Genomic DNA, 66870 nt, shown 5'->3' with positions numbered 1-66870 from the left:
ATCTTGGTCTATGTTGTAAGATATTGATCTATGCCCAGTTTCTTCCTGACTGCTTTCCAGCTTTCTCCACAATTTTTATAAAATAATTAATTCATATCACAAAACAGGTCTTTCGGTTTTATAAACACAAGGTTATTAGGATAATTGGCTACTATGTACTGTATGTCTGCTCTGTCCCACTGCTCTACCTCTAATAATTCTACTGGGCCCTTACCAAGAGCCCTCTTGTCTCCTCCTTGTCTCACATAAGTCAGATGCCTTCTTTTTCCTCCTTTGCCCTCATCTGACGTGAAGAGGTGGCCATTCTGGTTACCAAGGCAAACTCCTTTACATGCATAAATGATCCCAGTCTATCTCATCTTCTGGCCAACATATTCCCTCCTGTATCATCCCAATTTATTTACAAATGTTCAATTTCTAAATGTTCTAAATCACTACTGATTAGAGAAACACAAATCAAAACAACTCTGTGGTACCACATCACACCTATCAGATTAGCTAACATGACAAAATAGGACAATGATAAATGCTGGAGAAGGTGTGGGAAAATTGGAACACTAATGCATTGTTGGTGGAGTTGTGAACAACTATTTTGGAGAACAATTTGGAACTATGCCCAAAAGGCTATAAAAATGGGCATACCCTTTGACACAGCAATAGCACTTCTAGGGCTGCATCCCAAAGAGATCATACAAATGGGAAAAGGATCCACATATACAAAAATATTTATAGCAGCTCTTTTTGTGGTGGCAAAGAATTGGAAATGGAGAGGTTGCCCATCAATTGGGGAATGGCTGAACACTGGAAGCTGGCCCAGAAAACATACATTAGATGAATGACCCTCCCCAAATAAGGGGGTTGGGCAATGCCCAGATTATCATTACCATCAGGGAAGAGTCAAGACAACAACCTATTCTTGATCAAAGCTGCCAACACCTTGCTCTGGACAGTTTCCCCCAAGTCTCACCTGCAGCAGCTCAAAATTGGGTTTGTTCCCTGATTCCCTGAAGCTCCAGCATGATTTCTGGAGGGGTTTGAATAGGCTGGGATGTTCTGGCCCTGATGGCCCTTTGTTCTTTCTCCAAACTGTTGAGACATCAAAATTCTTCCTCCATCAGGAAGGGTTAAGTTTGCAATATTCTTGCCTAATTATCCCACTTCAGTTAACAAAAGGTCTCTAAAAGGACAAAGGTGAGACAGTTAACAGTAAGTTAGTAATCTGTCTTCATGCAATCCCAGCTTCCCAGAGTGGTTTTCCTGAACTCCCACCCCAATAGTTCTACCTCTCCTCTGCCATTCATTCCATCTTAAGATCAACAGTCATCTTTATTGAAATAGAAATGCTCCCTCCTGTTCTCAAGTTCCTTTCACCTGTATAAATGAAAGGATTAGTTGATGCCAGGGGTCTTGGCTTCTTCCAGTCCAATCTTCAGTAGTGTTGACAGCCTTCTTTCTGCCAGGCAGGCTTCTCTCTCCATTAAGATATATTGTAGGTTCAGATTCCTAAAATCTAGCCACTGCTCTGATTCTTATAATCTAGCCACTGCTAAGATTTTTACAATCTGGCCACTAGCTCACAGGTGTTCAGATTCCTTAAGACTCTGGCTAATATGGTAGATCTTTAAGAAACCTTGTTTATGGCTGAAAAAAAAAAAGATATATTGTAAATCCCACTTCCCATTTAAGAGACTAATTCCATCCAGTTGAGGACTTTTTGTCTCTTCTTGCGTCCCTCAGAAAGTGTATTGTTAATTTTAAAATATTCCAATTGGCATTTAGTTGTGAACTGGTTTATAGTGTGTCTTGGGTGTCCACAACTGATTTCTGAGGAGATTGTGAAGTGCCTTGGACCCCACCTGCCTGGACAATGTTTGGAAGGAATGGGTCCTTGGTGTTCAGGGTGGGTTGATTGCTTGGCTGAACACAGGGCTGACTAGGTCATCCTGGTTTCCTGCTAACAGAATGGCAATTAGCCACTTATCTCCTCCTGAAAAAGAAGTTTCTTGGCTTCCTCAACATCCTTCAGCTGGTTCAGAATCTCCTGGAACTTCTGTTGCTAAAGGAAGACTGTGAATTCCCAAGAAACACTTGAAGGCCTGAATTTCAGTGCTCTAAGAAAGTGAGATTCAAGTGATTGAAATATTCCCCAGTGCCTTTCTTTTGGTGGGACCTTAAAGGAGATTTTTTACAAAGGCTTGGAGAATTTAGATGCCCATCCATGCTGGGAAGTTCAAGGCTCAAGAAAAAAAAATCTCTTGAAAAGGAAAAGGATAGAAGGAATCTTGGACTGGACCTTCCCTATTTATTTCCTAATAAGGGGCCAAAATTTTGCTAGAAGTCTCCTAATTGAGCTTCTATCTTCAATACTGCAGCAGCACACCTTATTATTCTCTTAAAATATTCCACTGGAGGAAGGGTCAAAATGCTGGAGACTAGGAAGGATATCGCTACCAGCTTCCCAGAGGAGCAGGTAGTTTTGAGATCCCTATTTCAGTCCAGGCCCATTATTACTGTGTAGTGACTTTGCAAAACAAACAAAAGATCCTGATTCTAATTTCGAGCCCATTGTAAGTGCTAAGGATTCCAGAACTGGTCTGCTCACTCCCAGGACACAGCATTTTTCTCTGCATCAGGATGCATCCCCCTTTGCTGCAGCTCATGGAGAGGGGCTAAATACTCAGGGAAAGGGCAAATGGTTGGAAGACTCTATCTGTAGGAAAGGAGGTCTGATGGTTAATGGGTCATGTCGTCCTGAGTCCTTCCCCTGACTGGTACAACTCACCGTGTAATTGTGAACAGCCTTTTCTACAGAGACAGTTTGTGAGCCCCTGCTCAGGCATTTGGCAGCAGGGCACACAGAATGCTGTCTGGTCCTCCTCACAAAAGAGTTTGATGATTTCCTTGGGAGCGGCACATTGGCTCTGTCCTTCTGAGCTGCTCACCAATATCAATCAGAAACGTACATTGACTGCTGAGAATTCTCTGATGTGGGAAACTTGCCTGCATTCAGGACAAGAGAAAGGCATGGCTCTATCTCTCCAGGTCCAGGACAGACATGGTTGGCACTCAAAGACTTTCACTTCTTATGTATTCTTTGATGCCTAACAACACTTGCATTTTAACCCAATGCTTTCCCTGCAGGAAAAGCTTCAACTGGCTTCATTCAAGTGGGACATTCAGTAAGACAAACCCTCTGATGTGTCCTAAAATTTGATTTTTCTTTTTACCAAACGGTTTTCCATAGTTCTTATAAAGCTTTCCTCCATGTCATCTATGTCATTTAATGAGATCTGAGAAGTAACTGAAAGACTTCCTTCTCTTCTTCTTTTGGTTTGAATGTTATGAATTGGAAAAGCCTTGGGGACATTGGGGTGGGGCAAAAGGACTTGTGAGCTATCCCGGGACCTCATACTAGAATTAAACCCTTTGAATATAATGAATGTAGGGAAGCCTTCAGTGACCGGCAGATCCTTATCAGCCATCAAATAGCTCATGATGGAGCTTTGAAGGAAAAAAGCATTTGCTGAGCCCTTATTAAGGACAGCTACCTTTCTGTTTCTTCTCTCAGAAAGCATACCTCCCTGGATGTATATATTCTGGAAAAAAAACTTCTTCCCTTCCCCAGGCTTTCCTTCAATGATTCAGGATGGAAGCAATTGTATGGTAAGGATCTTTGAGTGATGATAGCAACCCAAAATCAAAGAAATGAACCCCACCTCCGACGGGCCTAAAACTTGTATCCTAGAGAGAACCCTAATGGCTGTATTTGGAATTATACATTGGAATACAAGGTGATTCCCCTCCTGTCCCCCCCAGATAATATTAATTGGTGTTACTCAAAGCACATGGCTCTATTGTCATGAAAGACAAGGGGTAGCTGAATGGCACAGAAGATTTAGCACTGGTCAGAAAGACAACCAGTTCAAATCAAGCATCAGGCACTTACCAGTTGGGTGACCCGGGCAAGTCACTGAACTTCTATTTTTCTCATTTGTAAAAGAGGAATAATAACAGTGTCTCCCTCCAGTGGTTGTTGGAAGGACAAACTGAGGTAATATTTGTAAGTCACTTAGAACAATGCCTGGCACGTAGTAGGTGATATATAAATGCTAGTTGCTGTTTGGCCTCCATTTTTGAAGAGGACAAATGACATCATCCTCACTTGTGCATCAGTTGGATTGAAGTGAGGCCGAGTTGCCCAAAGTCATTGGCCTCACTCCCTCTTCCTGAGACATTCCAGCCTAGTAACAAGACAAAGGTCGAGAACGCCAGCAATGGCCCAGGATGCAGTTGGTGACCTTGCTAGCTTTGCTGCTTGAGCAAGCTCTAAGCACTCCACAGGACCTGCTTCAACTGCATTCATGGCCTTTGGAACAAATGGTTCTCCTCCACCCAGTCTGCTGGGGAGAGTCTTCACATGCTCGGGATAGATATCTCCCTAACTCACCTCCAAGTCTGAGGCCTGCTGGTTACCCTCAACCTGGTTCAGCTCATCTACTGAGACTGGTTCCCTGGGGTGTGGGCATTGCATCTGCTACAGCTTCTTGGAGCCATAGATGAAAGTTGGGTGAATCAGGTGGACACCACAGGCAGAAGAGCAGCCCTCACACCAGAGGTGCCTCCTCCTAAACAGTTACTAAAGTACTAGATGGTGATTTTTGAACACTGGTCAAGAGATGACCTTAGAACTCAGTGTGTTTAAAGGAATGTCCACCAAGCTTTGGAAGGTGTGTTGATATGGTTTTTTACTTCTAAGAGGAGATAGGAAGAATGCAAACCACATCACCATGGTGCCAGATCATTTTCATAAAGTGGAAGCATCCAGGGACCCCAAAATGTTCAACAATAACTAAAGCATTGGTCATTATTAGATAAATGGTTCTCTGTACTTAGCTTCCTTATTTAAATTCATCATGAACCAAACAGACACAGTAAGAAAAATGATTATTCCAGGATATACTGGCTTTGGGAGGAATCTAAAACCATGTCTTACCACCCTCTGGAGACCAAAGACTGGGTGTCCGGCTCGATGCTCCTGGAGGCAGTCAAGATGGCAGAGGGGGAGGAAGCAATTGAGCCTGACTCAGAACCCTGCTTTCTCCACAATACTCTAGAAAACACACCAGCCTATATTCTGATTGGAAAAACCAAGAAAAAGCTACAGGGAATCATTTTTTCTAGCCTAGTGCACCTTAAGGAGACAGAAAGAGAGGTCTAGAGACAGAGTCTGGCCAGGAGCCTGGAGGATCGCATTGCCCAGGGATGGAAAAGGAACTGGGACAGAGCACCAGGGCAGAAAGAGATCCTTGGACAGAGTACTGGATCTACCTCCTAGGAGATCTCAAAGGAAAGGATACATAGCCTCTTATGAGTGAGGTCAGTGTAGATCCCACCATAGGCCCAATCCAGTCTAACCCAATAAACATTTCTTAAGCACCTCTTATGTGCCAGGCACTGTGCTAACTTCTGGGTATATAATTCAGAAAAACAAAAACAAACAGACCAGTCCTTGCCCTGAAGGATCTCACAACCTCATGGAGGGAGACAACATGCAAAAAAAGAGGCAGGAAAGTGGGGGTGGGGCTATCCAGAAGAGGGACATCTGGTTCCATGGGCTTAAAACCAGGCAGAGCAGCAGATCCAGAGTATAGTCAGCGCAGATGTCCAGTTTCTGCCCTCTATCCAGGAAGGCATTGAGTGGACTTTGGGCTCCAGCCAGCAGTCCTCCAATCAGAGGGGAAACAAGGCATGAACAGGTTGTTCTAGTCAAGACTTGAGTTAACAGCCTGGTGGTGAATTAAGAGGTAATGAGCTGAGCTGGGCAGTGCCATCTTGTTCAGAGGAGAAGTTAGGCAGATAAAGCAGGTACAGAGTAGAGGTGATGCTGGAGAATCCAATTCTGAGATTCTGGCACTGTGTGATTTCTCAGAGATCACACTTCTCTCACAGCTGGGCTAGGCTGCCATACACTGCATAGCCTGGATGGCAGACCTTCATGAAGCTGGGGCCCAGGAAAAGCCTCAAGGAGAAGCTGAAGAAAGCAGCCTTGGAGGCAGTGAGGAGAAGAGTGATGATCCATTCTGTGAAGGCAGGTACCATAAGGGAGAATCCCTTTGTGTTTTGGCCTTCCTCAGGGCCCAAATTTTGGGCCCCCATCGAGGTGGAGGAAGGACTGAGGGTGCTGACCCCATCTTATCTGCACTGTAGATTTCCATGCCCTACACACATTTGTGGCTTCATCTGTTCATGTGGAAGGGTCTTGACAGACCTTGGAAGGGGCACTGAGGCCTGACTGGGATGGGCCCATTGCCAACCCTCTTCCCCTGCACAGGGTCTCCAACCAAACATACTCACCAGTGTCCTGGGAGACTTGTCCTTTGCCCCTAAAATTTGGGTACTTGGTTCCTGGAATGACCCTTTACACCTTGCTCTCCCCAGGAGCCCCTCCTCCATCCAAACGTTGGCCATAGGGACATCACAATGTCTAAGGATTAAGAGGAGGATGGAGGTATGAGAGGCAGTTCAGTGGATAGAGCCCTGGACCTGGAGTCAGGAAGACCTGAGTTCAAATCCAGCCTCAGACACTTCCTACTTGGGTGATCCTGGACAAGTCACTTAAGCTCTGATTGCCTGACAAAATGGATTCACTGGCTCCACTCCAGAAGGAAATGGCAACCCAGTCCAGTAAAACCCCAAATGGGGTGGAGAAGGGTCAGATACAACTGAAATGAGTGAGCAACAACAACATTGAGGTCTGGAGGGTGGGAGTCTATTAGTGATCAGAAAAACACCCCCAGGCTTTTCTTTTGAGAGATGAGGCAAAGGAGGAAGTCCAAAGAGGGGAAACAATTTGTTGAGGATGACCCAGGCAGTGATCCTCAGAGCTGAGATTCTAACTCTAGTCTTCTGTGTCCAGATACGATGCCAACCCAAGTCCATAAGATGCCCCCTTCCCAAACACACCACACACCCACCTCTGCTGCATACCACTGGGATACAGGAAGCCTGGGTACAAGTTTATCTCTAAGACTTAACAGATGTGTGACCTTAGGGAATCTTCTCCATGGGCTCCCTCTCAGGTTCCCCAACCAGATAATGAAGGGCTTGGCTTGGATAATCCCAGAAAGTCTCTTTCTGGTCTAAAGCCTTCACTTCAACTCCTTTTCTACCTGTGGGACTCCCAGCCCTCCTATGGAGACATTCCAATTTGTATAGGACCATAAGTCAGGCCCTTGTCCTCCCTGACTCTGTTTCCCACGAGGACAATGGGGATCTTCTCCCTGCCTCCATCCCCGGATTCCTCAGTGGACATCAAGGTAAAAACTATAGAAAGGAAAAGTGTCTGCTGTGTTCATTCTCATTGACATTGTGATTACTCCACCTGTAGGAGCTCATAGTATCCTTGGATTGTGGGATGGCCTGCAGAACCTCCTAACCTGCCCAGTCTGTGGAAATTATCACAAGGATCCTATAACAATGTTTTCTGGCAACACTGTCTGTCAGTCCTGTTATCCACAAGAATGCCCACCTGCAGGCCTCAACTGGAGGATAAGAAGGATAGTGACCCTGTTCAAGGAGATGAAACCACTCCTGGAACAGCCCCAACCTGTCCCAGAGGGATGGTGCCCCAAGCATGATGAGCCCTTCACCCTCCTATGTCAAGAAGACAATCAAAGAATCTGCTATGTCTGCCAATACTCCTCCCTTCACAGTAAACATACCCTGACTAAATTAGAAGACCCAAAAGCAAGAGAAGGTAAGACAGACAACCACGTCAGCTTCTAGGGAGGGGTAAAGAAGGTCAAGTTTCCTATGCTGTTGCTTAGAGGAGCAGGAAGAAGACAGTGTGGGCTGTGGGGGTATTGATAAAAAAAAGTAGGGGTTCCCTGGATTGTGGGATCTCCCCATTTTATCTCCCAATCTGAGCCTTTGCCCAGGCTGTTCTCAGGACACACAGGGCATTCCCTCTATACCCCAGTTACTCAGAATCCTTGGCTTCTTTCTGGGCTCCAATTTGAAGCTGCCTCTCATGGGAAGCCTTCCTTAATTTTCTTCTCTCCCTCTCAATTGTTTAAGTCACTATTGGCTCACCCAAGGGATACCCGCAGCTCTGGAGGAATGTGCACCCTCAGCACCCCAGCACAGTGTTTGCTCTTTGGAGGCTACTCATCAGGGCTCTTTATGATCAGTTGTTCCTTTTTTCCCCCCAAGCTTCCTGTGAAGAGGAGAATGAGATCTCCCTGCCACCTCCAGGCCACCATTGAATGCTCTTCCACTGGGTCTCCCAAGGGATAGCATGCAGGAACCCAAATCACTGTGTTCACCTCCATTGGCATCCTCCATGGAAAACAAAACTCAGTCCACCATGGAGGCTGTTCTAAGGAAGATAGCAGTGCCATGGGAAGAAATCCCCAAACTGGAGCTTCTTACCAGACTAGACTCTGAAATGCTGGTCCTTGCCTGCCCCCTGCAGGTCTCTCTCATTACTACCTGGAAGATCTTTTCTGGAGAAGTCATTTAATAAAGTTTCTGCTCTACTCTATTGGGCCTTGTGTACAGGTCCTGTGATTTGGCCCTGAGTGAGGTTTCATGGTAGGAAAGAGCATCCTGGGGTTGTTTCGGCCAAAGGATCGCGTGCTTCCTTGTCAGCGGCACTTACAACCAATTAAACTGAGTGTCGAGAACGTGGCTGGCATTTCTACCAAGGAAGACAGCCCAGAGCATACTGGGAGCTGAAGCTGGTGCTGCTGTATGTTGGGGGGTGGGGAAGATAGGGGCTCTCATGTTCTCCCTTTAGTCCGGAACCCTGCCTTTCCTACCTTTTCCCTTCATATGTCCTGCTTTCTCCTGTGCCCTGGAGCACTTGAAGTATCCATTCACTTCTCCTGATGTCAAGACAAAATCTGCCTCTTTGCAGCTTCCCCCTCTTTATTGGGACATTGCTCTCTGAGTGGAGACAGCATCCCCATCCCTCTCCCTCACTATGGCCTTTCCAGTATTGGAAGAAACAAATCATGTCCCCACTAAGTCTTGTCTCCTTCAGAGACAAAAGCCCCATTCCCTTCACCAGTCCTCACAGAGCATGAACCTAACGCCCTTCTCCATTCTGTTTCCCCGCCTAGAGATGCCCACGGACCCATGACTATGCTGTTTTATTTGTGTCACCCCTCCAGATCTGGACACAGTACCCCAGAATCGGTAGGCCTATGGCAAAGCGTGATAGGACTGCAATGTGCCTTTGGATAGCAGAGAAACTAAAGAGTAGAGTTAAAGGGAGTAGCCAGACAAGGAATATAGACAATGATAACCCATGACTCCCACCTGACACTTGTATAAGACTCTCCTCCTTGGTGGAAGATGTCAGCTTCTTCACAGAATCTTTCCCTTCCTAAAGAGAGCCTGGAACTGCCTTTGAGCTGTCTCAAACCAGGAAGCTTTTTGTTTTTTATGTTTTTCTTTGTTTGTTTTTAGGCAATTGGGGTTAAGTGACTTGCCCAGGATCACACAACTAGTAAGTGTCAAGTGTTTGGTCTGATGCCGCATTTGAACTCGGGTCCTCCTGACTTCAGGGCCAGCACTCCATCCACTGGGCCACCTAGCTGCCCCCAGGAAGCTCTTTGAAGACAAAGAAACATGTCTTCTGTACATTTTTTTTTCTGGGGAGCCAGTTGTTAAATATATATAAATATACCACTGGAGGGAGGGAGACAGATTTTTACAGATCCATTTTGTTATAACTTCCTGGGGCACAGAGAAAACATTTATATTAAGAAACCACTAGGGCACTATATGAACCCTTACGCATGGTAAGCAAAGGAATGGGTTAAAAACTCTGCTCACCACATTATGCTAATACTATGACACTTCCTTGAGGAGCCCATTTCATTAACAAAACGAAATGGGGTCCTTTACTTCAATAGAAGGAAAGCAGAGACACACAAGTTAGACTTCTCTCCCCAAAGAATCAGCATCACACAGAGGTCTGTAATACAACCACAGAGGCAGCCAGTGAAGGAGCATTTATGAAAAACTTACTACATGCTAAAGCCTCTGCTAAACAGCAAGAATACTGCCAAAGGAGAAAAGGCAGTCCCTGCCGTCAGGGAGCTCCTACTTCACTGAGAGAGCCCACCTGTGAGGAAGTATTTACAACCAAGATATCTACAGGATGCAATGGAGAGAATTACCAGAAAGAAGCCATCAGAAGGAAGGGGGCATCAGGAAAGGCCTTTTGTAGAAAAGGGGGTTTTAGGTTAGAGTTGAACCAAGCAAGAGAAGCCAGAAGAGGGTTCAGGCAGAAGAGTATCCAAGGCAAGGCGAGCACACAGTGACGATGCCCTGAGCCCAGAGGTGGAGTCACTCGCTCAAGAGAGAGCATGAACCATGTATGGCAGGCAATACTGTGTAAGGAGACTGTCCAGGTGGGGGGGGGGAGGTTATGAAGGGATGTGATGGCAGAGCATTCTGTACTGGATCCTGAGGTTGATAGAGAACATCTGGGTTGGTTTCTTGGCTGGTTTTAGTAGGGAGGTGATATGATGGGACCTGAACTTTATGAAATGGCTTTGGTGGCTGAATGGAGAATGGATCGAACTGGGGAGAGAGCTGAGGCAGGCAGATACGCCAGCAGACCATTGCAATGGTTCAGATATATGGTGATGGGGCATAGGGTGAAGGAGAGGGTGAGGACTGAGAAAAGGCCCCTGGATTTGGTCATTAAGAGATCACTGGCAATTTGGATGAGACTGGAAGCCAGAGGGTAGGCAGTTTAGAAGAATGGGAATTAGTGTTAGTAAAGGGGCCTATAGCAGATGGCCTGGATTAGCAGGCTATTACAGTAGCCCAGGCCTGAGGTGGTGAGGACATGCACCAGGACAGAATGACTTAGGGAGAAGCAGCAAAAACGCTACTGTCACTGGATCACAGAGCACCTGGGGGTGGGGGCAAGGTATAAAAAAAACTGGAAAAGCAGGATGGGGCCATCCATAGGTACCTGCTGTCACGTCTGGCAAAGTAATGACTACGCCTGTGTGGATAAGTTCCCGCTTACCTTGGCAGTATCCTTCCCAGAGGTGTACACATTGAGAATGAGGTTGACGCATGCATTGCCAGAGCCAGCTCAGTGTTTGGGAGGCTCTGAAGGAAAGTGTGGGACAGAAGAGGTATTAGACTGACTACCAAACTGAAGGTCCACAGAGCTGTTGTGCTGACCTCATTGTTGTATGTCTGTGAAACCCAGACACTATCCCAGCGCCATGCCAGGAAACTGAATCGCTTCCATTTGCATTGTGCTGGGAAGATTCTGAAGATCACCTGGCAGGATAAGATACCAGACCCTGAGGTCCTTTCTGAAACTAAACTGCCAAGCATTCAAAGTCTACTGCAGAGAGCTCAACTCCGACGGGCTGGCCACACTGTTTCAATGCCAAACTTATGTGTATCAAAGAGACCATTTTGTGGAGAACTCACACAGGGCAAGTGCTCACATAGTGGTCAGAAGAGGCGATACAACGACACCCTCAAGGTGTCTCTTAAGAGCTTTGGAATCGATTGTGCGACATGGGAGACGCTGGCACAGGATTGCCCTGCATGGCTTGCCCTCCTCAGAGAAGGTGCCGTGCTCCATGAGCAAAGCAGAATTGTAGTAGCTCAACAGAAATGCGGGACGCACAGATGTAGCACATCCGTCCCCAATGTTCACATGGACTATTTGTGCCTGACCTGTGGTAGTGGGTTCCAAACTGGTCCTGGTCTGATCAGTCACAGCCGGACGCCCCGTAACGTGACCCTAACATGGTGATGTCCTTTTGGGCCTCTGAGAACAAAGGATAACAACCACCAGACTTTTAATCTTAAAATAATGTTGTTGTTGTTTTTACTCCTGAGGCCACTGCCTGCCTCCTTAAGGAAAAGCTTACTGCTCAATTAGGAATCAGCTGTCATCATGTCTTTACCAAAGGAAATTAGGGATTGTCAGAGAGGGAGGGCCTTCCAGAGATGGCAGGACATCCAACACAAGGGTATAGAGAAAACAGGTAGAGCATAATCAATGAGGAAATTAAGGAGGCTCATGAGGCTGGTCCATCATGGTCTGTGAGGATCTACAGGCACTGCAGGTAGAAAGGCAGGTGAGGAATCCAAGGTGGATTCAGTCCCAAGGCAGCACCTGAGGATCGTGTGGCCTCAAGGCCCTAGGTCCCTCACCCCTAGATTAGGGAGTGAAGGGTTAAAATGACAGAAGAAGACAGGTTACATTTGCTCCTAGAAGTGATGGGAAGCCATTGGAATTTGTTGAGGGGAGTGAGGTTGGTTAAAATTTCACTTTAAGAAAAATACTTCATATTTGGTATTAGATGTAAAAATAAAAATGTAATGACAATTAATATTTTGTGTTTGCAGCCATGTGGATGAGAGAGTGGAGTATAGAGAGAGGAGTGAAGGAGAACAAGTAAGATCTTTTTGTGATAATCCAGCATAATGCTAACCAGAGTTTCAGCTAGGCTTGTGGCCTGTGAGTGCCGAGAAGGGGATGGAGAAAATAATAGGAAGATTTGAGAACTTACTGGACATGAGAGGTGAAAGGGAGTCAATGGAAGTATGTGGCTGCCCTTAACAAATGTAGGGAAATTTTGTATAAAAGTCAGTTTGGGGGAAATATGGATGATGTCTCAGACATGCTGAGTTTGAAATGCCTACAGCCCATCTAACTGGAAATGCCCACAAGCCCGTTGTTGCTGTAGGACCAAAGCTCGGAGAGACAAGAGCTAAATAGATAGATCTGGGATCCATCTACTGAGAGACGCTGATGAAACCGTGCTTCAGCCTCCTTCATGGGCATTGGAACCAATTATTGGCATCCACCCATTCTGCCAGGGGAAGTCTGCACATGCTTGGGTAGACATCCCCCACCTCACTGAGGGATTTGAGACCTGTTGGATACTGTCAGTGTGTGTTAGCCTGGCTTCACCAGGCTGTGGCTGCTGTACGTACCACAGCTTCCTGGAGCCCTAAGTGAAAAGAAGTTAAAAGAAGACTGGAAAGGAAGAAGGAGCCGAGCTAGAAGGGCTTTAAAACCTGAACCAAGGATTTCATGTTTGATCCTGGGGCCACCAAACTGTATCAGACAGGGTCAGAGTATGGTTAGAACAGATCTCCAGGACTCTTGACTTGTGAGCTCCTTCTAGTTTGGCGTGGTGCCATGAGTTGTCCTGATCTACCTCTAGCCACTGGAGGAGAATGCCTTAAAAAGCAGAATTGGCCAAATGGAAAGGAGACACAAAAGCTCAGTGAAGAAGATTGGAATTGGGTAATTGGAAGCTAATGATTCCATGACATGAAGGAACAATAAACAAAGTCAAAAGAATGAAAAAAAAAATACAAGAAAATGTGAAATATCAGAAAAAGAACTGAGCTAGAAAACAGATCAAAGAGAGATAATTTAAGAATTGAGGGACTACCTATGTAATCTTGCTTTTCTTCTCAACGAGGGGGAGAGTCAGGGAGGGAATTTGGAGCTCAAAAATTTTTTAAAGGAATGCTAAGCATTGTTTTTATGTGTAATTGGGGGAAATATTAAATAGCATAATAGTTTTAAAAGAAACTGAAAATGAGAAGGGGGAGGCGGTGAATCCCTGGGCAGGATGGCAAACGATCAGAGGAGGTGAGCGTTCTCGAGATGACGTCATCTTCCAGCAGGAGAGGGTCCTGCTATCTTTGGGGGGCCCTCCAGGTGTGGGGGGGCTCCTTCTGCTCCCTGCAGGGGCAGTCACCTGTCCCCTCCCTCTTCCCTCCTCGGGCATTTCCAGGTCTAGCTGTTCACGCTCGCTAAGCATTCGGCCTCGGCCCCTGAGGTCTTCGCTTGTGACACCCAGTCATTGGGGACCTTCCCAGCCGGGGCTCCTGGGGATACCGAGGCAGGCAAGAATCCCCTTTCCCTGGCCCAGGAGGGCGGAGGCGTGCTGGGGCAGAGCCAGGGCACTACCGCGGGGCCTGACGACACTGGCAGGGCCAGACGTCAGGAGGACACGTGCCCCCGGGCAGAGAGAAGAGGAGCCCAGAGCCTCCGACAGCTGAGACAAAGACCTGCAAGCAGGCTGGCGCTCCGATTGGTGGGGTGGACAGGCTGCTGAGTCCTGATTGGTGAGCCGCTGCCGACGCTGATTGGCCGAGCGATCACGGCCTACCCGGTTCTAGCACGCGCCTGTGCGGCTGGCTGGCCGGCGCCGTTTAGAGGTCCGTCTCGGGGCGCGCGTGCGGGTGAGCATGGGGCCTGACGTCGGAGGGGAGCGGGTCCTGGGGCGTTGGAGAGAAGCGGGTTAGGGCGCCGGGAAGAAGAGCTCGGAGCGGGGCTCCGGGGCCTGCGCTTGAGCAGCGGCTTACAAGGCGGCCATTGGCCCTAAGAGGAATGGAGCCGTCTGAGGGTGGCTGCGTGGCTGAGCATGCGCGGAGCTCCCTCCCGGGGCTGCGGGGCAGCTGGGGGGAGGGGCGGTGCCAGCCCTGCTGGGAGGCCGGACGCGTCTGTGTGCGGCTCAGATCCGGGGCCAGACCGCCCCGGGCCTTGGGAGAGGGGTAGGTTAGAGGGTGAGCCGCCTGAGGCCAGGGCTCCTCTCTGTGTCCCTGCTGCTCAGCGCGCCTAGCACCGGGTAGGTGCGCAATGACTCCTCCCGGCCGCGCGTGGGTCGTCACCCACTCGGCCGCTCAGGGGAGGGGCGCCAAGGGGGAGCGTCGGGCCCCAGCTGGCAGCCCCGGCCTGGGTGCCCGCTCTCAGCGGTCACGGAGGGGGCCGCCGTGAACATTTGGAGGCATAGAGACTCCGTGCGGCTTCCTCGGGCCGTGGGCCCAACGGTGAACGAGTGTGGGTCAGAGGCGGAGGGTTCAGCGCTTTCTTTGTGCACTCCCAAATTGCTTTTCAGGATGGTTGTACTTTCACAGCTCCACCAACAATGCACCAGTGTGCCTGCCTCCGACTCTGCCTGTTGACTGGTTTTGATCATTTTTGCCAATTTTTGATTCAGATCCGGCCTCAGACACTAGCACCTGACTGTAGGGAACTCAACCTTGTTTGCCTCAGTTTCTTCGTCTGTAAAATGAGCTGGAAAAGTAAATGACATACCACTCCAGCATCTTTGCACACAAGGAAAACAACAAAACCCTCGCTGGGGCCACGAAGAGTCAGCCGCAACTAAAATGAGCAGACAACAAATGCCACTTCCAAAATTACATCAGATGAGAACAGACATTCTTGCTACATTCCTATGTTTATTGGGGAAAGTTCTACTGTATCCTTCGTGCATAGAACTTTTGGTTTTAGGTAGATGCTTTTTATGATATTTAAAAGAGGTCCCAGACCAAACATTTGACACTTACTAGCTGTGTGACCCTGAGCAAGTCATTTAACCCTAGCTGCCTAAAAAAAAAGAGGTCCCTCTCTGCCTATACTTTGTAGGATTTTTAACATAAAAGTGTTGTACTTTGTCAAAGGATTCTTCTGCATCTATTGAGATGATTATGTGGTTTTGTATGTTTTGGATTTAGTGAACCATCTGTATATAGGGGGTATAAATCCCATTTGATCATAACGGATGTGTTCTTGGATACACATTGTAGTGTGTTTCATAGGATTTCATTGACAGCTTTTGAGCCAATGTTTATTAAAAATATTGGCCTGTAGTTTTCTTTCTCAGTTTTTTTCTTTGCCCTGTTTAGGTGTTAAGACTGTATTTGTCTCATAAAAGGATTCTGCTGGGATCCTTTATTTCTCAGTTTGGGGGATTATGTGAATTATGAATACTAACTATCCTTTCAAAGTTTAATAAAATCCACTTGTGAATCCATCAAGGCCAGGAGTTTGTTTAGAGGAATATTCTACCAAGTCATTCCACTAACTTGTAGAATATAAAGTGCTTCAGGCCTTTGAAGCTCTGTGTGTGTGTGTGTGTGTGTGTGTGTCTAAAAGGAGATAAGAAAAACGTTAATAACATCCCAATGGTACCAGACCATTTTAACTAGATCTACCCATGAAGGAACCCAAAATGTTCAACAATTACTAAAGCATAACGTTAAATAGGAAGCATAAAAAAGCATGTCATTGCTCAGCAGTGTCCGACTCTTTCTGGCCTATTTGGGGTTTTCTTGACAAAGATACTGGAGAGGTTTGCCATTTCCTTCTCAAGATTATTTTGCAGAGAAGATGTCAGATGCTTTTTCTGCATCTCTTGAGATGATCCTATGGATTCTGTTAGTTTTGTTGTTGCTGTGATCAGTTATGCTGATCGGTTTCCTAATATTGAACCAGCCCTGCATTCCTGGTATAAATCTTACCTGGTCATAGTGTATTATTCTTGTGATGAGTCGCAGTCATCTTTTTGCTAATATTCTATTTAAAAATCTTGCTTCATTTACTTCAGGATGTAGTTTCCTTCCTTGTGGTCTTTTAATTAGATCTATTTTTGCTTTTGCTTTGTCTGAGATCAGGATTTCTACTCCTTTTTTTTTTTTTTACTTCAGCTGAAGCATAATATATTCTGCTCTAGCCTTTTACTTCACTGTGCGTACCCCTCTGCATCAAATGTGTTCCGTGTAGACAACATATTGCAGGTTTGTGGTTCTTAAGCCACCCTGCTATCCATTTCCATTTTATGGGAGAGTTCATCCCATTCACATTCACAGTTAGGATTACTGTCTGTGTCTTCCTCTCCATCCTATTCCACACCCCATGCTTTTTTCTCTCCTTTTTCCTTTCCCATCTTGGTAGAGTTTTGCTTTCCACCACTGCCTCCCTCAGTCTCTCCTCCCTTCTATTAGCCCCCTCCCTTTTCTCTTCTCTTTACCCTTTCTACTTTCTATAGGGTAAGTTAGATTTCTTTACCTGATTATGTTATTCCATCTTTAAACCAAATGTGATGAGAGTAAGGTTCAAACAATGCTCATCTCCCTCCCTTCTTTCTTTCTACTCTATTTGGTTTTTGTGCCGTTTCAGGTGATGTCATTTCTTAAGAGTTATAAGTGTCATCTTCCCTTGTAGGGATGGAAACAGTTTGCCCATATTAATAATAGGGTTTTTTTTCCTTTCCTTTTTGCCTTTTCATGCTTCTCTTGAGTCTTGTATTTGAAGGTCAGATTTTCTATTGAGCTCTGGTCTTTTCATTAGGAAGGTTTGGAAGTCCTCTATTTCCCCTGAAGGTAACTGCCCTAGTCTCCTGCTTGTTCTTCTTCCAAATCCCTTAATCAAGTGTAGAGGTAAGGGTGTCCCATTTTAGGAAGGATTTAGATAAATGAGACAAGTGAGAGCCTTGCTGCTTCAGCTCAGCTAGCTTGGCATGTGTATGACAGTTGATTGGCAGCTGGTAGGAATGACTAGCCTCTTCTCTGCAGGAATTCCTTCCCCAGATGAAGGCTGTGAAGGGTCAGTGTTTCCCTTCACAGCTGCTTCCTAGAATATGTCCCTCTAGCATCCAGGGTACTTCCTCCTTCCACTTTCTTCCTCCAGCATGGAAAGGCAAATCCCAAAGAGACCAGGTTCCCATATTTCTTTACATCACATCCCTGTACTTTTCCTTTTGAGAAGAGTTCTCCAAGGTGAAGTCCATAGCCATATCCTTAAATGCCAGATTAGTGGTGGTTCTCTGCTGTTAGGACTACCGGAGCCATTCTCTACTCCTCACTAAGGCCTCTTGTCTGGCAAAGGCAGAAGGTAGAGCCAAATAGCCCATGGGATACAGCCCCAGTGTCAGCAGGCCGTCATGATAAAGAGGAATACGACTGTTCTCTTAGATTGGAAGATTGCAGGGGCAGCTATGTGGTGCAGTGGATAGAGCACCGGCCCTGGATTCAGGAGGACCTGAGTTCAAATCTGGACTCAGACACATAACACTCACTAGCTGTGTGACCCTGGGCAAGTCACTTAACTCCATTACCTAACCAAAAAAAAAAAAGAAAGAAAGAAATAGGAGCAAGATTGGAGGTGACAAAAAGATACTTAAACTCCAGGTGGAGAAGACTTTCTAAAAAGAGATGTTTCCAAAGCAGAAAAGATTGCCTCAGGAGATAGTGAGACTAGTTCACAGGAAAACTTGGAAGGAAAGGCTGGATAGCTCCTGAGGGAGGTTGGAGTGGTATTGATTCTGGGGTTTGGGTTCCAGCTAAGGTCCATAGGGAATCCAACTCTGAGGGTCTGGGAAGGTGTGATTTTCCAGAGTTCATACTTCTCACAGGTCTGAATCTCTGTGATCAGGGAAGTGGTCAGAGGCAGATATAAATTTCAGAGGAGCCAGAGCCTGAGAGGCAGAACTTCCTGGAGCTAGAACCTGGCAAAGGCAGCACAGCAGAGAAGCTGAGAAACCCAGCCTTGGAAGGAAATGAAGAAGAGGAGGGAGCCTGTCAGTGAAGGTAAGTACCTGCAGGGAGAATTTCCTGTGCTTTTGGACCTTCTCTGGGTCCCAGCCTTAGACTCACATCTAAGCGAGGAGACCTGGGCCTCCTGGTCCCATCTTAGCTGAACTCTGGAGTTAAGTGTTTCATCCTTGCTCGTGGAATGCACTCGGTGGACCTGGAAAGAGAGACTGTCTTGAGTGCGACAGAGGTCAAGAGCTGGAGGGGCCACTGCCACCCTTTAGACACAGGCAAGTTTTCTGCCTAAACATACCCACTAAATGTTTGTGAGATGTCTCCTTTGTCCCTGGAACCTGGGCACTTCCATCCCAGGGCTGGTCCTCAACACCAGGACTCCACTGGGGCTCCAGTTCTATGCAGAACTGACCATCAGGAGCTCATGGTCTCTGAGCATAAGATCTGAGGTGTAGGGAGGCCTTGAGGTGGCATTAGTGAGAACAAAGCACATTTTTTATAGAGAATTGTGATGAGGGAGTCCAGAGGAGGGAAGGGATGTGTTGAGGGTGACAGCAAGTAGCTGTCAGAGCTGGGATTCTAAGTCTAGACTTTGCTTCCAGGTACAGTGCTCATCCCACTCCCTCAGCCTGCCTCTCCACACTCCTGTGTGACATCTGGAGCTAGGAGTCCTGGGACCATGGCTGGCTTCTCAGTTTACTAGTTGAGTTACTTTAGGGAAGTCACCTCCATGGGGGTCCATCCTGAAGGGCATGGCCCAGCTAATCTTCCCCTTTCTTTAATCTCAGCAGTTCATCCCTGTATTGGAATCCCCTTCCTCCTACTGGGAGTTGTGTGTGTGTGTGTGGGCGCGTGCGCGTGCACGCACCACAGTCCTCCTTGAGCCTAACTTTCTGGCTGTGGGCAGTGGGGCTCATGAACTGTGCCCTCTCCCTGGGCTCTGAATAGAGGGAAGAGGAGCCGATTCTCATTCTTATTGTGGCTTCTTTTTCATGTAGGAGCGGAGAGTGCATGGACACTGTCCAGGGGCCTGCAGGACCTTCTGACCTGCCCCGCCTGTGGAGGCTTCTTCAGTGACCCTGTAACAGAGCATTCTGGTGACACCTTCTGCCGGGATTGCCTTCCTCAGAAATCCCAGCCTGCGTACCTCCATACCAACTGGAAGATGCAGAACCTGGTACGGCTGGCCAAGCAGCTCCTTGAGGAGCCCCAGGCCACTCTAGAGGGATGGTGTGCCAAGCACCAGGAAAACTGGAGCTTTTTCTGTAGAGAAGACAATGAGAAAATCTGCCTAGTGTGCCACTACTCCATCCTTCACCAGGGCCACACCCTGACCCAGCTGCAAGATCTAGACACAAAACAAGAGGCAAGTCGGCTTCTAGGACAAAGTCAAGGTGCCTAAATTGTGGTTTGCAGGAGAAAGAAGAAGTCTCTAGGGGCACTGGGAACTCCCAGGGAAGTCCTCTGGAAAATCTTCCCCCTCTGGGTCCTTTCCACAGGCTGGCCTCCAGGCCTCCAAGACATTCCCTCTGCACTCCAGCTGCTTGGAATCTCAGCCCCTTTCCAGACTGCTCTCCTGTCATCTGTCAGGGAAATCCCTCCCTCATCCTTTACTCTTACTCCTCCAGGTCCATGCTTTGAAATGATCTCTATCCATGTTGGATCTCCCCATGTTCCTTGAGGGCAGAGGCTTGCAGGAACTTTTGGAAGCTCAGCACCCTCAGCCAGTGCTTGGCACTTAGGAAGCTGTTCATCAGTGCTCCTTGAACTGAGTTGCTCTTATCCTCTCTATCCCTGCCAGGGTGCTTCTGAAGAAGAGGGCGAGACGGCCTCCAGATCTCTGAACCACTGAATTCTCTTCCCCGGGTCTTTCCATGGGGTAGAACACTGGGCCCAAAAGAACTCTGCCGTTACCTTCACCCGCACCCCCTCTGGAATCCTCCTGGAAACTCAGAGTCGGTTAATCACGGACACGTCTTTAAGGAAGGGAGCGTGCAGGATGGAAGAAATTTCAAGTTGAAGCCTGAGAGAAATTGCCATTTTACTATTCTGAGGGTACCCCAAGATTAACATGTCTGTTTTCTGTGCGTTTCCTTACCAGGAAGGTGCACTGGACACAGACCAGAGTAGGAGCTGCAGGAAGCCCAGTCTTGCTCACTGTCCCCAGCTGACCTCGTTAAGCCGTGCACCCCAGGCCGGCCTGAACCCTCCAACAGAACGTCCTGCTTCTGTGCCTCACTTGTTCCTGGGAAGACTGGCCCTTCTGTTTCCTGACGCCTCCCCAGTCCTCCCCTTTGTGCTTGTCGAGCAGAAATCTCCCCAGCTTGTCCTGGGTGGTGGGCTCCTTTCTACTGTGTAATGCGGTGCCTCGGGACTAGGGTCTCCTTTTCCTCCTAATACAACTTTTCTGCTTTCAGTCCGGCTTGGACTCTTCTTCATTTAGAAGGGTGCACTTTGTTCCACTGCCCTGTTGACACTGTTATATTAATAAGCAATTATTAATTTAGGATCCAGGCTTTTGCTCCTTGGCTTCCCATTTCAGGCCCAACCCCTGTAAAAAGTCAATCTCTGAAGGACAGGATTTAGATCTCCTAGCCCTCAAGGTACATGGGCATTAATGCTGGGCAAGACGCCACCCAGGGAGGAGACCTTACTCATGTTTAGACTATAAATAGAATCCAGGCTGGGCACGTTTTTGCCTGAAGAAGAACAGCCCCTGTCCTTGTACCCCTACATTAGAATTTAGGGTGACTCAGCTCATGAAAGAGAAAACCAATCTGAGTGGTCTGGATAGAGGTGGCTGAGTCTCATGGTCAAGCCAAGTTCTCAGCAGGAGGAGCTGAAGCCTAGTCTAGCCCAGCTCCCCATTAAATGTCCACCAATCAGGGTTGAGTTTCATTTGTGAAGGGAATTCCCTTTCCTGGATTACTTACACACCTTTCAAGCTCTCCATGTTTTCTCTTTGGTTGTGGAGAGAAACCACTGATCAGTTTATGAGCAGATATCCTAATAAGTTGATTATTTAATACCAAGAACTGTCTGTGTGGGTTTTTCACTCCTGACAGGGTTCTTAGCAGCCTAGACTGTGATGCTGATTCAGCCTGAAACCTAGTGGTCCTTCTTGTTTGTAGCGTGAAGAATTTTTACCTTGTAGTCACCTAATAAAGTATACTCTTCTCTTGTCTGCTGGATGGTGTCAGTTTGTCCTGTGATTTGGCTGGGAGTGGGATGTCAGGGAAGGGAGTGAATGGCATCGTGGGGTTGTGTCAGCAAAATGGTTGACCATCCACCTAACAGCAATTTGGAAAGAAAACTGAGTTCCGAGTCCTTGCTCTGGATATGATACCAACTGGACAGAACGTGCAGGGCTGTAATTGGTGCCACTGTCTATTAGCATGTGGGCACTGGAGTAGTGAGCAGCTAGGTGCCCCTCTCTCTACAGCCAAGAAGGCCGTCTTTCCAGGGCCTTTGTCAAGGCACATGCTTGGCCTGTCCTCTCGTGCTCCCTGGAGGACTTGAATCTCTGGGCTGTTTTTCTGAAATCAAGCCCAAATCTGCCTGTCTGCAACTTGCACTCCTTATGTCAAGGATGGCTTCTGGGACCAGAAAGAACAGTCCTCATCCCTCTTCTATTTTATGGCCCTTTAAATACTTGAAGACAGCTACCATGTCTCAGTAAGTCTTATCTCTTCCAGAAGCAACCTCTGTTCTTTTCAACATTCCTCGTACCATATGACGCCAAAGCTCCCCTCTCCAATCCATTTTCCTTTCTGTAGACTTTCTTCAACTGGTAAATGTCCTTCCTCAACTGCAGCACTCCTAAAACTGAACACCGTTCTCCAGAATCCCTATGCCAGGGCAGAGCTCAGGAGGACTGGAACGTGTCTTTGAATGGGTCCACCTTAATCAAAACTAAAAGGATATATTAAAGGAGGGTGGTGGCATGGGAAATTAGCAGCTGTGTGAAACTCAAGGCCAAAGCTTGCATAAGATTCTCCCCAACAGCTTCGTCCTAGTTCCTTCCTTTCCTGGAGAGAACTTGGGACTGCCTGTGTCTTCTCTCAGAGCTGGAAGCCAGAAGGCAAGGACCTCCCTCCTTCAAGATCTCACCAGCTCTATCCCTCACACAGCCACAGAGCTCAGAGTAATCATCCCCTCCACCAGTGAGGAGAGTGTTCCTGAATGTCAGGCTTTGGAAAACCGACCTTCAGCAGGAAGCCTTTCCCACTCTCACCAGCTGCTTGCTAGCTCCTTCCTCTCTCCATCCCCTTCATTTACTCTGTATAAGTCTTGTATGGACCTACTGATTGACATGTTGCCTCCTTATTAGAACGCATGCTCGGGGGAAGCTAGGTGGCGGAGGATAGAGCACCGGCCCTGGAGTCGGGAAGATGTGAGTGTAAATCCAGCCTCACACACATAAGACTCACTAGCTGTGTGACCCTGGACGAGTCAGTTAACCCCCATTGCCCATTCGAAACAAAAAAAACCAAAAAAGATCGTCTGCTCCTTGAAGGCAGGGATTTTTTTTTTCCATTTTAAAATACCCATTCTTCCCTTCCTCTTGGGTGTAGTTTCACTGTCAGATGCCCTGACCCTATCCAGGTCTCTGGTGCTCTCCTGCAATCCACCAATTAACGGGTACTCATTAATCACCGCCCGTGCCAGGCATAGAAGCTGCTGCCAGGAACAAGACCTCAGCGCACTCTTCTACGTATCAGGCCTGCCTGACACCACAAGCGGTCGAACGAGAGCCATGACTTCATGGGGCCCGTACTCCCTCCAACCCTGCGCAGGACGCGAGCTCCCCAGAACAGCCGGGCCAAGGCCTGGGCTCTGCGCATGCTCGACACGCATAGCCGCCCCATGAACTAGCTTCCTTGTGGGGCAACGGGCTGTGATGGAGCCAATGCGCATGCTGTGTCTCTGCAGGAGGATTCCAGTTCTGCAGCCCCTCCCCCTCCTCTGCAGGCTCCTTCCCCTTGGCATATCTGTGCTAAAATCCTGCTGGCAACAGACAGCATGCCCAGGCCCAAGCAGAATCAGGGTGGGACATGACCTCTTAGCCAATCAGAGTACTCAGCGGCCTTCCCAGCCCGCCAATCAGAGCGCCAGCCAGCCTGCTGGTCTTTTTCCACTGTCTGAGTCTCTGCTCTCCTCTTTTCTGTGCCCAGGGACATGTGCTCTCCTGATGTCAGGCCCCGGGATGGTGCCCTGGCTCTGCCCCAGCGCTCCTCTGCCCCTCCCTGTCCGAGGAAAGGGGCTCCTTGCCTACTCAGTGTCCCCAGGAGCTCCAGCAGCAAAAGTTCCCAATGACTGTGTGTCACAAGCGAAGAGCTCCGGGGACGAGGTGGAATGGTTGGGGAAGGTGAAGAGCTAGAAGTAGAAATGCCCGAGGAGGGAAGAGGAAGGGGACGGGTCACTCCTGCTTTGCCCCCCAAGCTGAACGGGCTCCCCCTTACAGAGAGTAAATGGGGACTACATTGGACGCACCCTGTCAGCTTCATTTGATCTTGGGAGGGCGCCACTATCTGCTCAGCCCCTCGCGCTACCAGCCTAGGTTCACCCAGTGCTACCTACCATCTCCCTCTTCCCCCCAACATCTACATCTCTTTTCAAGGTCTGTTGGTTTTACCTTTGCAACATTTACTCTGGCCCCTTCTCTCCTCTGATACTGCCACCATCCTGCAGCAGACCCTCACCTCTTCAAGCTTGGACTGTTGCAGTAGCCTACTGGCTGATGGGCGTGCCTCAAATCTGTCATCATTCCAGTTCATCCTCCATATAGCCTCCAAAATGGTTCTCCTAAAGCACAAGTATTGCAGTGTCCCCCTATCACCTCCAGGATCAAATATAAAATTCTGTTTGGTGATAAAAAGCCCTTCATAATCTAACCTTCCTCTCCCACTTATCCAATCTTGTTATATCTTGCTTCCCACCACATTCTCTTACATCTAGTGACACACCTGCCTCTGATGTCCTTCAACACGACATTGATCTCTTGGCTCCAGGCATTTTCTCTGGCAGTACCCCATTCCTGGAATTCTCTACCTCTTCATCTTTGCCTATTTGGCCTCCCTGGCTTCTTTGAATTTCCAGGTAAAAGCCAGTCATCTCCAGAAAGCCTTTCCTAACATCTCGCTCTAGTGCCTTCCCTCTGTTAATTATTTCCTATTTATTCTATTATATCTTGTTCACACATATCTGTTTGCTTGCCATCTACTTCATTAGATTGTGAGCTTCTTGAGAGCATGGATTGTCTTTTGACTCTTTTAGTATCCCCAAGGCTTAGCAGAGTGCCTGGGACATAGGCACTTAATAAATGTTTATGGCGTGACTAACAGAATTAGGAGATCATTACCAAACGATGCCATTTTCTTGGTAATAAAAGGATGAAGCAAATTCACTTTACAACAGAAAGTTCTTCCCAAAATTAAAAACAGTGAACACAACTTCCCTGCTGCAGGTGAAGATGGCAGCAGTCATTTAGGACATGTTGCTTCTAGGCCAAGGAGCAGCAAGAATACAAAGAAAGACCAAAAGGAGAGCTCCTGTCCTCCCAGAGCTCACATTCTGAAGGAGGAATCAACAGGTCAATTAGGAAGTACTTAGAAGATCTGTAAGGAAAAGTGAGGCTGACCTGAAAGACAAAGGCACAAGCTCCTGGTGGCCCTGAGAAAGGCCTACTGTAGAAGGTGAGTTTTCTCCAATAAGTACATCTGATTAACACTCCTAACATTTCCAGTCCCTCCATCCATTCTTTTAGTGCTGGGTAAGGCATGCCCCAGCCAAAGGTATAGTGCACTTCTACTGAGTCTGCCACAGTGCTATGATATATGAAGTACTGTACTGGGTTCTGGAGGGGCGTCACATTGGAGGGAAGACATTCATCAGCAATAGCGTCTGGAACTGAAGAACCAAACTGGAAACAGTGCTGGGTTCCTGCCTTGGGATGGGTGAAGGGCTCGGGATGTCATCTCTGGAAAGAAGATTTAGGGGTAGAAGTAGCCAAGAAAACTGAAGCAACTCCATTTTGTCCATAGCTACTCTGATTTTATTCCCGACCCTGTTTGTATCGCAACTCCAGCCCTGCCTACAACCCTTCTTTCTGCTAAAACAGCAAATATCCAGAACAGCCCTATCCATTAGGGCAGGGTTATGAGAAACAGCCCTCCAGACCATGCCAAGACCACCCCTCTCTTTTTACTCCCTCCTTTTACTATTAGGAGACACCATCTTTTCCAGATCTAAGGCCAGGCAAGCAAACTGTGCTCTGAGCTTGGCATAACAGTAATCCTTTGTGCTCATTCTCTGGATGATCTCAGCCACAGCAAAATCCCAGAATTGTTTCACACCAGCACCGAGTGGTCTCTGAGCTCAACCAAGCACCTGCCGTCCCCACGTCCTGGTCACGAAGGCCCGCTCTGAATCAAACTTGTCTCATTGTTGCTCTTACCCCTCATTGTCAGGGCTACAGCTTGCTGCGTAGCCATTGACATATGTGCCAAGATTTGCCCGCACAGAAAGCAAGTCTTCTACTAGAGGGAGCCCTGGCACATGGGTCTAGTTTTCCTCCTCCGATGAAATAAAAAAAAGCTCTTGCTTATGACCACTGTTAGCTCTTTGTATATTTATATCTGTCTCTCCATATATATAGATATATGTGTGTATATTTGTGTGTGTAAGTATGTATGTATGTATGTATACATATATAAACCAAAAAGCTAACAGTGGTTGTAAGCAAAAAGCTTATATATACATGTTTGTATATATGTGTGTGTATACCTATGTGTATATATACATATATATACATATACATACACACACACATATGATATTTCAGAGTTAACTGTGGTTGTGATAACCTATGTGAGCTTTTCAGTATTTTTAGACTTAATAGGAGTTGCAAAACCTCTGGACTCTGGTCATTTGTTTTCAGCTAACTCAAAGAATTTCTTTTCCTGTTACGTAAACCCAATCTTACCCCTATACCCCCAGTAATAAGCCCTGTCCAATCCATAGGTTTCCTGCACCCAGCTTACCTCCCTTCTAACTGAAACCCATATAAGCCTTCCCCTTTTCCTTGGTCAGGAGTCCCACTCATGGAGGTGGGGTTCTCTTGTTAACAAACACAATAAACCCTCACTGGTTCCTGAACTTTCTGGTTCTACTTCTGCTTTCAATTTGTTCTGACACCGACAATTTTACCCACAGTGGGGACACATTGGACTCAGAAATATGGGATTCTGGGCCAAAGAGGAAAGCCATCTTTCCAGGGTCTGTTGTCTTTTCAAGGCCATTTGCCTGCTGACCTGCATCTCGTTCTTTGGAGAGCTTGATTGTTGACCTATTTTTCTTGCCATTAAGCGTGATTTTTCACTCTTTGCAGCTTATATTCACTACTCGAAAATATGGTCTGTGATTGAAGCAGGCTATGTTTTACTTTCTTTTATTCTTTTTCTTTTGAGTCTTCTTGTGCAAAATGACTAATATGGAAATGTTTTATGTGACTATACATGTATGAACTATTTCTGGTTGCTTACCAACTCTAGGAGGGGGAAGGAGGGGGAGGGATAGAATTTGGAACTCAGAACTTTACCCCCCAAAAGGTTAAAAATTGTTTAACTTGGAATTGGGGAAAAAATGAAATACATAATTAAAAAAATAGTGATAGTGACGTGTTTTTCATGCTGGATGAAGCTTGTGAATGGTTGCAGGCAGAAGGGAGAGAACCAGTACGCCAGGAAAGCTTGAAAATTAGAGAGGAGACAGAAGGAAATGGAATCTAGAGTAGAGGGGTCAGATTTATTAGTAAGAAGACCACCCCATCATCAGAAATTTGAAATAATCAGATTCATCGTCTTTTTAAAATTGATCCTTTTTATAGTTAATTGATTTTGTCCTGTAACTGTCTAAGTCATGAAAAAGTCACCTATTCTGTAAGGAGTTTAGAAGTTCAGTCCTCCTGCTAATCACATTCCTTGCTGGAATGAGAGTGAGTTCACAAGAGATAACAAGTTTTTAGTGGATTCCATCTGCACGGTTGTGGGACTTCCTTTAGTTTCATTCCGCAGCACGTCAATAGGAACAGGGGAGGTATTGGGGGAAATAATACAGGGTTACAGTTTGTCATGTCACGAATTGTGAAGATCAAAGTAGAAAGGAACTTGGGAGTAGGGGATAGAGTAAAGTTGGACTGGCACCAAGGGACCAAGATTGGGAAGGGAGAAGAGTATACCTAGAGCAGAGGAGATGGGTTGGTTTTGCTTTTTGGTGAGGCAATCAGGGTTAAGTGGCTTGCCCAGGGTCACATAGCTAGTAAGTGTCAAGTGTCTGAGGTCAGACTTGAACTCAGGTCCTCCTGACTCCAAGGCTGGAGCTCTATCCACTGCACCACCTAGCTAACCCTACGATATGGAATTCTTGAAGGTTATGCTGAAGATGCAAAATCAGTTTGGGAGGAATAAGCTATTGAAGAGGTTACAATCAGCTAAAGGAAATTCCGAGTCCTAGATCATGGAAGAGGAACTTAACAAATGCTTGTTGCTTTGACTTGGCTCACTGAAGTGACATTGCTGCTCTGTGCACAGGGAGGGTCTGATTATCCCGAACGGCGAGGAGCCCTGGGGGCGGCAGGGCTGTGCCAGCCCAACTCACCAAGCACTTTCAGGAATTCCACCTCCCTTGCCCCCCCTTGTTGGGGAGCTAGCTGCAGTGGGAATGCTTTATGGGATCAAGTAGAGAGGATTTCCACTGTGCCCTGGAAAAAGGACGAAGGACACTCCTTATCCCTGGCATCCAACTGATTTAACTGGCTTTACAAAAATGAATCCTAAATAATAAAGGCTTGCACCTTGAGGGCCCAGTCTCGGATTTCTTAGTATAGTTTTTCTGCTTGTCGTTGTTGTTCTTGTTTTTTAACTAGGCAGTGGGGTTAAGTGACTTGCTTAGGGTCACACAGCTAGTAAGTGTTATGTGACTGAGGCTGCATTTGAACTCAGGTCCTCCTGACTCCAGGGCCGGTGCTCTATCCACTGGGCCACCTAGCTACCACTCTTAATACAATTGTAACAGTACTCTCATGCGGTAATGGATAAATCATCTTTTGACCCCATGTTCCTTTTAATAGTTAGTTATTCTGAAATTTACAAAACCCAACAAATGTGCCCGGTTCCACATACTTGAGGCTTTACCATTTTCCTCTGCTAAAATCTGCAGAAGGGGTAGCATTCAACAACAAATAATTTGGTTTGGGAGCAGTGGGATAGAGGGCTGGGCCTGGAGTCAGGAACACCGGAGCTCAAACCCAGCCTCAGACAATGACTAGCTGCGTGACTCTGCGCAAGTCACTTAACCTCTGTTTGCCTCAGTTTCCTCAAGTGTAAAATGGGGACACTGGAGAAGGAAGTGGCAAACCATTCCAGTATCTTTGCAAAGAGCACCCAATTAAAATGGGGTCACAAAGAGTCAGACACAACTAAAATAACTCCGGACTGACTTGCCATTCTACCCACAAGGCGGCTGTATGATGCCACTTCCCAAAGAGCTTCTAGATCTTTCCCTCCCTCTGTGCTGAACTCTCTTCCATATGCTGTCTCCCCCAATTAGAGTATGAGCACCTTCAGAGCAGTGACCATCTCATGTCATTCTCTTTCTGTCTCTGCTGCTTAGCACAGTGCTTGTCACAAAGTTTTTAAAAATTCCTTGTAATTCAATGAGTTTCCCTTTTTTCTCCATGATTTTATTTAGTGAAATGCTTTTCAGTTCTCTATAATCAAAATCATTCCTTTTTTCTCCTGTGATTTTCTATATGTCTTGTTTGGTCAAGAACTCTTCCCCTATTCATAGCTGGGAAAGATGTCTCCTGTCTCCTACCCTGCTCCTTTCATTTGCTTCTGTGACCTTTTAGATCTGGTTCATGCATCTCTTTGCAGATTATTTCGACCTACATCTTCCCTTCTTCCTCTGGCCACCTAATTCACAACCGTTTTTACCAACCACCTCTCTGCCCTTTTCATATTGTGTTCCCACACCTCCCAATCATGATTTCCTGTTTCTAGAACCATAAGTCACAACCAAATCAACTGAGCCAATGCTCCTGGAAGGAGAGTGCCAATCTATTCCCCTTTGTTTCTGTTCACTGTCCCTGACTCTTGCCAACTAAAGTGATCCTTCATGACCACCATGCCCCTCCGTACGCTGATTCCTACATTAGGATGTAAGCTCCTTGAGAGAAGGGAATGTTTCTGCTTCCATATCTGCATCACTAGTGGTTCACCCGGTACTCTGCACACAGTGAGTGATTAATAAATGCTCTGTCATTCAGTCACTCTTGGGATGTGTAATGTCAGTCTGACCTGATCACTGACTTCTAAGAGGCTGAGGAAACTGTCCTAACTTTATGCGTCAAGATGATAAACATGGGGCAGCTAGATGACGTAGTGGACAGAGCACCGGCCCTGAAGTCAGGAGGACCTGAGTTCAAATCTGGCCTCTCAGACCAAAACACTTGACACGTACTAGCTGTGTGATCCTGGGCAAGTCACTTAACCCCAATTGCCTAAAAAATAAATAAATAAAATGGATAAAATAAACAATAAAAAATGATAAACATGACTTGCTGAATACTAAACTACAAGTCTATGAGAAGAATTTTACTTGGTTAGATACACGGTCGTCACACCCGGGACAAGGACATATGATTCAAGAGCAGGCCCAATAACAGGTGTAGTTATTAAAATCAGACTTCCCAGGTTTCTCTCTGTTCTTTTCTCTCTCTCTCTCTCCCTCTTTTTTTTTTTGGTTAGGCAATGGGGTTAGATGACTTGCCCAGGGTCACACAGCTAGTAAATGGTATGTGTCTGACTGCAGATTTGAACTCGGGTCCTCCTGAGTCCGGGGCCGGTGCTCTATCCACTGCACGCCACCTAGCTGCCCCTTCTCTCTGTTCTTTTGCTGTGAGGCTCATCCCAGTTCCTGATCACAGTAGCCAGTTTAAGATCCGTAGGGTCAGAGGAACAAAGATGGCTCTCCCAGGTTAGTAACCAGGAGCCAGATTAAATCAACATTGCCATTGTTTTTAGATGTGAGTGCCAATCTAGTCCCTTTCATCCCACTCACCATCCCCCTACCTTGCCAAGTAAAGTGCCTCACTCTGGGCACCATTATGCATTTCATTTGTTTCATGAGACAGTAAGGTTTTGTGTTTTTTTTTTCCTCTGAGGCAATCAGCGTTAAGTGACTTGCCCAGGGTCACACAGCTAATAAGTGCCCAGATTTGAACTCAGGTCCTCCTGACTCCAAGGCCAGAGCTCTTTCCACTGCGCCACCCAGCAGCCCTTGAAAGCAAGCTTCTTGAGAGTGGGCACTGACTTTGCTTGTGCAGTTTTATGTGCAATGGTTAGTTGTGCGTGGCACATGGTAAGTGCTACTAAATGCTTTTCCATTCATTCATTCATTCATTCATTCATTCATCTGATGTAAGCTGTTGAGTGAAATCCAATTTCTACTTGTGTAAGAGCCTTAGGAAATCATCCCAACCTCACGTATCAGGAGAAAAATAACGACAGACCCCAAACAAGCAAGGTGTCTATCAAAAATGGCCTTGTCCATCTAGAAAACACTGTCAAACATAGGGCATGATGCAAGACTGTCAACAGACAGGCTCCACACATCTGTTTCTGCTCCTCCATCATGGGATTCATGCCAGGTCCTGATAACACTAGCCAGTGAGAGGCGGGTACCTGACTTGGCAGGCCAAGCTAGAAAATGCCACTCTTCCCACATTCGTTATTAAGGTCACAGGCTGCTTCTCTGTCAACTCAGTTCCTCTGGCAATCCTCTAGACAGGGTCTATTTGACTCGAGGCGTGTTTGTTTCATTACTGTACACTCTTGTTTTTCCCAGCCTTTCTCCCCCTCCCTCACGACAACTTCTTGTTTTCTGCCTGTTCTCTCTTCCCTCCGTGGGTACTAAGTACGAAGGGCATTTCCCTAACTGTGGCACGTGGGTCTCAGTGGGTGTTGTGGTGTGAAATCACCAAAGCCCACCACATACACTGTTTTCCAGTTCTTCCAGAAGCTTCTGTCCAGCAGTGAGTGCTTGTGCCATTACTGGGCACTCTGATTTTACACTACACTGCCACAGACTTTTGCTTCGGCGTGATGTGCACCTAATCTGTCCCCGATTTGACTTTTCTCATTTTAAGAAATACCACATAGTTTGATGATTAATGAATGCTTTGTAGTATAATTTAGAGTCTGGAATTAATTGGTAGTATTTCTTCATTCCCACTCTTAATTATTTTCCATAAGACTCTTGACCTCTTTTTCCTCTGGATGAATTCATTACCATTTTTTTCTAGCCTTATAAAGTAACCTTTGAAGGCTTGAATAGTATGGCCCTGAATAAGCAAATGAAATTTGGGAGCCTTGTCATTTTTATACTATTGCCTTGGCCCCCATCCTGGAGTGGGCCGAGGCCTGCTCAAGACAACCTATCGTTCAGTAACCCCTTGGAAACTGGCAAAGCTACAATCAGGAAATGAACTATTGTTTCCTTGCTTGTCTGTGTTTAATACAGGGATAAAGTGTTAATCGTGCAGAATAAACTCAAGAGCGTGTCAGGAATACTTTTTTCCGGAGAGTCTGTTGTTAAGCATTTACCAGCTCACCCCAGCTGACTACCAATGTACAGTTAATACCTCAAATTAGTTAGGCCTGTGTTTATTTTTGTAAAACGTATTTGGCAGTTTTACATACACGTGTACATACACTACATTCTATCAATATGCCCATTTTATATATAACAATTATGCATGTGTTTGTGTCCATATACGTGTATGCGCATATGTGGATATAAAATTCCTCTGTGTGTCCTGGTAGGTGGGTTCCAAGCCATTCTACCCGTTCTCTCATTATTTCGAATGGAATTATTCTCTGTTGGTGATACACAGAAAACGGAACTGCAAACCACCGTGACAGGCTTCCCTTAAGGGAGCCTACAGTTCATAGAATCTCTGCGTGGAAACACGTGCTATGAGAAATCCACCGATAGTAACGTTTGACGGTTAACACAGCTGCGTGTCCAACAATACTATCTTGCCACCTCCCGGTTTATCTTTTCCCCCTGCACCTGTGCACCTCAAAAATCCCGTGTGCCCTCAACCTTGACATGCACGTCGGCCAGTAAGATCAATGGATTTAAGTGTCCCCTCTCAGAAGGGAACTTTGGAGTCCATCTCCCTCCCTGGGAGCATGCCACTCCCTTGGGACAAAGCCTCGCCCCTGGGTGGACCACCTGAATGGATCCACATCCCCGCACTCCCCAGGGCCGTGCTACAACCAGGGGAGTTCTGTTCTGTTACTGGACTCCCTTCTCCCCTTCCCCTTGCTCTCCACTCCTCTCTATTTTTTGTCAATAAAACTTGAATATTGAGTCATTGTTACGACATAGTATTCACAGGGATCAAACTCATCAAGGGGCTTGTTTTTCCTGACATCTCTGGAGGGACTATGGTCTTTTCCTTAGACGTGAACCTGGTCTCCCCACAGCGACTTTCCTTTTTGACAGTTGCACCTCTGCCAGGGACTTGGGCACCATGAGCCCAGTCCTAGAAAGCAAGGGTCAGAAGGGGAAACCTCTGACCTCCTAAGGACTCCTTTATGCCAGAGGACTATCACAAGACACACAGTTTGGAGGGTAGACAGACCTGAAAGAAGCCTCATTTCCTGAGGCCAGTGATGACCACCACTATGCTGGTGATGGAATGTGGTCAAGGTAATGTGGGCAGAGGCCCTAGATTCTAGGCCTTATATGATGGCTTAGATGTGATGGCTCAACTTGAGAAAGCTGAACCTTAAAAAACTACTGAGTCTCGGCTCCTCAGTTAAGTTTGGGGAGATAGGCTGGACAGATAGAACTCACGTGAGTCCCAACATACTTACTTTCTAGTAATCTACTGACACTTGCCAATACTCTAAAAAGGATGATCAGAAGCATATTGGGCTCTTGAGTTTTGGGGAGCCCATAATCCAAACCTTGGTATTTTGATGGCCTCCACATAGCCATTCAGCTGATGATGATGGGGTGTGTGTGTGTGTGTGTGTGAGTGTGTGATACCATTACATTTCATCCAGCTTTGTTCATTATGGGTTGGATGAAGTAAGGCAGTCCCTCTAACAAGATATCTAGGCCATAAGAAGCTTTCATCGTTCAAGAGAGTTTATTTGATATTTTGCCCCGAAGGTGTTAGTGTATTCACAAACAGGTTGTGACTTTGCTGCAGACTGAAACCTCCAATCTTTGCCTTTGCCTCTGCTCCAGTCCTAGTTTGCCTCTTCTGCTAAGGAATGGAATTCTTCAAATACAGTAAACATTTGTTGCTAGAAAAATGAGGTTCTAGAGGAACACCATCTTCCCTGATCACTCTGGCCACTATGAGAAAGGCATACGCAACTAGATGTTAGTGTCCAGTCATCTTGTGATGAGGGACACTCTGAAGGACAAGGTTCCTGGGCAACTCCCTCCCTGGCTGTGTGGGTTGAACTGTAAGAACCTTGAGGGACCAGGCAGATAAGATCATCTGTAGCGATTCCAGGGTGGTGACCATGGGCTTGGCTGAGGTGTCTGGGCCAGGGACAGAGGACTACTCTCCTTTGGTATCAGGACCAATGGAAAAACCTTGCTCATGCCTCCCACCACATATTGCCGCTGGTGGGACATTTCAGTGACCAATAAGAGACATAATACGCCCTCTGCTGAGCTGAATATTTAGGTTGGTGCGGGACTGGGGACTGAAACCATCATCAGTCTGTCCATGGGGCTGTAATGTCAGGTTGCAGTGGGCATGAGGCCACTTAATAACAGATGAGGTAAATTCCGTCTGTTCAGCAATTTAAGTGCTGGATTTAACACTAACCACCTGAATTCCTCCCCATTACTATATATATATATATGTTATTTACCATTTATATTATTACATAGATGTATATATTCTGTCTGCCCCTATCATTTTATTTCTCCTTATACCTAAGGGCAGCGAGGACAGAAGTGGATAGAGCACTGGGCTGGGGATCAGGAAGTCACCATCCCGAGTTCAAATCCAGCCTCAGGTACTGGGCAGGGCATTTACTCTGTTTGCCTCATCAGTAAAATGGGCTGGAGAAGGAAATGACAAGGCACTCTAGTCTCTTTGCCTAGAAAACCCCATCTGGCTCAGGAAGAGCAGGCCCAGACTGAAGCACCCGAACCACGTGAGTTCCTCCCCAGTGCACTGAATGTAACAATGTAACAAGGGATTAGTTAATAGGTATCCCCCCCCAGCCCCACCGGTCCCGGTCCCGCCGTTTCTCCCTGGGCCTGACCTAACTTTCAGGCCTGGTCACCGGCGGTAAGCCTGAGGTCAGGCCGGCCTTGAGAGAGGGAAGGCTCGGTGATGTCCAGATGTCCAGATGTCCAGATGTCCAGATGTCCAGAGGCCCGCGGGGAGCCAGGAGCGAGTGCAGGGCTTGGATCCGAGGGCCGTCTGCATTGGGAAGCCGATCCTGGGCGAGCCGAGGGGGTGGCGGCCGGAGATGCCGGAAGGGGCCGTGCGGCGTCGGGCGGCCCAGGATTCGGCCTCGGACCTCCGCAGGCGGAGCTTCCTTCCAGGCCGATGGCACGCCCCGTTCTGGCCGCGGCAGACAGCGCAGGAGCGCCAGCAGGCGGGCCAGGGGATGGATCGGGCCGCGGACGCAAGAAGGTGGGAAGACGGAAAGAGGAGGGAGGCCTCCGCCGCAGGCCGGACTTCCTCTCTGGGGGCTACCGAGGGACCCGAGCCAGGTGAGCGCAGGAGACCCGGAGGGCGGGGCGGAAAGGCTGGCCTGGCCTCTAATTGGCGGAGAGATAAGGCTCCGGGCGCGTGAGGAGTAGAGAGGGGCGGTGTCAGCCTGAGAGGAGGGAGCTCTGCAGAGGAGCGGGGAGTCCGAGGGGGCGGGAATCCTGGGGAGGAGACTGGGCATGCGCACTGGCTGCACCAACCATTTGTCCGAGAGTGGGCGGGGGAATACAAGGGCAGTTGTGAGACTGATCATGCGCGGAGGCTGGCTAACTGGAAGGAGTGTAACCTGAAACTGACAGTGAGGGGATGATACTGAGCATGCGCGAAGCCAGCCACTGACCTTGTGGATGGCGTCGGAAAAGAAAAGCTGACTTTGTTTGGGATTCCTGAAGGTAGGTCTGTGGCGGAGCGTCAGCGGCGCTGCCGAGAAGAGACGGGAAACTGGCTGGGCGGAGGTGGGAGGGGAGCGAGAGCGGGGGGTGAAGGGCTGAGCCCCGGCACGTAGGGGCGTGGAGCCCCCCCGGCTGCCCCGACCTTGGCTGTGGCGGGGAGACCCTGCAGACCCGGGGCTGCTGCAGACCTAGGCTGCACGACTGGGATGTCTCCGCCGGAGAAATCTCCCTGGCACAGACGTTCATCCTCTGCGATCCTTCATGGTTATTTTCTTTCTGAGGACGCCGTACCCGAATAGACTAGAGAAAGGAGGAAATAGCTCCCGGGTTCCTGACTGGCAAGGACGAGGTGAGTCAGCCTTCTTTCCTCTCTCTCCTGCCCTCTTGTGTCAGTTCCTAGAGTCTGCTGAGGTTCCTTTCCCCTCCTGCAATGTGGCTTTTTCCTACAGAATCTCTGAGCCCCAGCCCTTCTTTCCCCAATAGGATCTGAGCCCCTCCAAGGCAGTTCCCCGTATTCCAGGTGAATTAAGGACTGTTTCCAGTTGCTCTCATGCCCTCTGTTGGTCAGTGCCCTTGCTCATGCTTGAAATGACACCTCCCTTTAACCACAGCGAGTTTGGTGCTTCTGCAGACATTGTATTTCCTTACTTCACTGGCAAGCATCAGGTGCTCCAGTAAAAAGCATTAAATTATTAATCAGAAAAAAAAAAGACATGACACCTCCCTCACTTCTGCCGAACTTCTTCATCCCAACTCTCTGATTTCTTGTCTGGAATACAGAAGCCGTGTCTGTAGGAGTCCCCTCAAGCACGTATTCACTTGCCAACGTCTTCATTGTCTCCCCATTGTCAGGCATTCCAAGCTGTCCCCCAAGTGACCGCAGCCTCCCTCTCTCAGCTCATGTCCTGCTACTCTCAACTAGGAAGCTCTGTTCCCACGAATCCCCACCTTTTCCCCTTGATAGCCCGCCTTTCCTTCAGGACCCAACTTAGGGGCCATTTTCTCAACAGAGCAGTGTGACGTACTGGGAAAACCAAGAAAACTTGGGTTCAGCCTGGGGCTGCTATCCATGTGACTTCAGGCTAGCCCTTATCCAGTGTGGGCCTTAGTTTCCTCAGCTGTAAATGAGTTGGTTGCTTTTGATTCTTCTGAACCATGTTCCCATAAGAGAGGTCACTGAACACCTCAGCGATGATCACCATAAAGATGGTGCCTCCCAGCCTGTTCATCATGGCAAACAAATCCTAGGAAAGTCTTAGCCCAGAAGTCTTCTTTGGCTGGCACAGCTGACAAGCCCACTCATCCTCCTTCGGTCATTTCTCCGGTTGAGACCCTAGGTTACCCCATACTTGACAGATGCTCTGAGAACTAGTATTGATTAACTGGGGGCTTCAGGCCAGCATCTTCCAGCCACTGGGCCCTTTGCTTTGCCAACATCTTCCCACAGTTGTTGAGATCCTCCAGATACAGCAACACTTCCTGGTGTCTCTGTCTTCTCCAGATGCCACTCAGAAGTGGCAGGTACCCCTGAGCTAATGGGGGGCACAGGCTCCAGCTGGGAAGATCTTGGCGAGCAGATGCAGGCTTTCTGCTGTGTGTTCCTCTGCACCTGGGACCTGATAGCATCCTGTGCTGCACAGGGACCATTCTGGGAAGGCCTGGCTGCCCAGCAAACAGTCTGGGGGACCTCCTCCTCATGGCACCCTGGATTGGGCCTCTTTGGTTCTCTCATTCCTTGTCTGGGACCTTTCCTCCCTTCTGTGCAGCTCCTGTGGGTGAGGCCTCCCAGGAGGCCTCCTTATGATGCTGGGGACACAGAGTTCCCTTTTTTTGTATTTTTTACACAAATTTTCTTTTTTTTATATTGATTTAAATGTCAGCAAACCTGAATAGTTCAAGATGCAAAGAAGACAGCACGAAACTTTTTTTTTACTTTTTACATTTTGTCTCACTTTTTAAGTAATTAAAACTTAGCTTGGTAATTCCATCACTGTTATCCAAATATGCCTTTGCTATCCTCTTTCTGCCTTCTTATAGAGATTCACTGACACTCTTTGCCCTTTTCCTTTGTTTTCAGTGTTACCATCATTATCTCCAGACTTTTACTCCGATAATGAAAAACAGTGAAAAAGAAAAGCTGTCCATTTTCAGAAATAAGGGTCATTGTGAAAAGCACATGCAGAGCTTTGCTGTGTCCCACAACTCATGTCTGTCTCAATCTGAGGGTTAGCTCATCGCTGCTGCCTGCTGGTACTGTTGTCATGTCTACTGACCATTCGCCCTTTTGGCTGTAGCAGTTGTCCACTGTGGGTGCTCGAGGGGATCTCTGGCTTTGTCTTCATGACTTATCCTTGAAAGGATGTTCCTGAGCCAGGCATTGTCATTTTCTTCGTTACTGATTTCTCTCTTCTTCCCTGACTTTTCCTGAAGTGGCCTCACTCTCTGCAGAATCTGATTCACGTATATGCAGTTTGCCTTTTGTGCCCCTCAGGGCTGTCTGGGAGCGGGGGGAGCCCTTTAAGGACTGTTTGAGGCCCTACTGTCTGTTGCGATGGCAATTCAGGTTAAATGACTTGAGTCACACAGCTAGTGAGTGTTATGCGTTGGAGGCCAGATTTGAACTCGGGTCCTCCTGACTCCAGGGCCAGTGCTCTATCCGCTGCACCACCTAGCTGCCCCTAGCCACCCCCATTATGAGAAATGATGAGTTCTACCTGTCTTCCCCCTTCCTCTGTTAACATGTTCCTCTTTCTACCCTCCCCTCTCTTTACCATCTTCAAGTCCTCAGAACAAAACTACCTCTCTTGGTATCCTTTGAAAACATCAAGGTTCCAAAGGGTGGATTCCATCCTTCCTTCACACTGTGTAACACCCTCTATTGGCTCAGGAACAAGCCTCATGGCTTCCAGATTCCTCAGGGCTACTGCATTTGTATTTCAAAGTTTTGACTCATCCCCCAGGCTTTCATCAGAAATACTGACAATTCCCTATTACATTAAAGGTTTGTTTCTGTTCCCCTGTAGAATTAAGGTTAGCTTTGCTGGGTAAGTTATTCTTGTTTACAAGCCTCTCTCTCTTTTGCCTTTGGGGATACAGACAGTTCTCAATTAATGAAGTGGACCTCCCCCTCCCCTATCAAGGCTCTGCATGGCCTCAAAGCCTGAGCAGCTTTAGTACCTGGACTCCCCCCCCCACCCCCACAGTAGAGCAGCTTCAATCCCTGGAAAGCCGAGGACCCCTGGCAAGGTGCTGCACCAGCACTGCTGCTGCTGCTATTACCCTGCCACCACCACCCTTGATGCAGCCTGCTAGGAGCTGGAGCCAGAGCCCAGGCCCAGGGAAGGGTCCTGCTGCCCACCTGCTGGGAAGTCAGCTTTGCAGGCTAATTTATGGGAAGCAAGAACTGTCTGTATTATGTTCCAAGATCTCCTCTGATTGTTAGTAGAAACTGGCATGTCTTGTGTGACCCTGAAAGTGGTTCTTTTGTACTTGTACTGCTTTTTTCTGGATGATGTTAGAGCTCGAGCTTTTTGTTATGGTATTCCTGGTGCTTTTCTTTCAGGAGGTGATCAGTGGATTCTTTCTGTCTTCACTTTGCTCTCTGATTCTAGTAGTGTGTGGACTTCGGGAAGAGGAGGAATAGAGCATTTGGCCCGAATGTCTAAGGAGACAAGTGAGTATTCCAGAAGGGGAGGAGAAGGACAGGTGGGCAGATGAAGGGGGAGCTCTCCCTGGCCTCCGTCCACCCATCCATCCTCAGATGTCGCTTCTCTTTCTGCAGTCTGGAGTTCAACCACAGTTCCCTGGGCCTTGGCTGTGGCTGTGTCCGTGCCTGGAAGGTGCTCACCGGTCATCTCTGTACCCCTAGAATCTTGTTTTTTGACACTTTTATTCTTAGACGTCCTCATGTCCCTCTGCTGCCCTTGGTTGCTCTATCCATATATTTTGCCTCCTCCAGTCTTAAGCTTCTGTAAGGTAGGGAGTGTGGTGTCCTTAGCACCCTGCCTGGTGCGGAGAACAGGCATTTGTTAAGCGCCTACTGTGTGCCCGGCCTGTGCTGTTGTTTGTCCTTCATTCTCGAGGAGGACCATGACGTTGGGAAGGTGATGTTATGACTCGCAAGTGAATTGGATTCAGGTGAGGGAGGGCCTTGCAGAGTCACCGGCCTCACTCTTTTCTCTGGAGCCGTCCAGGCCCAGTGGCAAGATATGGATCAGGATGACGGAAGATGGCCAGGATGCCGTGGGGAACCTAGGCCTTTTTAAGTTACAGTCTTGCCCAGGTCCCATTTTGTCTGAGGCAATGCCCATTCGGTGATGCACGCTAGGTAAGAAATGAGGCAAAGAAGGCCTTCTTTTACTTAGTTTAAAAAAAAAATTTGGGAGGGGGAAGACACTCAGGGTTTCTGACCAAAACAGAAACAATTGCTATTTACATTCACGCTGAGCTATCAGAGCCCAAACAAGGACCAAATGAGGCTTGGGCTAGGACCCCCTACTGGCCAGTCAATGAGAGCCAGAGTGATTTGGGTTTAAGGCCTAGTCCTTAAAAAGGAAATTCAGCTCGTAAGCCCCAAGATATCTCATGAGGTTTCAGCAAAGTGCTAAGCACTTTACAGAAATTATCTCAGTCAATCCTCACAGCAACCCTGGGAGGTAGGTGCTGTTATGATCCCCACTTTACAGTTGAGGAAACTGAGGCAAGCAAGAGTTAAGTGACTTGCCCGGGATTATGTCGCTATACTAAATGTCTGAGGCAAAATTTGAACTTGGGTCTTCCTTACTCCAAGCCCCATGCTCTATGCACTGTCCCACTGAGCTCCCTCTTGGGGATCCTTGATCTGTGCTGATAGAATGTTTGGGAGAGAAGAATCTGCCTCTTATGGGAGAAAAGAAAATTGACAACTCAAGGAAAGTTATGTTAAAGACTGATCCCAGGACAAAAGGATCCACATTTACAAGTCCCCCAACGACTAATTTTCTTTTGTTCTGTCCCTCTCAATGTATAGTGCTTTTGACATCTGTGGCTCTGTTACCTTGAGGATCAAACGTCAGATGCACTTTGCCCTTTAACGCCCTTCACCACCTGGCCCCTCCTAATCTTTCCAGTCTTCTCTTGACTCTGGGACCCAGAGCCCCCCCACCCCGGTCTCCCTGCTATTCCTCCCAACCAGCATTCCCTCTCCCAACCCTGTGCTTTTTCACTGGCTCTGCCTCATGCGTGGAGTGTGCTCCTCTGCTTCTGCCTTTTGCTTTCCTGGCTTCCTTCAGCTCTAATCCATTCTTCTCTAAGGAGCCTTTTTCAGGTTCCTGCACTGCCGACCTCTTCTATGCTGTAGTTGTTTGCACGTCATTTCCCCATTTGAATGTAAGCTCACTGAGGGCAGGGACCCTGTTTTTGCCTTTGTTTCCCTACCATTAGGGCAGTGCCAACCCTTGTTGGCTCCCTGGCCATCATGCTCCCTGCCTTGCTCAGGCTCTGAGCGCTCCCACACCAGTGTCAGGGGCCCTCCATCACCATGCTCTACTTCGCAATTTAGCCTGTGAGAGCAGCTGCTGTTTTTGGCTGTCATGTCACTTTCTTGACACACACCGGACTTAGAATCCACAAAAATCCCTAGGTTTTTTTCACAGAAACTGTTTTCATGCCCTGTATTCCCATCCCAAATGTATACAGTTGATTTTTTTTAACCAAAGTATAGAATTTTCTGGTTTTTCCCCACTAAATTTGTGCCACAAGGTTGGGCCTGTTGTGATCTGCTGAGATTTTTAGGAGGTGGAGTCTTTCTTCCCTAGTGTGAGTCTTAGCTGTGTGTCTTCAAATTTGGCAAGCATTCCTCCTTTTTTATTATTCAGTCACCTTCAGTTGTATCCAATTCTCCATGACCCCATTTGGGTTTTTCTTGGCAGAGATACTGGAGTGGTTTGCCATTTCCTTCTTCAATTCATTTTGAAGATGAGGAAACTGAGGCAAACATGGTTAAGTGACTTGTGCTTGTCACATAGCTAGTAGGTGTCTGAGGCCAGATTTGAGCTCAGGTCTTCCTGACTCCAGGCCTGGCATTCTATCCACTGTGCCACCAGCTGCCCTCTTCTTCCTTTACCTTTATGAAAAAGTGATATAACTATCAAATAGGGTGTGACCATGGCGAGATCCTTTGGCTATTCAACTATTCCCTCAAACAGCAAGCATTTATTAAGTACCCACGGGGTCGGGAAAAGTGTTGGCACTCAAGCCCACATTCTCTCAAGGAAAGGTTTACACTTGGAACTGCAGTGACCTGTTGACATCTGCTTTGGGTTCTAGGGATTCAGGCATTTCCCAAGCCTGCTCAACCCATCCCATGCTAGATTACAGTCTGCAGAAGAGGCACAAGTCTAGATGCAGGAGGCGCTAACCTGAGCAGGATGGGGGAGGGAGGGATACCTCCAGTTTTGGGACTGGACAGGAACTGAGAAAGAAAATAGAAGTGAAAATACAGAGGCATCTGAAAAGAATCAAAGTGGTGATAAGACAGTTCCAATTGGATATTGTCATCCTTGATCTCAGTAGAGTCAGAAGAAAGGTCACATCCAAGGGGAATTTAGGGAGGGAATTTTGGCTTCAGGGTGGTGAAAAGAATTTGGTCAGAATGTCAACAGATAAAGAATGAAAGAGTTGCTGGTGAGGACCCTGTTGAAAGTGGCACAGATCTGTAGCTTTCCTAGTCTAAATACAGTTTCTAGCACTCTTCAGAACCATCTGGCAGTTCAGGGAGGGGGAGGAGAAAGTTGGTGAAGGGGGTAACTAGAGTGTATGATTGGTTTGGTGGAAGGGCTTGGGGATGAGGGTCTGACTCTAGGGTACTGGTGAAGACTTTGTTTGGGAGCTCTAAGAGGTATCGGTCACCTTCATGACTTCTTTCCCTCTCCCAGTTCAGCCTCCTAAAGCTCCTGCCTTTGCTCAGGACAGGAGTCTAGCAGAACGAAGTACTTTTGGGTTGCTGACCACCAGATACCAGGTAAGTTAAGGTTCTGTTTTCGGAAATATCATCTCATTTCCATTCTCCTGAATGGCCTTAGCCCATCCAAGTTTCACGCATAGCCCTCAGCCTGGGGTATTCTCTCCTAGAATATTTTAACCATTCCATTGCATGACAGAGAGTTCTCAGAATCTGGGAGTCATGACTTCTTGGTGAACCCAAGTGTCGAGCTTTATATTTAGCCATATTCAATTTTCTCATAATCTGTCAGGAACATTAACATCCTCATTCTGACATCCAATTCCCAGAACGATTTTCTTTCCTTTTTCTGCCACCTTGCTGTCTTTTGTTTCCTCATTTTTGCCTTTGCCATTCAGGGACGCTTCTCTGTCTCTTCCAAATGGGAATCTATGTGGCAGTCCTCAGATCCCTTCACCTTCTGTAGGAGGGAAGCCAGCCAGGCTCTTTGAACGTGGATGGCAGAGGCTTGCCTGTGGGCAAAGCACTGACTCCACAAAGCTGATTCACACCGAGCCGATGCCGAACCTTCCCTGTTCTCCTGCTGATCGAGATGTGCTCAGCTTAGTCTTTTGCACTACTCGAGGGTGTTTATGCTGCGGCTCCTCGGCGTCTCTTTAGGAGCAGACAGCTTAGCAGCCTCTTCCGGACTCGATTTTGTTGCTGATGAGTTGTTTCAGTCACGTCCAGCTCTCCATGACCCCATTTTGGGGTTTTCTTGGCCGAGATACTGGAGTGGTTTTCCATTTCCTAGATGAGAAACTGAGGCGAACAGGGTTAAGTGACTTGTCCAAGGTCACAGGACGAGGAAGTGTCTAAGATTGGCACTCTGCTCTGCCACTTAGCCGTCCATCCTAATTTGACGGTGACACCCAGCTTCCCCATTTCACCAATTATGGGACTTAACAGTCCTCCCAGCCCCTGCCTTCTTTTCCTTCTCCTAGAGTCCCTCTCATCAGGTCCGTGCCTCCAAATCATCTCCATATCCTTCTTATCCTTCTCAAGTACTCTCTTTTCCATTGTTTCTTCTACAGCTTCCTCTAACAACTCAGAACTGATAAATAGTATTGAGTAGTCAGTACAGGAAGTACTTGGAGAGCCCTTCCCCATATCTACACACTGCTAACTCCATTAGTTTTCTTTGGACTGTGAAAGACATGGTCCCTGGCTAAGAAGGAATGTGTCTGATGTTTCAGAATCCAGTGACATTCAGGGATGTAGCTGTGGACTTCTCACTGGAGGAGTGGAAATGCCTGAGCCCTGCTCAGAGGGCCCTGTACAGGGATGTGATGCTGGAGAACTATGAGAACCTGGCCTCTGTGGGTAAGCATGGTTGCCCCAAGACTGCCCATCTGCCCACTGAGCTATCCTGGCTGTGTCATTTCCAACAGCTGTGAGGGCTATGAAGAATATCTTGGTTTTTGTTGAATGTATAGGGATATTCACATATACTTTTAAGGTAGGAAGACTCCAAAGTCCATTGGAGCCTGAAGATTGGATATTTTCAGGCCCAAATTCTTTGCTTTTATACAGGTAGAAATCCTGTAGCTTGATCATGCTGGCGCTGAGGTAGGAATTTTCCTTCACTCTTAACCCTAACCCTTAAGTAACAGATTCTTGGTAAAGTGCCAGGGCAGATACCTGAAGGTGTGAAAAGATGCTACTCTTTTAACACACCATGCATCAAATTAAATAATTTTCTTTCTCACCCCAAATCAGATAATTTGTACACAAAACAAGTAGAGGTCCATTGTACCATCCTCTGCACCTTCTCAGATTTCTTCTTTTCCATGAAGAGGAAGAGGCTAGGATTGGACTCTTGAGATGGATTTCTCCAACCGTTTCTCATTTCTATCCCCAGGACCAAGGCTTCCATTTTCCAAACCATATGTGATCTCCCAGTTAGAAAGAGGAGAAGCACCATGGATGCCTGAGGAGGAAGTTCCCAGAGACCACTGGCCAGGTGAGGGAATGAATGGCAAGTAGCTGATGGAATCCATTACCTCTGGAAGTTCAGCTGGTCATTCAAGTAGCAGGACTCTTGAAATAATTGTGCACATCTTTTGACCACCTATTCACTTGAGAGTGACTCTTGGTATTTAACATTGCTGGTACATATTTCCTTATATTTGAGAGAAGACCCTTATTGGAAATATTTAATGCAAAGGGGTTTTTTGTTACCCCAGTTAACCACTTTTCCTTCTTATCCTACTTGCATTGATTTTTATTAGAGCAAAAGCTCTTAAATTATCATGTAATCACAGTTATCTAGAGTATCTTTTGTGATCATCTCGGTCCTTTCTTTCAAGGTTGAGAATTCTCTTAGCCATAGTAGTTAGTTACCTCATCTAGTTCTGTTCTGAATTTTTTATGATGTGTTCTTTATTATTCAGATAATAATAACTCATATTTTTTCTCCCCCTTCCTGAATATCCACTTGACTTATTTGTTATGTTGCATAAGATGTTGATCTAATTCTAATTTTTGTCCAGCCTCTTTTCAGGTTTCCCAGAATTTTTGGACAAATGAGTTCTTCCTCAGGGAATTTTTTGCTTTTGTGTTTTATAGGACACTTTGTTTTTAGTTTGTTTCTAATTTATTCTTATCTAGTCTTTTCCACTGATGTATGTGTTTTGTTTTTTTAATCAATGAAAAGTAGGTTTGAGGGGTAGAATTTTTAAAAATGGAATTTTATTGGCAACCTCTGTTTATTATACTCCCAGAATTTCTTCTAGTACCTCTTCGCTTTGCCTGAGAGACCATCCCCCATAACAAATAATTTTTTTAAACATTCATTTTTAAAATTTTCAGTTCCAAATTCTTTCCCTCCCATTGGACCCTCCATTGAGAAGTCAAGCAACATTTTACCCATTATACAAATGAAGTCATGCAAAACATAAATGATATTTTAAATAAAAATGAAAAGGGAAAAAAAGGTAGCAAAACCAATGTGTACATCAAAAAAGTCTGACAATATATGCAATTTAATAGACCTCTTGACCTCCCACCTCTACAGAGCAGTAAAGTTGGGATATCTTCTTAGATCTCTTCATTGTGGCCTCTGGGTATTTTTACAACATTCATTTTCAGCATTTTTTTCTTGTTTGTTTTTTGTGATCTATCCATTCACATTGTTGTAGTTATTGTGTATGCTGTTTTCTTAGCCCTGTTTACTTGTATCAGATTATGTAAATATTTCTATACTTCTTCATACTCATCCAATTAATTGTTTCTTATAGCACATTAATATTTGGTTACATTCATGGCCATTCCCCAATTGATGGGCATCCACTTTGTTTCCAGTTCTTTGTCACCACAGAAAGTGCTGCCATAAATATTTTGGTGTAAGGGGACTTTCTTTTTATCATTGCCCTCCTTGGGATATAAGCCATCTCTGAGTCAAAGGGTATAGACATTTTATTCATTTTATTAGCATAATTCCAAATTACTTTCCAGAATGTTTGTACTGTACCACAGCTCCTTCAACAATGCATTAGTGTGCCTGTCTTCCCACAGTCTCTCCAGCATTGATTATTCCCATCTTCTGTCATTGTTGCCAATTTGCTGGTGTTTTGCTTTGTATTTCTCCTATTATTAGTGAGTTGGAGCATTCTTTCCTATAGTGACTAGTAGTTTGTAATTCTTCTTTTTAGAAGTGTGTGTGTGTGTGTGTGTGTGTGTGTGTGTGTGTACAGATAGATAGATATCAGCTAGGTGGTACAGTGGATAGAGCACTGGGCTTGGAATCAGGAAAACTCATACTGATGAGTTCAAATCCAGCCACAGATACTTAATAGCTGTGTGACCTTGGGTAAGTCACTTAACTCTGTTTGCCCTGGTTCCTCATTGGTAAAATGAGCTGGAGAAGGAAATGGCAAACTATTCTAGTATCTTTGCCAAGAAAACTCTAAATGGGGTCACAAAGAGTCAGTCACAACAACATATATGTGTATGTATATATGTATGTACACACATAGGTGTGGTTATACATATACCTTTGTGCGATTGTCTGTATATTGTGAATACCAAACTTTTATGTTTTCGATCAGTCACTAAGCATTTATTAAGTGCCTACTATGTGCCACGCACCATGCTAAGGGCCAGGGACCCAAAAGGAAGCAGAAGACAGTCCGTGACCTTAGGGAGCTTATAATTTAATGGGAGAGACTGCACTGAAACCAATGTATGCAGATGAGCTATACAGGGAATAATTAACAGGAGAGGCACTAGAATCTTCATTCCAGGGGTTGGGGAAGGCTTCCTGTAGAAGGGGGAATTTGAGTCGAAAGTTGAAGGAAGCCAGGGAGGTCGGTGGTCAGAGTGGGGGAGGGAGCACACTCCAGGTCTGGGAGGCTCCCAGAGAGAGTGCCCAGAGCTGAGAGGTGGAACAGCCAGAGGGCCCCTGTCACTGAATCAAAGAGGGTATGTAGGCAGTAAGGTGTAAGAAGATTGGAAAGGCAGGAGTGGGAGAGGTGATGAAGAGCTCTCAACATGAAACCGAATTTTGTATTTGTTCCTGGAGTCAATAGGATATTCTCAATTGTAGCATTTTTTGTTTAAAAATACATAGTTCCTCCTCAAGGAATTTATGATACTTTTTTCTGTTTTCTGTGTTACTGACACATATTTATTTCTTTTAGATTTGTTTAATCAAAAGAGCAGGTATGAGAACCAGGACCTGGCTCTGACTGATGGAACCTGCCTGGGAGCATCAGCCACGGAAAGAGGACTACAGAACAGTCCCTGGTGTCCTAGTATGGGAGAATCCAGGACGTCTTTGGTCAAGTTAAAGTGCCAGAAGGGTCCCCAGGATGGAGAATGCCCCCAGTTAACTGTCACTCACAAAGGATCGTCTTCTCAGGGGAATGTACTAGAAAAGAATTCTTTGGGGAGACATGTTAATCTGGGGCCAGTCTGTTTTGCCCAAGAAAATGCTGCTATGGGAAAAAGTCTCTATAAATGTAATATACTTGCAAAGAGCCTAAGAAACTTTTCAGACAAAATTCAGTGTAACAGATTCTCCTCAGGGAAGAAGCTTCATAAGTGTCACATAGGCAGGAACTTTTTCATCTACCACTCAGATGCCATTAAATGTCATATAGCTGGTGAAGAGTTCTATGAATGTAATGAATGTGGGAAAGCTTTTGAGAAAAGATCAAATGTCACTGAATGTCAGCAAATTAATTCTAGAGAGAAACCCACTGAACTCAGTAAATGTGAGAAGGAAACCCTTATTAGACATCAGGAAGTTCCTACTGGAGTGAAACTCTTTGAATGTAAAGAATGTGGGAAATCCTTCAGGGAGAAGCGATATCTTAAAAGCCATCAAAGGACTCATACTGGAGAGAAACCTTTTGAATGTAATGAATGTGGGAAGGCTTTCAGTGTCAGGCAGAACCTTTCTAGACATCAGAGAATTCATGTTGGCCTGAGACCCTTTCAGTGTAATGAATGTGGGAAAGCCTTCAGGATGAAGGATCATCTTAACATGCATCAGAGAACTCATACAGGGGAGAAACCTTTTGAATGTAATAAATGTGAGAAAGCCTTCAGCCATAGGGGGAGCCTTAGTAGGCATCAGAGAATGCATATTGCAGTAAAACCTTTTGAATGTACTGAATAAGGAAAAGCCTTCAATGATGGGCTAAATGCTAATAGCCATCAGAGAATTCATACTGGAGTGAAACTCTTAGAATGTAATGAATATAGGAAAGCCTTCAGAGTAAAGCATCGCCTTAAAAGCAGTCAGAGAGCTCATACTGTAGAAAAATGCTTTTGAATATAGCAAATGTAGAAAGTAGTTCAGGAAGAAGCAAACCCTTATCACCTGTCAGAGCATTCGTGTCGGAATGAAACCTTTGGGATGTGATGAATGTGGGGAAGACGTTCAGCGTATATCATCACCTTAGAGTGCACCAGAGAATTCATACTGGAGAAAAACCTTTCTAGTGCAATGCATGGGGAAATGCATTCAGGAAGAAGCAAACCCTTATCACCCGCCAGAGCATTCGTGTCGGAATGAACCTTTGGGATGGTGTGACTGTGGAAAAGCCTTCAAGGGGAAGGATTACTTCAACTCATAGGATCACAGGATACTCATATTGAAGAGAAACTCTTTAAATTGAAGGAATGTAGGAAAACCTTGAATGACCAGCAGAATTTTATCAGGTAATTCTGAGTGGAAGGAAATTTCTTTCAGACTGAAAGAATACCTTATCAGCCATGAGACAACTCATACAGATACAAAAGGCTGTGAATATAATGAATGTGGGATAATCTTCAGCCACCAAGGAAGACAATAAGCATTTGAAAACTCATACTGGAAGTAAACCTTTTGAATGTAACGAGTGGCAATCCTTCACTGAAAATCAGTGCCCTTTTTAGATATCAAGAAGCTCATAAAGGAGTAAAACCCCATGAATATGGTGAATGTGGCAAAGCCTTCCATTGAGAAGGAGGCCTTTATAAGACATCTGAGAGTTCACTGTAGAGTGAAACCCTTGGAAAGAAGTTATTGTACCTTCAATGAAAGGTATCTGATGGGAGTGGGGCCCAAGCCAAGATCTTCGCCCCTCACCCCAAAGGGAATCTGGCTCCCATTTGTCTACAGGCCCCAGCTCCTCATCTCCCTTTGAAAGCCTTAGCTCTACCATTTGATTTCATTCAGATGTGCCTTCACCCCTTGCCCTAAAAAGAGTCTGGCTCCCATTTGTCTACAGGATCCAGAAAACCCTTAAACTTTCAGGTTCCTTATCAACTCTCCTTATTTCCCTTTGAAAGCCCTAGCCTCATCTTTTGACCTTACTTTGATGCCTTCCAGTTCCCTTCATTACAGGCCTCACAAAACCCTTCCAGTTCCCTCCATTATCTATTCCCATTGTCTATTCAATTTCTCAGACCTCCCAATCAGGATTCTTTACCTAGACCCTTTTCCCAGCCCCCTTCTCTGGCCACCCAAAGTTACTTCAGTGTATAAAAATTCCACCCTGGCTCCCATTCAGATGCTGAGAATCTCAAGCCCAAAAGGCTGAGCTTTTCTCATGCCTGCTCATCCTTACCTGGCCTAACTGTTTTATCACTAATAAACTTTTCCTCTGGCTGGAAGAAGATTTGAGTTGAATTCATTCAGGCAGGGTCCGGGGTTGTGATTTTGGGGGTTCCCCCAGCAGGACCCCAAAGTCCTAGACCTCTTAAACCATTTGAATGTAGTCTTCACACTGAGGCAGTCTCTCAGTCTCTTAAGAGGACATGAGAAAGCCTTCAGCAATAGGGGAAGACTTATAGTACAGGAAACTCTTACTGCAGAGATAGCCTATGAATGCCCTCAGGAAAGCATGCCATAAAGCCTTCATTTGCCTCACAGCCAAAGTGAACCACCCTGCATACAATGAATGTGGGGAAAATTTCAGTGACAAGTAGAACCTTATTAGACATTATGGAATTCACATTGGAGAGAAGCCCTTTAACTGTACTAAACAAGGTGGAATGATTTTCTTTTGTCTATGGCTTCCCTCCTAGGATACATTCTGAACCTGGAAGAGATTTTGAGAGCAAATATTTAATGAGACACTGGCTTTGGCATAAGCCAAAAAGTTAGGAAGCACACCTTCCCAGCCTTAGGGAGACCCACCACCAGAATGTTTTACTCGCATGCTTCTAATGTTTTTAATCACACAGACTCCCTGAGGCCTGAGCTACAGGCGCAAAGAGGTCAGCACTTTCTTCTGGTGTCTGTGGGCAACATTCCCAAAGAGGATACTCGAGACTTTTAGCCCAGTGTTTTCATGTCTGGTGGAAAGCTATGCTTACTTCTTAACTCGTGTTTATAGTTTGAGAAAGTAGAAATGGCATAGCTCCCAACAAATATATTTCTCAAGTGAAAGGCTGGTTGGAGGACCTGTTCTCAGCTCAGAAAGATTTTCATGGACATAAATGATCAGGTATTAGAATTACATGTAAAAAAAATCTAATATGCAGGCAGAATACAGCGTAGCAGACCAATGTAGTTTAAATATTGAGGATGTTTCAATGAGTTAAGCATTATACAGATAGTTCATGCTTTATGTAAGTGGACTGTTCTACAGGACCTCTAGGTAAAGTGATTTTTATGTAATGTGAACCTGCCCACAGATGGGGAAGGAGGGAGGAAGTGCCTTTAGAGGGAGGGGGCCAGGGACAGAGGAGCAAGAGGAGTAGGATGCAGGGCCTGGCTGGAAGCAAGAGAAAGAATGTGCAAGGAGGAAGGGAGAGAGACACACAGAGGCTACACGTGGACACAGACAAGAGAGGATGGCAGACATGCAGGGGTTGGGGACGGACAAACAGGCTAGACATGGGTGGGTGTGTAGAGGGGGTCAAAAAATCTAGGCACCAGAGTCTCAAGCCAAGCCCCAAGTCTCACATGTGTTCTGCTCTCATTTGGAAGGTTTTCTTAAGGTTTTGTTCTGTTTTTTGAGGCAAGGAGGCCACAGAGTGCCAACGTGATTGGCAGGAACAGAGTGTGACAGGGCACAGTACTATACGGTAAAGTTAACATAGGTGGGTTTGGGTTTTTTTTGGAATAGAGATTTCTTTCAGAATTCTTTTACATAAAGTCGAATTTGTGTAATGTGAATTTATGTAAAGCAAGGCCTGACTGCACTATATACCATGTACTTTAAATATTGGACTAGTTGTCAGGTCTCAAAATAGAATATTTTGGGATGTATTTTGGACCCTGTGAAGACTGCAATATCTAGCAAGCACCTGTTACCCATAAGCAGAGGAGTCAGACTCCCTGGTAAGTAAGAAGAAAGCAACGTAGAGTCATGGTATGGCAATTCAGTCAACTTGGCTCCAAGAAGAGCCCCTCCACTCAGGGCTCATAATAGCTGTGAGCTGGGCAGTGTGTGCAGTGATGATCCCAAGAATGGTTCTGACAGGGAGGACAATACCAGGCTTGGCTTGAAAGTGACCTTCTTCTAGTGCAGGGCTTCTTAAACTTCTTCCACTCGTGACCCCTTCGGCACTTCTTAAAACCGTGGGTAGAAACCTGAGACTGATCCCTTTCCTGCCGAATCCTCCAAGGATTCTGTGACTCAGGTGCTATTTGGGGAATGTAACCAGCCTCCTGCTGAAGTCATTTCACTGGCTTGCTCCAGGACTCAGGTAAAATCCCATCTTTTAGAGTAGGCCTTGCCATGCAAATAAACTCTCTGAAGAAGATGAGAGGACATACTATATTCGCTCCTGTGGGAAGGTGGGAAGACAGTGATCATAAGGAATGTTGGCTGTGGTTCTTGAAATGTGAGGACCAGGCTTCTGAATCAGAGAAGTGCAGTAAGCACCTTCATTGAGCCTAAAGACTGCTTGAAAAAACAGCCTTGAGACCCAAGACCTTCCCTGACAAACACTACTAACTGTCCAACACCCTCCCCCAAAAAAAGCCTGAATAACCTTTTTTTTTTTTTTTTGCTTTTTGGTGAGGCAATTGGGGTTAAGTGACTTGCTCAGGGTCACCCAACTAGTAAGTGTTAAGTGTGTGAGGCTGGATTTGAACTCAGGTCCTCCTGACTCCAAGGCCAGAGCTCTGTTCACTGAGCCACCTAGCTGCCCCTGAATAACCTTTCAAAAAAGAAGAAATAATTTCCTAGATTTATAAAATCAAAAGAGAAAGCAAAAATAGGAAAATCCACCGGTCATGTCTTTAAAGAAACGCTGAAGAACATAGTAGCCCAAGTCCAATGATTTGAGGTAAAAAACAAAAACACATTGCAGAAATCATGCAGAAATAGTTCAAATACCAAGGAACCAGTCAAATCACACAAGATTTGGCAACCAATGCCTTACAGAAGAAGACATTCGAATATGATATCCTTAAAGGCAAAAGATGCAGGTTCACAACCAAGAATAATTTACCATGCAAAACAGAATAATCCTAAAGAGGAGGGAAATAGACTTTTAATGGAATAGAGGATTTAAAAGACATTCCATGAAAAGCTTAGAGTTAAGAAGAACTTTGAAATGCAAACATGAGTCAAGAGAAAATTGAAGAGAGAAATAGATTTGAGTAATGGGAACAGGTTATATGATGATGACATCTTACATTCTAAGAGGGACAGGAGAAGCAATTATCCCATCAGAACTCCAGTGTCTTCAAGGGTCACAGGAGGAACAGGCATGGCATTACCTCACTTTCATCTGCAACACTGAATAATCAAATACACACACATTCATGTAGAAGTATATTAAACCTAACAGAGAAATAGACAAGGCTGAGGCAAGCTGGGGATTAGAAGACAGGGTGGTGTTCAGGGGGGAATAATAATGACAAGAAAAACAGATTTCCACTTTGGAAGATGCATCCTAAAGAAATTTAAAGAAAACCTAAGTGCCAATGACAAGTCAAGGAGAAGTGAAAGTCAATGAATGACAATGCTTTAAATTTCACTCGTGTTTATTACATTCTTTGTCTTCTACCTCCTCTGCTTATAGGACTGGAAAGGGGAAGAAATTATATGACGGAAAATAAACAACTATCAATTTTAAACAGGATGAATTCAAAAGAAGATAGCAGACTGCCTTCAGAAACAATGCAACAATGTTGTTTTCAATAAATTTGAAACACATTCTTGAAGTTCAAATGAGGAAATAAAGTAGACACCATGCCTCAAGTGAACTCGAAAAAGAAGGGGTGATAATCCTGATCTCAAATGAGGCAAGTGTAAAAACAGACATGGTTAAGAGATAATCAGGGAAATCACTTAAATGTGCCATGTAGAAAACAAAATGATATTAATGTATAAGCACAAAATGACAACCTCTAAGTACTTGACTAGTCAACAAATGTTTATTAAACACCTACTGCGTACCAGGCACTGCTAAGCACTAGTGATACAAAGAAAGGGAAGAGAAAGTTCCTGCCCCAGAGGTGCTCACAATCTAATGCGGAAGAAAACATGAAAACTGTGTACAGAAAAGATATAGACAGGATAAACTGTAGGCAGTCTCAGAATGAAGGCACCAAGATTAAGGAAGACTGGGAGATGCTTTCTCTGGAAGGTAGGATTTCAGCTAAGGCTCGAAGGAAGCCAGGAGATAAAGGAAAGGAGGGAGAATATTCAAAGCCTGGGCAACAGCCAGTGAAAACGCAGGCTGGAAGTGCCAAGAAGATTTTTAAGTGAATTCTATAAAACGTTAACATGATTCCAATCTCACATAAACTTTAAAAACAAAAAGGAAGCAGCCTGCTAAATTCTATGATACAAATATCATCTAAACTAAAGCAGTGAGAGAGATGCAGACAGATACATGCAATAGACATAGAAAACCTTTCAACACAATAGAGCATCCATTTTGTTTAAAAAAAAAACCAACAACCACTAAAAAACCTAGGAAAAACTGAACCTTTCTTTAGTCTGATAAACTGTACCTATCAAAAAACAAAAGCCAGCACTACAAGCAATGGAGAAATGCCTTCACAATTAGATCAAAGAATCTCACCACTATCATGTTAGAAACGTTAGCTATAACAAGAAAAGAGAAATTAAGGGAATAAAAAGAGGGAAAATAGAAAACAATTATCATTTTTTATATATAATAAGATGGTCCCCATGATGTGTCTCCAAAAAGACAACTATAAATGGATTGAAATAATTTCAGTCAAAATAAGTTTATATAAATCCTTAGCTTTTTATATTTTACCAAAAAAAGTATAAAATGTTTGGTAGTCTCCCTAACATGGCTCACTGAGGAACCTCGTGAATACATCTACAAAACACTCTTCAAAAATACAGATCTAATTGCTCCTGGGTTGACTGAGATAATATGACAAAAATGACAATGTGATGCTGCAAAGCATTAATCATCATTTATTTTATATTTAGCAAGCTGTTTGACCCTGTTTACTTCAGTTTCTTCATCCGTAAAAATGAGCTGGAGAAGGAAATGGCAAACCACTTCAATATCTTTGGTTTTGGCTAGGCAATGGGGTCAAGTGACTTGCCCAGGGTCACACAGCTAGTAAGTGTTATGCATCTAAGTCTGGATTTGAACTCAAGTCCTCCTGACTCCAGGGACAGCGCTTTATCCACTGCACCACCTAGCTGCCCCAACTTCAGTATCTTTGTCAAGAAAACCTCAAATGGGGTCACAAAGAGTCAGCACAACTGAATTAACATTAAAGGATCAGAGGGCTTGGAATGTGATATTTTGGAGGACAAAGGAGCTAGGATTACAACCAAGAATCACCTGCCCAGCAAAACTGAGTACAATCCTTCAAAGGAAAAAACAAACAAACAGATATTTAATGAAATAGAAGACTTTCAAGCATTCCTGATGAAAAGACCAGAGTTGAATATAAAATTTGACTTTCAAACACAAGACTCGAGAGAAGCATAAAAAGGTAAATAGGAAAGAGAAATTATAAGAGATTCAATAAAGTTCAACTGTTTATATTTCAACATGGGAAGATGATACTTATAACTCCTAAGAATTTTTTCAGGATTAGGGCATTTAGAAAGAGTATATATAGACAGAGGAGGACACAGGTGCGAATTGACTATGATGGGAAGATATCTAAAAATAAAACTAAGGGGTAAGAAAGGGAGACACACAGGGAGAAGGAGGAAGGGAGAGGCAGAATGGAGTAAATTATCTGGCATAAAAGAGGCATGAAAGGAAGAGATTTTACAATGCAGAGGAAGAAGGGAGTGGCAGGCAACCCGAGAACCTTGCTCTCATTGTAATTAGATCATAGAGGGAATAGTAGCATACTCACTCAGTCGGGTATAGAAAACTGTATTGGCCTATAGAGAAGTAGGAAGGAAGAGAGATAAAAAGGGAGGGCTGATAGAAGGTGGGGCAGATTGGGGGAGGCAGTGGTCAATAATAAAACAGACTTCTGAGGAGCAACAGAGTGAAAGGAGAGAGGGATTAACATAGTGGGAAATAGGATGGAGGGAAATACACAGTTAGTAATCGTAACTATGAATGTGAATGGGATGAACTCACCCATAAAACAGAATCAGATAGCAGAATGGATTAAAAGCTAGAATCTGACAATACACTGTTTACAGGAAACACACTTAAAGCAGAAAGATACGTGGAGTAAAGGTAAGGGACTGAAACAGAATCTATTCTACTTTAGCTGAAGTAAAAAAAAGCAAGGGTAGCAATCATGATCTCAGACAAACAAAAGCAAAAATAAATCTAAATAAAAGAGATAAGCAGGTAAATTACATTTTGCTAAAAGGTACCATAGACAATAAGTCATATCAATGCTAAACATATATGAACCAAATAGTATAACATTCAGATTCTTAAAGGAAAAGTTAAATGAATTACATGAGGAAATAGTAAAACTATACTAGTGAGAGACTGCAATTTTCCTCTCTCAGAACTAGATAAATCTAATGAAAAAAATAAATGAGAAAGAAATTAAGGAGATGAATAAAATTTTAGAAAAGCTAGAATGATAAGACCTCTGTAGAAAACTGAATGACAATAGAAAAGAATATACCTTTTTCTTAGTAGTACATGGCACCCACACAAAAACTGACTATTCATTAAGGCATTAAAAAAACCTCACAACCAAATGCAGAAAAGCAGAAATATTAAATGGATCCTTTTCAGATCATAGTGCAGTAAAATTTACATTCAATAAAGATAGATTTAAAAATAAATTTGAAACTAATCTAATCCTAAAGAATGAGTGGACCAACGAACAAATCATAGAAACAAATAGTTTTATTAAAGAGAATGACAATGAGACAACATCCCAAAATTTATGGGATGCAGGAAAAGCAGTACTTGAGGGAAATTTTATATTTCTAAACACATCAGTAAAATAGAGAAAGAGCAGATCGATGAACTGGGCATTCAACTAAAAAAAAACCTAGAAAAACAACAAATTAGGGACAACTGGGTGGCACAGTGGATAACGCACTGGCCCTGGAGTCAGGCGGACCTGAGTTCAAATCTAGCCTCAGACACTTGACACTTATTAGCTGTGTGTCTGTAGACAAGTCACTTAACCCCACTGCCTAGCCACAAAAAAAAGAATAAAAGAAAAACAACAAATTTAAAATTCCCATGTAAACACTAAATTGGAGATCCTGAAAATCAAAGGACAGAATAATAAAAACAAAAGTAAGAAAACCATTGAACTAATAAATAAAACTAGGAGCTGGTTTTAGGGGGGTAAACAGTGAAATAGGCAAACCATTGGTTAATTTGATTTAAAAAAGAAGACGAAAACACCAGTATCAAAAAAGAGTGAATTCACCACCAACAAAGAGGAAGTCATAGCAATTATTAGGAGCTCTTTTGTTCAATTATATGCCAATAAATCTAACAAACTAAATTAAATGGATGAATATTTACAAAAATATAAATTGCCCAGATTAACAACAACAACAAAAAAAGGAAACAGACTATTTATATAACCATATCCTAGAAAAAGAAATTGAACAAGTCATAAATTAGCTCCCTAAAAAAAAATTCCCAGGACTTGATGGATTCACAGGTGAATTCTACCAAACATTTAAAGAACATTTAATTCCAATATTATATAAACTATTTGGAAAAATAGGCAAGGAGTCCTATCAAATTCCTGCTGTGACATATGTATGTCATATGGTGCTGATACCTAAACTAGGAAAAGCAAAAACAGAGAAAGAAAACTATAGACCAATGAATATTGAGGCTAAAAATTTAAATAAAATACTAGCAAAACAATTACAACAATATATCAAAAAAACTCATGCACTCTGACCAACTGGGGTGTATACCAAGAATGCAGGGCTGATTCAAAATTAGGGAAACTATCAGAATAATTGACCATATCAACTTATAAAGCCAACAAAAGTCATGTGATTTCTTCATCAATAGATAGAGGAAAAGTTTTTGACAAAATAAAACCCCCACGTCTACTGAAAACACTAGAAAGCACTAGAAAGGTTTTTGAGGCAGAGATACTGGAGTGATTTGCCATTTCCTTCCCCAGCCCATTTTACAGCTGAGGAAACTGAGGTAAACAGGATAAAGTGACTAGCCTAGGGTCACCCAGCTAGTTAAGTGTCTGAGACCAGATTTAGACTTAAGTCTTTCTGACTCCAGGCCCTGTGCTCTATTCACTGCCCCACCCAGCAGCCCCAAGCTGAATTAGAATACTATATATGCAATAAAGCTGGAAAGGTTCTGGCAGAGTTTTGATGCCAGAGAAAAAAGTTTCTATTTCCCCTGGAGGCAATCAGGAGCTACTGAAACTTATTGAGTTGGGGAATGATGCACTCAGAACTCCACTTATGAAAATGACTTAGGCAGTGGCATGGAAAACAGACTGCAGTGGGAAGAGACTTGAAGAATACCTGGTAAGAGATTATTACAATATTCCAAGGTAGAGATGATCAGAGCTTCAACCAGGTTGGTGACCAGTGAAGGAAGAGGAGGATGAATGTGTAAGATGTTTTGAGAAAGAAAAAAGATTTGACCACTGGCTGTATATGTGAACTGGAAATGAGGAGGATGAAACTGAGATCTTAGGACTGGGTGATTGAAAGGATGGTGCTGGGGCCAGCTAGGTGATGCAGTGGATAGAGCACCGGCCCTGGTTTCAGGAGGACCTGAGTTCAAATCCAGCTTCAGACACATAACACTTACTAGCTGTGTGACCCTGGGCAAGTCACTTCACCCCATTGCCTAGGCACCCCCCCCCAAAAAAAAGGATGATGTATAGACTGGTAAATTTGGTTGGAAAGATGAATCCTTTTCTGGCCACACTGAGCTTGAGATGCCTATGGGAAATTCTGTTGGAAATGTTCAATAAGCAGTTCTTGATGTGTGACATCCTCAGGGGAGTAACAATAATTGTCAATTCATTGCTAATAAAGCCTCTGGAGAGGTTTTATGGAGGGAATTCAATTGTACAGCTTCCTACTATTTATTTTAGAGGCGATCAGGATTAAGTGACTTGTCCAGGGTCACACAGCCAGTGTCTCAAGCCAGATTTGAATTCAGGTCTTCCTGACTCCAGGGCCAGTTGCACTATCCACTGGGCCACCCAGCTGCCCCTGGCTTCCTACCATTCTGCCATCTTGGCTCTCTACTGAAAGAGAAGTTTCAATCAAATGTTGGGAGCATAAATGCAAGGAGCTGAGAAATAAGTGTAAAGTACAGATGTTGATGTAATGATCCCAGATGACCTTTTCTAGGAGTTTTATTGTAAAGCAGAGTTCTAAGCTAATCATCTGAAGTCACAGTCAAATAAAATGGAATGGGGGAGGGGTGATCTGGACATTTTTAGTAGGCAGTTGAAATGGAAGCCATGGAAGTGATGTGATTCCCAGGACAGAAAATCCAAGGATAGAAGGGAAGAAGGCCAATGCCATGGTCTTGGCATCCACTTCTGTGTAGCAGATGATGAGGAACCATTGAGGAGTAGTCAAAGAGGTAGGAGGACTACAGAATGAAGAGGAAAATATCCCCAAAATTCAGAAATTAATCATTGAAGTGTCTGATCAAGCCTAGAAATTTCATCAGCTTCCCCAACACATCTTTCTGGATGAAGCTGTGGTGGAGACAGATGGGGGCCCTGATACTTGGACATCTGGAAGGATGCTGGAAAGGAATATGATTATTACCTCCATCATCTCTTATGATCCGTCCCCCTTCAATCTTCCTCTTGATGACCTTCTGGCCATCAGGCCTGATAATACCCATTCTCAGCTCAAGCCCATCAATATACTTCTTCTTCACATAGACCACACTCTCCAACAGAGACTTTAAAAACTTGAGTTATGAATCAAGGGCATATGCACGCACTGACAGAATCCTAATAAAGCTGCCCTCAGCCCCAAAATTCTAACTTCCTTATGGGCTGCACTGAACAGTAGGCATATCCTGATTTAACCACACAGTCTGGCTTTAACCACACCTCAGGCCCCCAGACTCAATACAGACACTGCCTTCTAGTGAGCCATTGCCCCCAGATCGAATTCACATATTTGAACAGGTGTGTTCTTGTACTCAACCACAATCACATCATCCATTTAGCCCCAAGACAGAACCATAATACATAACTATCTTCACCAGACAGGACCACAATAGCTAGCCAATTGGAGGGCAGCACGACCAGGATGTTTGATCACTGAATCATAGAAAGGACCCCTCCCCATTACCTAATCCCTTAAGAAACCTCTCTTGCCTTTTTAATATTTATGATTTCTGTTATATAATTGCATCTTTACCCTATAAATACCCATCTTGCTTTCTCTGAAGTTGCTGGCCCCTTTTGGAACCTAGCCTGCTTCTAAGGGGTGTCAGTCCTCAATAAATGCCTATACTTGCATTAGAGGTAATCTGACTCTGAATTCACTGAGATGGTTTTGCCACAACACACCATGAAACCACAACATGCCCTGAATTGTAGGACCTGACTCAGAGTCCCTGCCATCTTTGTGATGAGATCCCTTGGGCTGGGTTCTGTGTGTCTGTGGCCTTCAGTGCTCTAGTTGTTATTTTAAGTCTAGAACAAATACCTGCCATAAGTGGCCACTCCAGTGTTACCTCTCTGAATTTGGACCTGTTTCCTACCAAGTCTGAGACGTCACAGAGTCCTCACCACTGCGCCATTTCTCCCTGGCATCTATACTGGTCAGCCACAGGTGGCCTGGATGCTCCTGATGAGGCCCAGGGTGGCATCCCCAGGCTCAGGCTGCAGGGCACAGCTGGCTTCATATATCATGTTACCTCTGACGCTCTCTCACCCAATTCTGCCCCTTGCTTTCTGGAGGATATTGGCCAAGGCTGTCACGCCTTCCTTGTCCACAGGGTAGAGGGGACATAGGTCATTTTGGAAACGCTTGAATGACTGGACCCAGAATGACATCATTCCTGAGTGATGACTCCAGTGAAGAACCACTGGGACCTTTCCTTGGCCCAGTGATATCTGCCATCTTTATCAGCGACACGTTCACTGAAGTCTCCAAGTATAAAGGCAAGTCAGGGTGAACAGGACTGTTGGCCAGGTACAGTGACCGCCTTGAGAATTGGAGGGAACAGCCGTTAGTCAAGTCACCAAGCATTTGGTATGCTCCTGCTGTATGCAGGGCCTGCATAGGCGGACATACTCGGGTAAAGTGAACCTGGAAGGAGAAGAGATGGCCGAGAGCCTGATAGGGGTGGGAGAGGAGAAAAGCTGGCTCTGGGCTGGAGACCTGTGAGGGGCGGGGCAGGGAGCGAGCTGGGCTTCTGATTGGTAAGCTGGACGGAGGCTGCTGGACGCTGATTGGCCGATCGACCACGCCCCTCCCTATTCTTGGGTGCAGGTGCACGTGGTGTATGGACCAGTAGCAGATGGAGGGATGGGGGGTATCGGCGTTGAGGGCGGTTCTGAGCCGTTAAGAGAGGGGAGCCAGACCGAGACCGGGGCCTCGGGGGGAAGGGGGTTCAGAGTGGGTTGGAGCGCAGCAAGAGCGGGGTAAGAATCCCAGCGGAGAGACTGAGCATGCGCAGAGGCTGCGCAGCCCCGCCTTGGGAAGCTGTGGGGCGATGGCACTAGTGGGAACGAGGCTGAGCATGCGTACTGGCTGGGTAATCCCAGCGCTGACTCTGGGTGTCCATGGGGAGGAGGAGTGTAGAAGTGAGCCTGGGCACGCGCACTGGCGGTACAGCCCCCCCCTGGGTGCGGCGTGGGCGGGAACACTTGTGGGAACGAGGCTGAGCATGCGTATTGGCTGGATAATCCGAGGGATCATTACGAGGCACTCAAGGCGGCCATAGGACGGGGAGGGGACCGGAGGTGGAACGGTGGTGAACATGAGCATGCGCAGAGCCCGGACCTTGACCTTGTGGGCGGACCTGAGTGAAGGAAGCTGGAAGTCCGGGGGGCATCCAGAGGGAGCTCGGGATGGAGCATCTGGAGGTTGCTGAGGGGGCAACGAGGCTGCAGTGCGGAGGCGGGAGGTGAGCGGAGCTGGGTGGGTGGGAATCAAGCCTGTCCTGGGGAGAGGGAGGGAAGAGATCAAGCCTGGTGCCCCCTCCCCACCCCCGTGACCTTGGGCTTGTTTTGTTTGGACCTGCCCGTGCTCCTGCTGTCTCCCAGTGCAGAGTGGAAGTCCCTGGAGGGCAGGCTCAGTGTTCCAGAGGTGAGGGGCAGTGCATCCTGAACCGCTAAGTTATCCGGGGTTCAACGCTGGGCAGGGAGACCGGGGGATCCTACCTCTGTGTTTCTGTCACGGGCTTTTCTGGGTTCCGCTCACACTGAGTGAATCCTGCGGGGCATCGGGGCTCTGCCGGGAAGGTGGGCGCTGGGCAGAGTCTGTGGGGGATGTGTTTGGGCAGAGCTGTTTCTGTGCGTCCGAACCCCTGCCTGTGGCGTGGCACCCCATAGAGAACCGCATTGGGTTCGTCGCGCCTGGGTCTGTGGGCTGTCTCCGGAGGCCTGGCCCTCTGAGATCGTTGGGTCTCAGAAAAAGTACCGAGATAGTAAGAGGTGATGGGTCGGATCCGCGGGCCCAAGTCTTGAAAACTGGCAGGTAGGTGATTGCTAAGTCTCTGTCCAAAGTACTCGAGAGATCAGGCCGGCAGGGAGAGGGGAGGCGCAATTGGAGAAGCGCAGGTGTTACCCTGATATTCAAAACGGGAGAGTCAGCACACTGCAGAGCAGCGAACTTTGATTGGGTTCTGGGCAGCGTTCTAGACCAGTAAGAGGAATGGCGCGATGAGCGAACATTTCAAAAAAGAGAGTGATCACTGCATAGATAGCTTGTTTTTGTTGTTCAGTCAAGTCGGATTTTTTGTGACCCCTTTTGTGCTTTTTGTTGCAAAGATACTTGGTGTGGTTTATCATGTCCTTCTCCGGCTCATTCTACAGGAAAGTAAGTCGGCCTGACTTTGTGCCTGACACTGTAGCCAGTGCACCAACTGCCTCACCTTGAATGCGATTTTTCCCTCATTAGAACACAGGGACTGTCAGTTCACCTTTCTGTGTAGCTCCAGCACTTAGGACAGTGCCCAGCAGACAGTAAGCACTTAAAATTGCCTGTGGATTGGCTGAAGCACCTGGCATTGCTTCTCAAGAAGAGGTGAAGTCAGACTAAGTTCACTTGTTTTTGGGGGGTTTTGCCTGATTAGTCAGGGAGTCGTTTTCCTAGATCTTAGCATTTGAAAGTCTCTCATGCTCTTCTTGCAGAAACCAGAAAAAAAAAAGATACAGAGGTGTAGGTATAATTCAGATGACTTTGAAACTGGTTGATTGACTCAAGGGGTGGGGAACCTGCAGCCTCGAGTCCACATGTGGCCTTCCAGGTCCTCAGGTGCAGCCTTTTGATTGAGTCCAAGTTTTACAGAACAAATACTTTGATTAAGGGAATTTGTTCTGTGAAGTTTGAATTTGGTCAAAGCGCCACACTGGAGGACTTAAAGGGCCACATGTGGCCTTGAGGCCGAAGGTTCCCCACCCCTGGACTAGACCCAAAGGACAGCCCCAGGAATCTCCAGGAGCTGCTTCTGTTTTCTCTGTGTCCCTAGCAACCAGCACAGTGCCTGACAGGTGGGAAGTACTAAATAAAGACTCAGGGTTTGATTGATCCTCTGCCCCAAATGCTTGAATCAGAAATTGAAGAAAAGAAGGTGTGTTGTGTAGTAGACTCCCAGGGCGCCAGGAAGTTCTGGGTTCAGGTTTTGCCGCTAACTAAATGCTAAGCAGGGCAGCTCGACAGAGCTGGGCTTCGAGGCAGGGTGATTTATCTTCCTCAGACACGTACTAGCTGTGTAAGCCTAGACATGGCACTTAACCCTGTCTGTCTCAGCTCCTTCATCTGTTAAAATGAGCAGGAGAAGGAAATGGCAAACCACTACACTATTTCTGCCAAGAAGATTCCAGATGGGGTCAGGAAGAGGTAGACGTGCTGAAATGACTGAACAACAAAATACTAAATACCCGAAGTAACTACTAATAGTAATAATAATAGATTGCATTATATGTGATGTGTAATTGTAAATTATACTCATGTTATCATATTACATTTATAATAACATTATTTACTAGCCATAGTTATTATTATCATTATTATTACAAATAGACAGCATTTATATTTAAGGTTTACAGATAGGTCATTTGTATCTTCACAACAACCCTTCTATGTGAGTGCTATTATTATCTCCGTCTCAAAGATGAGTAAACTGAGGCAAACAGATTCAGTGACTTGCCCAGGGTCACACAGGAATAAATGCCTGAGGCTGGATTTGAAGTCGGATCTTCCTCACTCAGGGTCCCATGCTCTCCATTGTGCCTCCTGGCTGCCCCATACTAGCTTTGTAACTTAGGCAAGAACATTAAACTCTCAGGTGTTCTGGGTTGCTTTCTAAAAATCTAAGTCAGAGACAAAGTGCAGACCCGCACTGATAGAGGGCATTTCCTCAGCAGGATTTCCCTATACCAGTGAAATTCGGGTACAGTCTCGATATCCTGATTTGAGGAAGGCACAGGCGACGTGCCTGTCAGACATTCAGGTGACAAGAAGCAGACTCTGGGCTCTCAGCTCTGTCTCTTGAAATCTGCTCTGCCAGCTGGGCTGTACATGGAATCCCGGGCAACTGATGCCCTTTGTCCCTGATCCTGGGAGCAGTGGGACCCTTTTGACCCCCTTGCCCCTCTCTGTCAAAAGGGTGGGAGACACACCCACTCTCTGCGTGTTTGTGAGAAGGAGGGGCTGCTTGAAGGGTTTGCAGCCTCTTGAGCCCTGGAGTTCTGGGATCCCCCTCATGGTTCCCTTTTCCTCTCGAGCTTTGTTTTCTGGGGTGCCGTCCATCATCATCATCATAACTAACATTCATACAGCGCCTACTATGTGCTGGGCCCTGTGCTAAGCATTTTACAGATTTATCTCATTTGATCTTCACAACAACCCTGGGAGGTAGGTGCTATAATTATCCCCATTTTACAGGTGAGGAAACTGAGGCAGACAGAGGTGAAGTGACTTGCCCAGGAGAACACAGCTAATGAGTATGTTGGGCCAGATTTGAACTCAGGTCTTCTTAACTGCAGGCCCAGTGTGCTAACCCCTGACTCTAACCGTCGCAATGCCCATGAAAACTCCATGTCCACATTCTCTGTGTCCCAGAGTCTGGCACATATCTGTCCCAGGGTGCCTTTCTGCCGGTGCTGGTGGTGCTGCCCTCCCTGACCCTTTGCCCTTGGGGCTCTAGCAGTTGTGACTGACCTCCTATTGTCCACTGTGGGTGCCCCGGGGGGGGGATCTTTGGCTTTGTCTCCGTGACTCATCCTTGAAAGAATGTTCCTGAACCAGTCATGGTCATTTTCCTCGTCACCGATTTCTCTCTTCTTCCCTGGCTTTTCCTGAGATGGCCTCACTGTCTGCAAGATCTGATTCAGGTATATGCAGTTTGCCTTCTGTGCCCTTCATGGCTGTCTTGGAGGGGGGCCTTTAAGGACTGTTTGAGGCCCTACTGTTTGTTATGACAGTCTGTAATAGTGTCCACTGCTTCCATTTTCCCTGGCCCTTTGACCACCAGCCTCATGGCCCAGGTCTGGGGGGCTTGTCTCCTTCATTCTGGCAGGTACTGACTCTGTGGTCTTAGCAAGCCTTCTGCCACAGTGACAGTGTGGAAAGAGCCCTACTTGTGGGGTCAGAGGACATGGGTTCAAATCGCACCACTAATACTTACTCCTCCTGTGATTTGCCCTGGGCCTCAGTTTTCTCATCTGAAAAGTAAAATGAGGAAGTCAAAGAAGGTGTAAAAGCCAGGTTATGAAGGGCTTTGAATGCCAGAAAGAGGATTTCCTGTTTGATCCTGGAAGTGATAGGGAGATGATAGAATTTATTGAATAGGGCTAAGGTGAGAATGCCGTAGTCAGATCTGTGCTTTAGGAGGAACATTTAGAAAGCTGAGCGGAGGATGAACTGGAGGCTGGGAGACCAAAAGGCAGGCCTTGGCACCATATTGGCATGGGGGTGCTGAGAGGCAATGAGGAGTTGAGGATGACAGCTAGGTTGGGAGCTTGGGTAACCAGGAGGAGAGCAATGTCCTCAAACAGTAAAAGAGAAGTTAGGTAGAGGGGATGGTTTGGGGGGAAAGATAAGAAGTTCAGTGTTAGGCATGTTGAGTTAAAGATGTCCAAGAGATATCCAGCTTGAGATACTTAAAAAGGAGTTGGAGATGTGAGACTCGAGGTCAGGAGAGAGATTCTGGCTGGACAAGAGGATCTGAGAATTATCTGTCTGGAGAATCCACGGGAGCTGAGGAGATCACCAAGTGAAGGAGTATAAAGAGAAGAAACCCAGGCCAGAGGCCTGGGGGTTGCCAGTGGTTAGCGGTGAGAACCTGGATGAATATCTAGCTAAGGAGACAGGGAAGGAAGAGTCAGATGGGCAGAGAGGGGCATTGAAGAGAGTGACCAGCAGTGTCCAAGGCTGCAGAGGGGCCACGAAGAAAGAGGATTTGGCAGCTAAGAGACCATTGGTAACTCTGGAGAGTAGCTTGGGTGGAATGATGAGGTCGGAAGCAGAGAAGAGGGAGGGGGAGGAAGGTGGAGGCCCTAGTGTAGACCCCTTTCTCTAGGAGTTTCGCCACCAAAGGGAGGAGAGAGTTGGGACACTAGCTGGCAGCTGGCCGGGATGGCTTGAGGGATTTTCCAGGGTAGGGAAGCTAGCTTTCCAGATGGCACACAGCTCTCCTGTTTCTGAGTCTTACCACTTCCAGGCTAAACACACCCAGTTCTTTCACCCTCTCTTCCTGTGACATCAGTTCAAGGGCCTTCAACATCCTGATTTCCCTCCTCTGGACACTCTCCACTTCAGAGTGGACCCAGTATTCCTGATGAGGTCTGAGGACAGTAGGGCTATTACTTCCCTATTCCTAGAAGTTCTGTTTCCTGTGCATGCTGCCCAGGAACCCCTGTAGGACTTCTGGTGATCCCAGCACACTGCTGAGTCCTGCTGTCTCACCATCTTCTCCTTGGGAAACTGGGCTTGTTTTCATCCCCAACAAGACATGACACATGTACCTGTCAAATTTCATCTTAATTAGGTTCTTCCTCGTATCCATCTACGCTCCTTTGTTTCTGCATTAGCTCTTCTCCCCACTTTTCTTCATGCACACATTTGATGAGCAGGCCAGCACCGCCTTTATCCAAATCACTTAAAAGAGTGAAACAGCCCTGAGTCCAGCACAGATCCCTGGGGCACTCCACTGGAGACCTCCTGCCACTTCGACATTGAGCCATCATTAACAGCACTCTTTGAGTCTAGCCTTCTCTGAACGGGCTGTTGTCTCTTTCAGATCACACCATCTTCTGCGCAGGACCAGTACCAGATGTTATCAGATCCTTGATT

General features: G+C 46.0%; 3 protein-coding genes, 1 long non-coding RNA gene and 1 pseudogene across 11 annotated transcripts in view; 4 read left to right on the top strand and 1 right to left on the bottom strand.

Moving 5' to 3' along the window:
• The first annotated feature begins 6181 nt into the window (after nucleotides 1-6181).
• Nucleotides 6182-8542, top strand: LOC110220107 (uncharacterized). The gene is made up of 2 exons (XR_013482810.1): nucleotides 6182-7756; nucleotides 8212-8542. It is a non-coding gene; the product is annotated as an uncharacterized LOC110220107 (long non-coding RNA).
• Nucleotides 8543-14253: 5711 nt separating this feature from the next.
• LOC110220102 (E3 ubiquitin-protein ligase TRIM4-like) lies at nucleotides 14254-21534 on the top strand (annotated as a pseudogene). Its single transcript, XR_013482806.1, has 3 exons — nucleotides 14254-18387; nucleotides 19344-19711; nucleotides 19974-21534. The product of XR_013482806.1 is annotated as an E3 ubiquitin-protein ligase TRIM4-like (transcript).
• Nucleotides 21535-33549: 12015 nt separating this feature from the next.
• LOC110220112 (uncharacterized) lies at nucleotides 33550-35417 on the bottom strand. The gene is made up of 2 exons (XM_078146433.1): nucleotides 34710-35417; nucleotides 33550-33780 (listed from the first exon to the last, which is right to left on the bottom strand). The coding sequence occupies exon 1, from the start codon at nucleotides 35415-35417 to the stop codon at nucleotides 34710-34712; it is 708 nt and encodes a 235-aa protein (XP_078002559.1). The 3' UTR covers nucleotides 33550-33780.
• Nucleotides 35418-35468: 51 nt separating this feature from the next.
• LOC110220094 (zinc finger protein 181-like) lies at nucleotides 35469-49642 on the top strand. 7 transcript variants are annotated; one of them, XM_078146420.1, is made up of 9 exons: nucleotides 35469-35556; nucleotides 35838-35905; nucleotides 37634-37806; nucleotides 39119-39229; nucleotides 39317-39395; nucleotides 42471-42556; nucleotides 43732-43858; nucleotides 44397-44498; nucleotides 47176-49642. In XM_078146420.1, the coding sequence occupies exons 5-9, from the start codon at nucleotides 39317-39319 to the stop codon at nucleotides 48156-48158; spliced, it is 1377 nt and encodes a 458-aa protein (XP_078002546.1). In that variant the 5' UTR covers nucleotides 35469-35556; nucleotides 35838-35905; nucleotides 37634-37806; nucleotides 39119-39229; the 3' UTR covers nucleotides 48159-49642. The 7 variants fall into 7 exon arrangements, with proteins under 7 accessions (XP_078002546.1, XP_078002549.1, XP_078002548.1 ...); XM_078146422.1 differs by lacking the exons at nucleotides 35838-35905; nucleotides 37634-37806 and having other exon boundaries at nucleotides 35470-35556; XM_078146423.1 differs by lacking the exons at nucleotides 35838-35905; nucleotides 37634-37806; nucleotides 39317-39395 and having other exon boundaries at nucleotides 39168-39229.
• An 11642-nt stretch (nucleotides 49643-61284) lies between these two features.
• Nucleotides 61285-66870, top strand: part of LOC110220090 (uncharacterized) — a 21421-nt gene continuing 15835 nt past the window's right edge. Inside the window, exon 1 of the mRNA XM_021003936.2 lies at nucleotides 61285-61477. Coding sequence (XP_020859595.1) covers nucleotides 61422-61477 — 56 coding nt within the window. The 5' untranslated portion in view covers nucleotides 61285-61421. The remainder of the gene's footprint in view (nucleotides 61478-66870) is intronic.

This window comes from Phascolarctos cinereus, unplaced genomic scaffold (assembly GCF_003287225.1).
Source record: "Phascolarctos cinereus isolate Bilbo 61053 unplaced genomic scaffold, phaCin_HiC Scaffold_726;HRSCAF=1367, whole genome shotgun sequence".
NCBI classification, from domain to species: domain Eukaryota; kingdom Metazoa; phylum Chordata; class Mammalia; order Diprotodontia; family Phascolarctidae; genus Phascolarctos; species Phascolarctos cinereus.
This window is presented reverse-complemented; position numbering and strand designations above follow the sequence as displayed.

What these genes read in the sequence shown, in the direction of transcription:
- LOC110220112 (XM_078146433.1), bottom strand. Translation starts at nt 35,417, where the DNA reads ATGATCAGTCTCACAACTGCCCTTGTATTCCCCCGCCCACTCTCGGAC.
- LOC110220094 (XM_078146419.1), top strand. Translation starts at nt 39,010, where the DNA reads ATGTCTTGTGTGACCCTGAAAGTGGTTCTTTTGTACTTGTACTGCTTT. An exon ending in TGCTGACCACCAGATACCAG is followed by an intron (nt 42,557 to 43,731) that starts GTAAGTTAAGGT and finishes CTGATGTTTCAG; the next exon opens with AATCCAGTGACATTCAGGGA. An exon ending in TCCCAGAGACCACTGGCCAG is followed by an intron (nt 44,499 to 47,175) that starts GTGAGGGAATGA and finishes TATTTCTTTTAG; the next exon opens with ATTTGTTTAATCAAAAGAGC.